The sequence below is a fragment of the Cornus florida genome, unplaced genomic scaffold (assembly GCF_030987335.1).
Source record: "Cornus florida cultivar Cherokee Brave unplaced genomic scaffold, ASM3098733v1 CherokeeBrave_3.0.0_Hap2_Chr11, whole genome shotgun sequence".
In the NCBI taxonomy this organism is placed as follows: Eukaryota; Viridiplantae; Streptophyta; class Magnoliopsida; order Cornales; family Cornaceae; genus Cornus; species Cornus florida.
Window position 1 is genome coordinate 49,144,159 of NW_026775581.1, and position 65,344 is coordinate 49,209,502.

The 65,344-nt window shown below is 35.8% G+C and overlaps 2 protein-coding genes and 1 pseudogene across 2 annotated transcripts; 1 reads left to right on the plus strand and 2 right to left on the minus strand.

Moving 5' to 3' along the window:
* The first annotated feature begins 2,211 nt into the window (after positions 1-2,211).
* On the plus strand, positions 2,212-11,918 carry LOC132285753 (ABC transporter A family member 2-like). Its single transcript, XM_059787951.1, has 16 exons — positions 2,212-2,791; positions 6,416-6,647; positions 6,785-6,954; positions 7,052-7,237; positions 7,374-7,469; positions 7,572-7,772; positions 7,938-8,097; positions 8,188-8,414; positions 8,998-9,115; positions 9,217-9,293; positions 9,392-9,481; positions 9,666-9,809; positions 9,891-10,193; positions 10,275-10,355; positions 11,123-11,299; positions 11,386-11,918. The coding sequence occupies exons 1-16, from the start codon at positions 2,423-2,425 to the stop codon at positions 11,647-11,649; spliced, it is 2,895 nt and encodes a 964-aa protein (XP_059643934.1). The 5' UTR covers positions 2,212-2,422; the 3' UTR covers positions 11,650-11,918.
* Positions 11,919-22,162: 10,244 nt separating this feature from the next.
* Positions 22,163-22,261, minus strand: LOC132287354 (small nucleolar RNA R71; annotated as a pseudogene).
* Positions 22,262-51,637: 29,376 nt separating this feature from the next.
* Positions 51,638-52,132, minus strand: LOC132281047 (uncharacterized mitochondrial protein AtMg00860-like). The gene has a single exon (XM_059782785.1). It carries the CDS (start codon positions 52,130-52,132, stop codon positions 51,638-51,640), a length of 495 nt encoding a protein of 164 aa, XP_059638768.1.
* Positions 52,133-65,344: the final 13,212 nt, after the last annotated feature.

A 65,344-nucleotide genomic window follows, 5' to 3' on the forward strand; every position in this document is an offset into this window, starting at 1 on the left:
ACAAAGGGAAAAAAATAAAACAAGGGGAAAAAAAATAATAAATCAAAGGGGGAAAAAAAGAGAGCATAAAGTTAAGATGCATAAAGTTATACTAGTATCTATTTTCTTTTATGTTGGGAAATACATAATATTTGATATATAATTTAAGATGCATAATGTTATACTAGTTTTTTATTTTTAAGGAAAAGTGGTTTAATTTTTTTAGATGAAAGAATTAAGCATCTTAATTTAAAAATAAAAAAGAAAAAGAAAAAAAGTAATTACTAAATATAATTTATTTGAAATATATGTATTGAATCAAAAAATCATTTTAGACGTTTATATTTTTAAGAAGTTTGGACATTTATAAAGTAAAAAAAAAAAGTGAACAATATAAAGTTTTTTTTTTACTTTTTTATATGCATAAATTATTCATAAGGATATATTGGTCCAATTTATTAAATTGTAAAGTTACAAAAGTTATTTAAACGGTTAAACGGTAATTTGGTCAAATTTTTATACAAAGAGGGTATTTTTGTTCAATTTTAAACCTTTCAATGTGTTTTTGCCCAAAAAAAAAAAAAAAAAAAAAAAAAAAAAAAAAAAAAGAGTAAATTTTCATTGAATATTTAACTTTACCCTTTATTTATTCTTTTGAAGTCGACGTTTTGACGAGTCAGGTTGATTTGAATGGTTGATGACGTGGCTTAGTCATGTCCACACATCTAACACTTTGCTGCTAAATGCGAGCAACTCGAGGTCAAAGTAATTTGTCCTGAAAATTCTTATCGTAATGACACACGATTGAATGATTGTTTACCCAACTCGTGCTAGTCTATCAGTCATGCAATTCTAATGCATCTTTGCTTGACCTGCAAGTAACCTCATCCCCTTTACCCATGTGGTATGACCTGCATGAAAATGTCAAATGTGCCCTTCACTATATTCAGCTAAAATTACCAAAGTGTCCTTTCACTCAGAAATTAACCTCTCACACTAATTGCTCCATTTAAGATCATTTCCTAAGATTGTGTTATTCACAAAATGAAAAATGAAATTTAAAAGGTAACTAATTAAAATAGTATTGATTTTATTTTTTATTTTTTATCACATGGTCAAAAATATTTAAAAGATTGAAACAGTTTTAAATTTTAATTGCCATTGAACAAGTAATTCCACTGACCATGCGTTTTCTTCTTTCTTTAGAAATAGAAAAAAATGATTCATGTGCATTGTTGAGACTTGAAGGCAACTTAATAATGTCCCAATAACTTGCGGTTGTCACCTTTAGCTAGCATTGAGCTATATATATATATATATATATATATATATATATATTCCTCTTATGGAGAAGTATTCAGAAGTGTAGTAATGAGTATTCTTGCCCAAACTATAAGTTTTTTAAAACTTGGTACTCAAATGGGGTCTATTATTTCAAATATTTAAACATAGTTTTCAAAATTTTAAAAACTCACTAGTCAATTATTATTATTTATATTTAGTTGGACTATTAGTCGATTATTGCAATTTTCTTTTTGTGAAAATTGCACTTACTTCCCCTTTACTTAGGATTATTACACTTACTCTCCTGTACTTTAGATAATTACAATTACCTCCCTTCTATGTATTTTTTTCTAAATGGGGTTGTTGTTTCATTAGAAATAAATTGTAGAGTTACAAGACAGTAAGATAGCACATTCCAATTCTCTCCCTTCTAGACATGTGTGTAAGGAAACGAACTTTGGCACTAATTCATGACGGTCAGAGATGTTCAATGCTGATATGAAAAGGGATTTTTTTTTTTTTTTTTTTTTTTTGAGCTAAATCGGCCCTTTAAATTGTTGTGAAGGCACTTTTATCCAATATTTTTAATGTGAAAAGACATTTATAGCCCTGACTCACGACATTTTCATTAATTTAATTTTCTTTAGTTAACGTATGGTTGTCTTTTTGCATAAATATTGAACAAAAGTGTTTTTGTAGTAATGTGAAGAGCATAATTGTCATATGAAGCTAAAAAATAAACCTGCCGGCCATCCTTACCTATTAGTGAAACTGACGACCAGAGTCAGTTTGTTACAAATAGAAGGGAGGCAATTGTGATTATTCGAAACACGGGAGAGTAAGTGTAATACATCCTATATAGAGGGAGGTAAGTGTAATTTACTCTTTCCCTTGGAGCATAAACCGCGTTTTATTCAACTCATTTCCCAAGAAAGCGACTACTCTGATTCCTTACACAGTATAAAATACAAGAGTCAGCGAAGAAGAAACACTATCTCTCTCTACAACAGAAACGTACAGAACCAGTGATTTTAGCGAGAGAAACAAATTATAACGTATATAGAGAGAGATTTAGAAAGTGATTTTAGTGAGAGAAACAAATTATATATATATAGAGAGAGAGAGATTTAGAAAGAGATTTAGAGAGAGAAATTGAGCAATGGAGTTGCAGAGAGGTTTGGCTCTGCTGCTCCAACAATTCAGAGCTCTGCTCACGAAGAACCTCCTCCTCTCATGGAGAAACAAGCGCTCCACATTTCTCCAGCTCTTCTCGTCGCTATTCTTCATCTTCCTCATCTTCCTCATCCAGAAATCCACCGAGTCTCGATACGCGTCGTCCAGCTCCTTCGGGAACGTCGTCGACCCCAAACCTCTTGTCTCTCCTCCGATTCCGCCGTGCGAGGACAAGCACTACGTCAAGCTTCCCTGTTTCGACTTCGTTTGGAGCGGCAATGCGAGTTCCAGGATTGGGACCATCGTCAGTCGAATTCTGGCTAATAATCCTGGAAGACCTATTCCTTCCCACAAGGTAATAATCATTGATTCTGATTTTTCAATTTCAGTGTTTAGTTTTTTTGGAATTTTCTTAGATATTTGAGTTTGGTCGAGTTTGATATTGGAGGTTTCTATTGGTTACAGGGTTTCTGTTTATAGTTGTTTATAATTTGAATTAGATATAAACTGTGGAATTGGTAGTTAGAAATGGTGGAATTGGATTGAGTTAAGTGATTACTGTTTTTATTTATTTATTTTTTTGAAATTGGAGGTGATTGGTTAGAGTTTGATGCAAAAGTTAGTAAAAATTTGTCTTTGTTTTCTGTATGTGTTGCAAATCAAGGTTTAAGAGAATAATTGTTTAAGCCAAAATTGTAAAATATTAATTTAACAAACTCTTACCAATCTCCGGTGTGTAATCGACATGTTGCTAGCTTCAACTCGGTCGAATAAGAATCCGCAATTCCCTCTGCTGTTTACAAATTGTTCATCCAAGATCAATTAGGACATCAATAGATAGCACTATACAAAAATTGAGGAGTTTAAAGAACAACCATCAAATTAGAAAATTGTTCAATAATTATTCAAGTACAGATCTCTCTTTTTTCTTTTTCCAGTCAATCATGGATTTAGCCAATGATATGAACCACGTTGCCAACCTTAAGTAGTTGGGATTAAGGCTATTGGTGATAATGATTTTTCCAGTGGCTTGTCCCATATTTTTTACCAGGCTCTGTATTACTACTTGCATTTTGTTTTGCTTCACTATTGTCTTTTTTTTTTTAATACAGTGATGGGAATTCTTCAAATCTACTGACAAGGAGTGTTCCCTTAGTAAAACTGTCATCTAATGAAGCTATTATGTCTGTTAACCCATCAATTGGTTCAGCTAACTTATCCTTGTGGCCTTGTAACATCTTGGCGTATTCACGTGACCCAATAACAATTTTGGGGGCGCAGGAGCAGTGTCCACAAGGCAGAAAATTTCTGCTAGTTTTTAAGGGTAATGTTTGGAGATTGAAAAATGCTTTGCAAAATTGTATTTTCAGGTTTGGGACAACTTGGATCAATCAAACTAAGGTTGTAGCTTGATCTAGGCTATTCATGGAAGTCTCAATAGATCGTGAAATAATCTCAATCTATTGTAATTTTTCTAGACAAGACTAGACAATCTAAGTGACAACTCAACCGGTCATAGTTCCTCTGGAGAGTTTTAACTCGATAGGAAAATACATAATTCAAATACAACTCTAATTTGCGAAACCCGTCATTAACTCTCAGAAAACTATAAATACATGTCTACCCTGTCATTCTTAGGCATGAAAACATTGAAAGAACGAGGTGAGAATACTTGGGGAGAGTTTTCAAGAAAAAGATTAAAGTTGTTTTGATTCTTATAGTGTAGTGATTAAGATTAGAACACTAATACGTTGTTTTTACATTGAATCAAGGAAGGACATGTACTTATTAAAAAAAAAATCTCAAGGTAAGAGCGGATTATTATATGCTGAGAAAATCCACCACAATGTCTTTCCATCACATCTTCATTTGAAAATTCTTGTTTGCGAAGAGTTCTTCAGAGAACAAGCATGGTGTGCTTACAATGCTTGTGAAGAAAGATGGTTCAGTGGGACAATTAGTTAACAGAGACAGGAAGTGAACTTGTATGAACTAGGGATTAGACTAAAATGGAGAGCGACTAGGTTTGTGGTGGTGAGTGGGAACCATAAGTAATAATGTAGAATGGACTGTAAGTAATTGGGGTTATGGTGAAGTGTTACATGCAAAAGATTATGTCATAGATAAATTAACAAATGTTTTCGGGCAAAGTATATGTAATTAATAGGTAAGTTAGTACTTCTTTCAGTGTGGATTGGCTAGCATCTAGACTTAAGTCCTTTAATTTTTTCCTGTTGTGGTTTTCAGCATATAAATTGTTTGTTCTTTATTACTTTTATGGTGTGCATAATTTTATATTTGTTTGATGATTTCCCATGACATAATTGATTAATTGACCTATTGAGATTAATTGAATTGAAATTAGACAACAATTGATTTTTTATTTTCCTGTGGCAAAGAACTCCCTCAATAATCTTGGGGAGACTTGGACCGTCTACCTTTCCTTTTGAAAGGAGAGGAGATACCAATAACCCACAAGCGTTGGTCACAAAAATTGATTAAATAAATAGTTAATCAGAATTTATTTGATTAAAATTGTTCAATAATCAAAATTAGGGTAAAATCATTCATGGTTTGATGTGGACCTATTCGCCCTCTCTACATCCCCTGTAAATCCATAACACATAAATAGGATGCAAGATTTTGCCGTTGTTTACAACAAAGAGGGATTTTTTTTTCCTTTTGGCACCTTGTCTTGTTGAACCCTTTGGCAGAATCAGAAATTTCTGTTACGGTCCCAATCACTACAAGGCGTTTCTCTCATCATCATCATCCTTGCCTTGATCCCATATGAATGAGATTAGTCATATGAATTCTCTTTTTCCATTCTTTCCGGCCCCACTATAAGGCCTTTCTTTCAAGGGAACCATTTTGATCCAAATGTGATCCAACTTCGGTTGTCTAGAGGGAAGAGTAGAAGTATTCAACTTTGAGGGTGTATCAGTCATTCTAGTTGTAAAAATACTAGATGAAGACAATTACCAAAAAAAAGAAAAAATGTACTAGATGAATACAAAGAAGAATGAGAAAATAGGTAAAGTATTCTAAATAAAAGCTTTCACTACCATTTCAATGAATTAAACCGTGTAAATTTTTTTCCTCAATATGAATATGAAAACCGATGAGAATCAGAGAGCCAAGGCCTGGCCAGAATCTTGACCTTTAGAACCATTATCCCTTAAAATTTACAATACTGCCATCTGCCTTTGTTTTCATTCAGTGGTATGGAAAATAAAAGATGTAGGTATCCTTCACTGTAATTTCATTCTTAGAATATTGTTCAACTTGCTGTGTATTTTAGTTATTTGGTGACCCAGATCTTCATAAATTGGTGTGTTATTGGAAGGGTAGTGATTGACTTGGTTGACAAACACATTGGATTTGCTTGACAGGTTTATTTGATTTTCATTGCAGAGTATCTTGCTTGATGTTTCTGCATATAGTTTGAAAAGATACAAGATATTAAACAATTTACTTTTCATCCTTGATTTCATTGAATACTTTGTGGGAGTAAAATGCAATTGGTTTTAAGAGCATTTCTGCAACATCAAATGACTCTTTGCACACACATACACACAAGTACGTGTATTGGTGTTTCTAGAAGAGTGGTTGCTAAAAGAAGAAAGCCTTGAAGAGGGTGCCTTTGTCTTGAAATCATCCTCAGAACAGTTAACTCAATATATTCCTTAGGATCAAAGATGGAAAACATGAGAAGAAACGGAAATTCTATATTATCTGTATACTCAATAAGACATGAAATATAAATTTTGATGGAATATTTTTGTCTAATTCAAGGGGGTGAGCTAACAGCTTTTTGCATGAAGGCTCTCCCTTCAAAGTACAGGAAATGAAAAAAGTTGTTCTTTTTGTGTTCTGACTTCTGATATATCTCATTTGACAAATCCTTTCAAGCTATGAGGCTGCATAAAAGTCTATCTACTAAGATCATTGAACAATTTTTTATTTGCTATTTATGCAGACTAAATCGTTTAGACTAAGCAGTGAAGTAGATGAGTGGCTTTACAACAATCCTATGCGCTGCCCTGGAGCTCTGCATTTTATAGAAAGAAATGCTACTGTAATAAGCTACGGTATTCAAACTAATTCTACTCCACTCGGAAAGCGAGGGCTCTTTGAGGATCCCACATTCAAATTCCAAATTCCCCTTCAAATTGCTGCAGAGCGTGAAATTGCTAGATCTTTGATTGGAGGTATTAAATACCGGTTTTTTATTTTTTATTTTTATTTTTTATTTTTTATTTTTTATTCTTTAATATTGCATTTCTTTGACCTACATTTCTCAACTTGACTAAATGCACCACTTTTCCGTCACTCCATTCATGCTCAGATCCAAACTTTAGCTGGGTTGTCGGTCTAAAGGAATTCGCACACCCTGCATTTGAGATTTTCTCTGCTGTGGCTTCCATAGGACCTACCTTTTTCCTTGCAATTGCCATGTTTGGTTTTGTCTTCCAAATTAGTTCTTTGATCACAGAGAAAGAACTCAAACTTCGCCAGGTATTGACTAGTTACTGTGTTTGATATTAAAAGAAGAATTAACATTCCCGGACCTCCACAGAACAATTCTTATACTCTTCATTCACATGCTTAACAGGCAATGACTTTAATGGGCCTGTATGATACTGCCTATTGGTTGTCATGGCTCACATGGGAGGGAATTATCACTCTTCTTTCGTCACTTTTCACTGTGCTCTTCGGAATGATGTTTCAATTTAATTTTTTCTTGAACAACAACTTTGCAGTTGTTTTCCTTGTGTTCTTCCTTTTCCAACTCAATATGGTACGTTTCCTGTTACCATCTATATTTTTCACCAAACTCATTTATGCCTACACATTCCATTTACCTATTTTTAATTAAGCAAAGTTCATTTTGTTATTTTGACAGCTGATCTATATTTCCTGTATTTTGATGCTAGGTTGGTTTTGCCTTCATGCTTTCAGCCTTCATTAGCAAGTCCTCTTCGTCCACAACTGTGGGTTTCTCTATATTTATTGTTGGTTTTCTAACTCAAGTAAGTTGCTTCCTTCAAAATTCTCGAACAGAAATTACTGACTTATTGCTTCCTTACCATTTTGTCGTTAGAACCAAAAAAGATTTCTTTTTGTGTTTGCAGCTTGTTACGGGTTTTGGATTTCCCTACAGTAGTAACTTTTCTAATACCTATCGGATCATATGGTCAATTTTCCCACCTAATCTTCTTGCACAAGCTCTTACGTTGCTTTCTGATGCAACTTCCACTCCTGAAGATAATGGAATCAGCTGGAGTAGAAGAGCAAAGTGTGCACCAAATGATACAGAGTGTGTGATTACAATTGTATGTTCACCCTTTGCAGCTTGAAAACAATTATTTTACAATTTTGGTCTTCTTCTCTCTCTCTCCCTCTATTTTTTTTTTTTTTTTCTTTTTTTTTTTCAATTTTATCTCTAATAGATTTCAATGGTTAACCACCTTTTGCATAAATTTTCATAATTTTGGCAGAACGAAATATATATATGGCTCGTATCAACTTTTTTCCTGTGGTTCTTTTTGGCTATCTACTTCGACAATATCATGCCGAACTCATCAGGTGTGAGAAAATCATTGTTCTACTTCTTGAACCCTGGGTACTGGACAGGAAAAGATGGAAACAAGGTGGAAGGTAATTGAATTTAAAGTTGCACTTTGTTTTACCTAGACCTCTTGATTAGCTAGTATTGGTGGCTAACCTCTATTTTCTGTCTTGTTTCAGAGGGAGGCATTTGTAGTTGCACTGGGTCAGTTCCACCTTTGGAAGATTTAACTCCAGAAGACGAGGATGTTCTTGAAGAGGAAAACTTTGTGAAACAGCAAGCTAGTGATGGTGTAGTTGATCCAAACACTGCCATTCAAATACGTGGCCTTGTAAAAACATATCCTGGAACAACGAAGATCAGTTGCTGCAAGTGCAACAAGACTTCACCTTACCAAGCTCTCAAGGTAACAGTATCCTTTTGCCTTAAAGTACCCAGTGTCATTTTAGATTAGCTTAAGGGGGCAAGAGGAATCTTTTGTTCAAATTAGTGCAATGCTGTAGCCTTGCATCCTAGATAGTGGTTCTAGGTCCAACTGTTTGCATTATAGATTACCTTTTACCTAATTATCCAATTTCATTCTACCCAAGGACCTAGTTGTGTTTGGGATTTCATCCAAAAAAGACAACAGAACAAGTAATACTTGTTTTTAGTCAGGTCTAAGGGGCCAGATGATGCACTGTTCATAAAAACCATATCATAGACATAAATAGAGATGTAGGCCCCTCCATGGCTCCGTGTTGGTCCCCATAAAGGATCCCCGATCCATCCCTAAGTGTGATACGAACCTCCTTTTTTGCTTGATGGCATACAAAAGGTTTAAGGGGGGAAGGTTTTTTCCATTTAGATTTATGTATTTTTCTCAGATATTCTGATTATCATTTTTACTTATATTTTTTTCTCCCTTAACAATCACATTAGTGGACCTCATTCTAAAACACAAGAAAAATATGACATCTGTAACCATATGAGCTGGACATTACTTTCAGGGCTTGTGGGTGAACTTTGCAAAGGATCAGCTTTTTTGTCTTCTTGGACCAAATGGAGCTGGAAAAACTACTGCTATTAATTGTTTGACTGGAATTACACCGGTGACTGCTGGTGATGGTAATAGCTTTTGTTCCATGTTTTCCTATTCATCAGATTATAATTTTGTCTGGATACAGGTAGGTGGAATCTAATGATGCCATGAATTGTCTCTTTTACAGCATTAGTATATGGACATTCCATTCGAAGCTCTGTTGGGGTGTCGAGCATTCGTAAAATAATAGGAGTTTGTCCCCAGGTAACTTCTTTAGTTTTCCAAGAACATATAGATATTTAACTCTGTTTAGCAATTTAACTTTCACAAAAGAAGACGCTAAATTGTTTTACATTTCATAGTTTGATATCCTTTGGGATGCATTGTCTGGTCAAGAGCACCTCCACCTCTTTGCCAGTATTAAAGGACTGCCCCCCGCTTCAATTATATCGGTGAGTGCTATGCAAATCTAAAACTGGTTTTCAAGCTTCTTGTTTTTTTAGGTCTTCTTTCGCAATTATAATTCTTGATTTTAAAGAAATAAAGATATTACTATCATGCTGTATGAGCTCGCTAAATTGGAGTTGACAAATCAGGTTAATATTTTCTAAGATGTATGAATTTACACAAATACAGGTTGTACAGAAATCATTAGCAGAAGTGAGACTCGTCGAAGCAGCCAAAATGAGAGCTGGTAGCTATAGTGGAGGAATGAAACGCCGCCTCAGTGTTGCAATAGCCCTCATTGGTGATCCAAAGTTGGTCATTTTGGATGAACCGGTATGCATATTTGAAAACCTTGATTCTTCATATATAATCAATTACTTTATCTGGTGACAGAAAGTTTGCTATATTTTGCAGACTACGGGGATGGATCCAATATCTCGGAGGCACGTTTGGGACATAATTGAGGAGTCAAAGAAAGGGCGTGCCATTGTCTTAACTACTCACTCAATGGAAGAAGCTGACATTTTAAGTGACCGTATAGGAATCATGGCAAAGGGAAGACTTCGCTGCATTGGAACCTCAATTAGGTTGAAGTCACGGTTTGGAACTGGTTTTATTGCCAACCTAAGCTTCTCCGGGAGCACTAATGAAACTCCTGCAAGAGGGGATACCATTACAACAACTCAGCATGAAGCTGTGAAACAGTTCTTTAAGACTGTATGTTGCTTGACTTAATTTGTTTAATTATGTTCTTTTAAGCTTCAAATGCTTGCATTTGACTTTTTTTTTTTTTGACAGCATTTGGATGTGGTACCAAAAGAGGAGAACAAGTCTTTCCTGACCTTTGTTATTCCTCATGATAAGGAGGGGCTGTTGACGGTAAAACACTTCAACCTCCGTAAACTTTTAAAATTGTTTTTGGTTTGTCTTGACCAATGCTTTAAATACTACAAATCGTGGAATGAAACTATTTAGTCTTACAAATCATACGATCATTATATTATAACCATGCGCCTAACTTTCATTCTATAAGGTGGCACTTTGGGAAAATCGATTCAAATAAACTATGTGATATGGAAAGAAGTCAGTCAATAACTTTTTTTCTCCAAACTCACACTGTTGTTTGCTGCTTTCGATACTTTATCATTAGAGTTCCTCTGCAAAATGGAGGTTCTTTATTTATTTATTTTTTCTATTTTATTTAGTTTATTCTGTTTTTTTATTTTCTTCTAAGAGAGGAAAGGTGGAGGATGGGGGTGGAGGTGTCAAGAGATGCTGATTTCTGCCTGTATTCCATGTTACATAATCGTTGTTTTAAACCACCCCCCCCCCCCCCCCCCCACTCCTCTTTCTAGTGTTTAACACTGACTTCTGATATATATGTATGTATAGATATGCATATGTATTTATTTTGATTGGTTGATTCTGACTCCTAATTAAAACCGTCTTAGTTCTAAAAACAATTATTTTTATTCATCTTACTTAATTTCTACATATCATAGATTTCTACTTGGAACAAAAATGCATTCAGTTGTGGAATATGTTTTGACATCAAATGTAAATATCATACGCATAAAGATTCCACTCTTGTTTTATATTTATTTTTCCTTACTTTTCTTCTTTTGTTTGTCAATTCTCCGTGCCAGAACTTCTTTGCAGAGCTCCAAGATAGAGAAAAAGAATTCAGTATAGCAGATATCCAACTCGGTCTTACAACTCTTGAAGAAGTTTTCTTGAATATTGCAAGGCAAGCAGAGCTAGAAAGTGCTGCAGCTGAGGGGAGCTTGGAAACTCTGACTTTAACATCAGGAACTTCAGTTCAAGTAAGTGTCATTGATTTGCATAACTTCTGTTGCATAGTAAGCTACATTACCAAATGAACGTTCTCTTTTCTTCAACGATGATGCAGATACCCGTGGGCGTAAGGTTTGTCGGTATCCCGGGAACAGAATCCGCAGAAAATCCGAGAGGGATTATGGTAGAAGTATACTGGGAGCAAGATGATTCTGGTGCGCTCTGCATTTCTGGTCACTCACCTGAAACTCCAATACCGCTTCATGTTCAACCAACAGCTTCTTCAACAGCCACTTCCCAGAGAAATCTCCTAGGTCGATCGGGACCAGTTCTTGGAATTGTGATTGATCCTGATCAAATTGGTACTGCAAATTCTTAATGGTATATGATTGTTTGGAAAAGCATTAGGAGTTGTTTGTTTTGTCTATCCAGCAAATTAAGATAAAAATCTCTGTCCTCATAGCTGTTTGATTCTTTAAAAACATTAAAATTATGAAAATTTTGCTTTAGCAATTCCGTTTTGTAAAGTTTTTCTATCATTATATTCGTGTAATATTTTTCACCTGTAGAATACTGTGCAGCTATATACTTGTAATATTTTTCACCTGTAGAATACTGTGCAGTCAACTTTTTTACTTTTTCTTTTTCTTTTTCTTTTTCAGACAGATGATAGCAAACAGCAGCACACTTGCACTTGCACTTGCAGCAGCTACTAAAGAGATAAAAATGAACTAGGAATTGTCAGGTTTTCTGATTCCCCAAGATGCTTTTGGTCATAAAAGGTAAAAGCACTTTAGGCCCAGTTTGGTTGAAAAGAAATGGGAGTAAAATAAAAGAATGAAAGGAAATGGAGGGATATACCTCTATTTTTTTTTTTTTTTTGATATAAATTTTTGGAAGGAAAATAAAGGGAATAAATGGAGAGGCTAGCCCATTATTAATGAGACACTTGGATCAAAGAACACCTCAAATATCTTACCATATAAATAATGTCTCTACATCGGCAAGAAATACCACTCCCAACTCTGAGTCATGGGTTGAATAATTTTGCTCATGCATCTCCCAACTCTGAGTCATGGATGGAATAATTTTGCTCATGCATCTTGAATTGACGTGAACCATAGGTCACCCTTCCTATTTGCATCAAAGCACAACCCAAAATAAATGGTGAAACCCAAGCCACGGGTATCACTAAAATTGGGGCGTTGGTCAATCTCCTCTTCAATTCTTGAAAAGCATGGAGTGGAATAATTTTGCTCATGCATCTTGAATTGACGTGAACCATAGGTCACCCTTCCGATTTGCATCAAAGCACAACCCAAAATAAATGGTGAAACCCAAGCCACGCTCGGGTATCACTAAAATTGGGGCGTTGGTCAATCTCCTCTTCAATTCTTGAAAAGCATGGAGTGGGTTTAGAATGGTGTACCCTTCACTACCCCCGCCCCTGCAACAATTTAAAAATCTCGTTCCCGCCCAAAACCGCAAAAATGGGGGGACTTTTTACCTATTCCTGCCCTGTTTAACATCTTTACCCCCGCAGGTAACCCGTTTAACACCAAAAATTCTCCTTCATTTAATTTTTTTTATCAACTAAAATTATATAATTATTGAAAAGATTCATAACAAAAAATGAATAATAAATAGTTTAACATAAAATTCAACATTAAAAACATTCTAAATGGTCGTGCAAGCAACTTGTTCTAGATTTTCAAATTTTGTTACAAAATAAACTGTCTCAATATATATACTAATGAAATAGGGGTACTAATGTCTCAATATATATACTAATGAAATAGGGTACTAATGCGAAATATATATACTAATGAAATAAGGGTACTTGAGTAATTTATCTATCTAAACGGGGTGAGGAGATTCGCCCCCGTATTGAATCTGTGCGAATTTTTATTATATCAAATTATTCCCACCCAAATAAGCTAAACAGTTCTCCAAAATTGTCAAAACGGGAAGGGGCAGGACAAGTACCCGCAGGAAGAGGACAAATTGCCATCCCTACTCACAAGGCTCGAATTATACAAATAAACAAAGAGCCAAATTAGGATTGGTATGGCCTAATTAACTCCCTGTATGGTATGATTAGCCTTAATCCCTAAAAATCAGGGATTTTGTACCTACAATTTTGTACCTACAATTAGTAATAATCTGTTTTGTCAATTTTTTTAAAACAAGCTAATTCATGTTTTTTTCGGTGCCACACACAAAGTAAAACAATATTTTCCTTTATTTTCTTTTCACCTTGTTTTTTAAAACATGACCAAGGATTACATATACCCTCTTTTCTATCTTTAATTATTCAAACACGATGACAGTTACCTTCTTTTTTCTTTCAAGTTGAAAATTCTATCTTTCTCCTCTTCATGCTCTTTGAAGCCATCGATATCAACAAAACTTTGGACAAAAATATTTTATTATCATTACGACATCATCACATCAACATCATACATGTAGTTGTATAATCTTCCAAAGCATACTATTTTGTGGATATATATATATATATATATATATATATATATATATACATATATCTCTCGTGCAATGAAGTACCATACAAGTAAATATATAAGAATCCAAATCTATCAAATCACTCATGTTATGATCTTCTACATCACACGTCTATAAAATTCTAAATCACATGTCTATAAAATAACTAGCAATAAAGACTTTCATACATGCTAAAGAAAAAATTGTCATGATTCAACACATTATTCACTTATGTGTGTTCTCACATAATGCCAAAGATTTGTTGCATGTGTGTTTTATTATATAAAATTCACTTGGACATTATTAGGATGTTACAATGCCTTTTACAATATAATTGAAACTAATAAACTTGTGGCCTAGTGATACTAAATCCCTATTTCTCAAAAAGATATTAGGAGTTCGAGTCTCGGTGGAAACATATGTACATGAGTACCAACTAGAAGAAAAAAAAAAAAAAAAAAAAAAAAAACCAACCAATCAATTTTGATTTTCATAAAATTGGAGCGAGTTTTCATGAAAAAGTATCTGTTACAAAAATTAACAGAAAATGAAACCAAAAAAAACATAAACAAAACAAAAATTTATGTGATTCATCTAAAATTAGGCTATATCAATAGAGTCACCAAGATTTCACTATGGTAAAGAGCGAAAAAAGAGAGACACTTTCGTGCTCGTTCCCCAACTATATTAATGTTTGGGAGGACACATAGGAAAGAAAGATTGGAAGCATCATTTTCATACACTGAGCTACAGGTTTCATCTCGAAGTGGCCTTGCACCCCAATACACTCCTATAAGTTAGGGTCATGGTTCGCAGTCGTGGTCGCGATGTAACGGACTCGGGCGAGTATCGGTTTTAAGTAATGATATCGGTTATCGCAGCCAGGAATTTTTTTTAAACACGCACATATTGACTAAAATGTACCGATATGCGACTTTTTATAACATAATTTGATAAAAGATGAATTTTTAATGAATTTTAGTGATTTTTAATAAAATTTTCAATGATCATTTAGCATAAGTAACGAACCTTTAATGAATTCTAAGTTTTTGTCGTCATAAAAATGTTTAGTATTATACTTTTTGCAAAACTAATGAATAAAAATGAACTTAATTATGAAATAAATGAATACGTATATCATACCACACATAAAATTTAGTTCTACAATTAATGTCAAAAATACTGAGAATAATACATAATTCACCACCAAAATGAATGACGTGGTGGATCTTGCGGTTGAGGTAAAGGATTGAATATTTGATCCATCATCATTAGATCATCGTCCTTCCATGGTGGATCATAGTCATATGAATGGCCTGAGTGATAGAGATAACTCTGAGCCTGTGTATATCCCGATGAACTATTAGATTGATCAATACTAATGCTATGCCTTTGCCCATTATATCCATAAGGCATATGAATCTAAGGAGGCACAAGGGGCATTCGTATCCATACCCATAGCCATATCCATAAGGCATTGGAGTATATATTCATACCCGAGGTTGTAGAGTTGGTTACGGATAGTAACTTTGACCAGGACTATTACAAGAGCCTGATGATTATCCTAGTAAAAATTCCCCAAAGCTACGCATTGGGTACTCTTTGATACACAAGAAGAATTATTATCATTCATTGGAACCCCAATCACTTCATCAATCATCCGAAAAAGATTATCAGTGTCAGAGTCGAGACAAGCATCCTTCCTCTCTTGTAACCATGGATCAAGGGGATCATCCTCCTCGAAAATATAGTCTAGATTGATGGGACTATAGTTATTTTCAATCTCCTCTACACTGCTACGTGTTATGTGTCTAACCTTCAGCCTCAAATTATATTGCAAGTACACCAATTTTTGAATTCTTTCATATTTCAGTCTATTTCTTGTCTTGGTGTGGATGAGGCTGAATGTGTTACGTTCACAATTAGATGATGATGTTGTCTGACTCAAAACTCTCACAGCTATTTTTCGTAACTCTGGAGCACTAGTCCCGTATAACAACCACCATTCAGCTGCAAAGTACAAAGTGCAAACACAATAATTATATTGATTAAGAATTTAAGAGTTTACTCTTTTGGTCCCCTCCTTTGTGTCCCAAACTTCACCCTTATACTGATATTGGGGATTTAAAAAATAACCTAATAAAAGTAAAATTATTATCATGGTAACAAATAGGGAAAAAAAAATTAAAAAATTTATAATTTTAATTAAATACCAGCTACATGTAAGTCATGGTGAAGGGTGCTTGTCCACCGCTTTTCAATTATTCTTAAATATTCCTTCCTATATCGACAATCCTCTTTTATTTTGCTTCTTTGCACGTTCCACAACTTCATATATAAAACCCATAGTGGGATTCTCTATCTCCATCAACTAATATAAGGACTTTCAGCAATGGTTCCTGTACTCTTTTTTTTTTTTTTTTTGATACTCACACATATATCTCTCTGTTGAAGCTCAAATTCTTGACTTCTCTCTAAGAAGTAGAGATTTGATACCGTTAAGCTATTGGTCTGTTGGTACTTTTTTTATTTCAATGATTTTTTTCCAAAATGAAGTACCACTGATAATATGTTTCACTTCATATGAATCACCAGTTTTCATTTTCCCCCACCTAAAATTATTCATATTATTAGTAACTAGTAAAGTAACAACAAAGAGAAATAAATACTATACAAATTTTCTTTTTCTTTTTTAAAATAATAAAAAGCTAAATGGATGAGATTACTTACTTGGAATTTTTAAATGCATCGGATTGAAACATTGTCCGCAAGGCATCTTTATGCCTGACAAAACTCTGTAGAGCAAGGAAATTAGTGGCAAAACGAGTGACGTTTGGGCGAAGCAACTCCCTATTACTGGTGAAAACCCTTATATAGTTATGAACCCATGAGTGATTGTAAATAAAATGTCATTTGCGTCTCCCTATAGACACCACTAACTCTTATATTTTTTTAACATCTCTTCTAAAATGAGATCGATGGCATGCGCTGCACAACTTGTCCAATACAAATGATGTCTATTTTCCAGTAGCTTTTAAAGCAGACTCGTTATCCGTTAAGATTCATCTGAGTCACAATATCATCTGAATGTGCGATGCATCAACTGATTTGTGAAAATATGTGAATTTATTACAATAAACAAGAAAATTGATAATGTGTTTATCAGTCGTGCTCTTCCACCCATCACACATAATCGTGACTCCCCTCTCCTCAAAATTAGGCTTATAAAGGTCAACCTACTCCTTTATATCCGTATAGGCCGCTTCTAAATATTTTTCTGCAAGCTCCTTAGCAGTTGGACCCACCCCAGGCTCACACTCAGAAACAATGTCAAGCGTAGATTGGGTGTATGGAGAATCAATAGTGTTAAATGATACATGGTTATAATAATACCATCTGGCAATTGCCACCCCCATTTTGTTAAAATCTACTAAAAAAAATTAAGCAAAATAATAAATCAAAACACATACAACAAGTAAACAAATGGATTTTCGTGTGCAGAGTAGTATATGGATTTTTTGTGAGAGGGATCTGCCATAATATAAAAATTACAACTTCAAAGTGAGAAAAATAAAAAAATAAAATAATAATAATAATAATAATAATAATAAATCATACAATTTTGTACTTACAACGTTTAGAGTACCGATTGCCTTGCTTCCTTTCTTCTTCCTTTATTGCTTAAAAATAAGTAAATTTTCCTTGCTTTCTTCTTCTTTTCTTGCTTCAAAAGCAGTTAAATATATAGCAGTCAGTGAACCTCTTTTACAGCACACTGATTCTTCTATTTTACAAAATAATATAAATTTATCATTATGAAAGTTAAAATGATAAGACCTGATGGACAGAAAACTAGACCTCCATACACTACTTCATCAGGCTAGTGCTTAGGACAAAATTCAAAGAATATATAATGGTAAAGGACTCACGGGCCAAAACATTAAAGAATAGAATAATATTTTTTTTCCAAAGTAACCTGCAGGTTGCAAGCAAGATATCCTGCACTAACAGCTTTGTTATTATAAAGTTATGTCCTCATCCCTTTTTATTTTTTCGTTTTTTTATTAATGTACAAATCTGAATTGTCAAGTCAAAAGACTCCAAACTTATGCTCTGTGTACAAGCTACAAAGTCATAGGCCCATAGCACACAGTCATCCAACCCGGATCAAAACCTTCTCCTGCGCAACAGTAGAGCCGGTCACAATAGTGAGTTAAAATCGTAAAAATTAAAAATTAAAAAAAATAAAATTTTTGTATATATACACACACATACATACGAGACCAAATAAAAATCAGACCAACTTTTTTTTTTTTTTGGTTCTACACACAAATATTTCCCTAACCTACAACTTCTTGTATATCACAATATTTCTCTAATTTACATCATAATTTTTTCCTTACCAACATCCCACTTATTATACAAATACATATATAAACATATCTAAATATAAATTGTATATCACAATATTTTCCTAACCTAAGCTATATCTCAACTTTTCACTTACCAATATCACACGATTCATTGTTTTATCTTATTTGGGATGTATGTTAAAAAAATGTTAGGATGCTAGTAAGTAAAAATTTGAAAAATATCGAGATATTGTTAAGGAGAAAGTTGGAATGTATAAACTTTCTATGTTTACACTAAAAACTGATTTACTTATATCCCAACTTTCTCTTTACCAGCATCACATTATTCATTACTTTATCTTGTTTGGGATATATGTTAAAAAAATGTTGGGACGCTAATAAGGAGAAAGTTGGAATGTACGTTAGGAAAATTTTATGATGCAAAACCAACATTCAAACATTTTTCTAACAAGAGAAATAGATGAATAGTAGATCGTATTCTAAGAAAATATTGGGATGTACATTCGAAAAATATTGAGATGTTGTTAAAGAGAAAGTTAAGATGTATAGATTTTGTATATATGTACTAAAAACTGGCTTACTTTTTTTTTGTCTTTTTTTATTAAGTGACGTGGCAAACTTTGTATGTATACACTAATACGTCTTCAGTAAAAATTGATTTACTTTCTTTTCTCTTTTTTGACTAACTGACGTGGCAAAATGGTGTCCACATATTACTCACAGGCTGGGACATATGCACTGTTGCGTAGGAGACGATTTTGATCCCATGCAACCCACTTTCTTCGAATCAAAAATAGACTCCAAGAGATAAACATTGTTTTTTTGTTGAAAGTTTGCTCTGTCCAATGTACAACTTTATAACTACATTGAAACTTCCATTTTTTTTTTAGTCCAGCAAACAGATTGCAAGTCTGCAAAGTGTAAACATGAAAACCCAATATGGCTGGTGATGAGCGTTGAAAAGTGCGTATTTAAATCCCTTAAGTTTAGGCATTCTAGTACCTTTATCTATCTTACTTTACCATTTTAGATTGATTTCGTATTATTTTCATTTTCAGGCACTTATCCCGAAAATAAGTTAACTCAGCCAAATAAGAGCTTAATTGAAGCAATTCTGGGATTAAACAAAGAAAGGAGCAAAGTGGAGAAAGAGGGAAGCAAATGAAGCTAAAGGTGACAAGCAGCAAAGTTCGATCGATCGAACAATGATCGATCTCAGCACTTCAAGATAGATCCAAGCCTTGGCCCAAAAGCATAAAGTCAAAAAGTTCGATCGATCCAACACCACCCTTCGATCGATCGAATACTTTTGTCCTTATTCAAATGATTGATCCTATCCACAGTTGTATCACCCACTAATCACTTTTGTCCTTTTCCCATAAATATCTCTCCAAAATATCTCGGATTTGTCTTTTCCCAAAAAGCTCAACCAGTTGGATCGATCTAGCCTAAGTTCGATAGATCTCAGCCAGTTCGATCGATCGAACTTCCTCCAGTGCGAAAAAATTAAAATTCCAGCTTGTGTAATCTGTCCTCTATCCAATCATTAGAGAATATTCTTTGCATGACCCCAGCTCATTTTGTGTGCCACTTGACCTACCTATAAAACGAATATGATGTACTTTTTGAGCATGTAAACTATTATAGGGTTTAATCTCTTGGAGAGAAAGTTTAGAGGAGGAGGAGGCTAAAGACACCATTGGAGTTCTTCATCAACAAGGAGCAGATTTCAACCATGGAGTTAGCCCTTGAGGGTTGGAGCAACATCACCATGAGTGGCTAGACATCCTCTTGGGGCTAGAGTTAGCCCCAAGCATGCTTTCTATATCTTAATCTTGTGTATTATTGAGGGATTAGTGTTGTAATTGATGTTTTAACACTTTGATATATTTAGATCTTGTTTATTCAATGATTTATGTGGATTAATGCTTCCAATTGATCATTTCATTCTATCCATATGTCTATGTATGCTAGAATAGATGTTCATGTGCTTGTCTCTAGATTTTGTGTTATTGATGCATGTCTATGTGTATTGATGCTATAGATTTGGAGATTGTCAAAACATAGTGCTTAAATGAATGCTTTTGTGATTCTCTTGATGGTTCATACTTATCTCTTGATGGATTGTGCCTCTTCCCTAATTTATTTTCATGCTAGTAGTGTAGTTGTAGTGTAGTGTTAAATGGGAGGACAATCTATGCTTGTTATTTGATGATCCAAGCTTTTGAATGCAAGTAGCATATGTCTCTATCCTTGCGTTGTATTTAGATTGTGAGCTTAATGAAAGGATTAATGACTTGTTTTAATTTATTGTGCCTTTCATATGTTGTTTAGACAACATATGCTTCATTGCTTAGATATATTGTTCCTTTCACATGATGTTTAGATAATACATACTTAACTAGTCATCTTTACTTGTTGAATCAACCAAATACACACACACCAATATTGCAACACACATTTGCCCTCATTAATCACTTGTCAATGATATAGAAATGCATTGCTTGGTGGTGATCTCTAAACTCCAAGATCTCTCTCTCTTACTTACTCTTAATTGCATTATTTTACTATCGCTTAATTTAATTTAGTTATTCTTTAATCAACCAACTAACCAATTGTTTGATCACTCGACCTACTAGCCCTAATAACAATTCTACGATATTGCTCGATCCTTATAATCCCTTGGAACGTTCCCTACTCGCCCTAGCTATATTTTTAGTGAAAGGTAGTAGTAGCTTCTATAAATGAAAAACTCTTGGCCCTCGCCTTAAAATTCACACTCTTAAGCTTATGGTAGGACGACGGCCACAACAAGTTTTTGGCGCCGTTGCCGAGGATTGATTGATTAGATTAGGCAACGTCGGAATTGTGAAATTGATTAGGATTAGTACTCTTTTGATCGTGTCTTTACCTTAGTTCTATTTTTCTTTTTGGTTACTTATTTTGTTGATTACTTGACTAGGTGCATTGTTGGAGAGGAAGCAAGCAAAGGATTCATCAAGCATTCAAGCAAGCAAAGAAAGTAAAAAGCTAAAAATTCTAAAAATTGCTAAGCTAAGCTATAAATTTGGAGTTGAAGTGCTAAAGGACCTTTGTGAGACTTTCTTTACTCAATCCCTTAGTTAAATCGTCGGCTCGTGTGGAGGTATATTTTTAATTGTCTTGCATCATTGTTGTTAAAGCATGGGAGTATGAATTAAGTGTTTGTGGAAGAAGTCTAATTGCATTGTTGTGAAGGCATAGTGTTTGTCATTCTTTGTGTTTGTTGTGTTTTGCATCGTGCATGCATGGACGTCATTCATTGAGACCAACTCTTGTCCCACTTGATTTGCATCTTGAATCTATCGATAGAAATCCTAGGGGAAGAGGAAGTTCAAATAGAGCCAATCTTTCAATGGATGACCATAATGACAATAATGTTGAGGACCTTGGTCACATAGACCAACAAGGTATCCTTCATCCTAATGTGCACAATGAGAACATACAAGTACCATTAGGAATGCCTAGGCCATTCATTCACCAACCACCACAACAACAAGGCCAAGTTCCATATGGAATACCAAGGCCAATGTATGCTCCACAACCTCCCATCAACAATCAAGGAATTCAAAACCAAGGTGTTCATGTTGCATCTCAAGTAGCTAATCCACCTCTTGCTTTAAGAGACCATTATGTGCCTAATGAGTATAATCCACCTACATGCATCCAATTACCTCCATTTAGAGTACATCATTATAAAATTACGCCACAAACCATTCAAATACTTCCTAACTATCATGGACTTCCAAGTGAAGAACTTTACAAGCATTTGGATGAGTTTCTTGAAGTATGTTCCATTGTAAAATATACGGACATGCCGGAAGAGGTTTTAAGACTCAAACTTTTTCCATTCACCTTAAAAGACAAGGCAAAGTATTGGTTTAACAATCTTAGACCTTTTTCAATCACTTCTTGGGCAGAAATGTAACAAGAGTTCTTGAAGAAGTACTATCCGATTTCTAAGACCAATGCCATGAGAACCTCAATTCGAGAATTTTCACATGGGGATGGAGAAACGTTTCATGAGGCATGGGAACGCTTCAATGAATTGCTTAGGAAGTGTCCACATCATGACATGCCCAAATGGTAATTAGTTTAATACTTCTTTGAGAGCTTAACGGACAACTATAAGGGTATGGTTGATGCTTCCATAGGTGGCTCATACATTGATAGGCATGAGGATGACATATGGCGTCTCTATGAGAGCATGAGTGAAAATTCTTTGCATAGAACATTATCATCCAAGAATGGTAGAAATTCACAAGGTAGGAAAAGTATTGGCTTACATCAAGTCGACCATTCAAATGAAATAGCCGCCGAAATGAAGTCTTTATCTCAAAGGTTTGATCAATTTTTGATTAACCAAAACTCGGCGAACCAAGTATCTTCCTTCCCTAACCATTCTCATCGTGCATCAAATGAAACATGTATGACTTGTTCTAGTGTTCTTCATTCTACTTCTCATTGTCCTCACGGACAAGTGCAAAGTGAACCTAATGAACAAGTCAATGCAACTTTTGTGAACCAAGGGAACAATCCTTACGGTACTCATTATAATCCAAGTTGAAGGAATCATCCGAATTTCTCTTGGAAAAGCCAAGGGGAGGGCTCAAACCCTTCCCAATGCGGTTTTCAAGGGAAGTACATTCCACCTCCACTTCAAAACCAAGGATCCCAAGGCTATAGACCTTATCAATCACAAGGGAATCAATTTGCTAATTCTTATTTTCCCAACCAATCTTATTCCCAAGGTAATACTAGAAGTCCCGCTTTTGAAGAAAAAGTTTTGAATGCTTTGGGCACTTTAGAGGCTAACACTCAATTACTTCATTCTCACTCTCAATCAATTGCGAAGTTAGAAACCCAAGTAGGGCAAATAGCAAGCACTCTCAATGCAAGAGAGAAGGGAAAGATGCCTATAAATGCCCCACCTAAGCAACAATGTGTTGTGGAAACCCATTCCTTATCAGAAGTCCACACCATTGAATATGTTAATGTGGTGACTACCTTGCGGAGTGGTAGGATTGTGGACAATCAAGTTGGAATGTCCAATGAAGAGAGTGAACCGGTACAACCTCAAGTTGTCACCCGTCCCGTTTCACACCCCATTCCTCCTTCATTGCATATGCATGATCTTGAAAATAAGAAAGTCTAGAAAGATGTGTTTGAAAAATGATGTTGAAAAGGTTTTGTTAAAAAATGATTTAAAAACTTCTTGTGTTGAAGAGAGTTCAAAAGAAAATTTTGAAAAAATGTTTGAACCAAAAGTTTCATTTCCGGATGCCTTAAAATGATCCATTTCAAAAGGCAAACAAAAGGCAAAAACCAATGAAATAATGGAAATGTTTAGGCAAGTGAAAGTTAATCTTCCACTATTAGATGCAATTAAGCAAATTCCGGCTTATGCCAAATTCTTGAAAGACTTGTGCACCCAAAAGCGGAAGAACAAGAGCCAAGCACCAAGAAAAGTGGTTTTGACCGAGCAAGTAAGCTCAATTTTGCAACATAACACTCTTCCAAAGTTTAAGGACCCCGGTTCACCCACTACATCATGCATTATTGGTGATCATATCATTAATCGGGCGCTTCTTGATTTAGGAGCAAGTGTTAACCTTCTTCCATACTCGGTTTATGTCAAATTGGGCCTAGGTTTTTTAAACCGACGTCGGTAGTTTTGCAACTTGCCGACCGATCCATTAAGAAGCCTAAGGGTATAATTGAGGATGTTTTGATAAAGATTGACAAATTCTTCTTCTCGATTGATTTCGTTGTCATAGACACGGAACCGGTTTCTAATCCTAAGAGCCAAATTCCCGTTATACTTGGCCGTCCTTTCTTGGCAACCGCTAATGCCAACATCAATTGTAGGACGGGGATAATGAAGATCTCATTTGGCCACATGAAGGTGAAGTTGAATATCTTTAATCCCACACCTAATTCATTTGACAAATATGAAGGAGAGGTTAATGTTGTAGATAAATGTCATGATCTTCAATGTCAAGGAAATGAGCTTTTGTGTAAAACCAAAACTTCCAAAGGATCATCTTAAACCTTGCATTCTAAAAATCTTGTTTCAAACTCTTGCTTTGAAAGGGCATGGAAGCCCAAAGGTTGTGATTGCATAGACAAGGGACCAAACGTTTCTTTAGGGTTTCTTTTGAGCTTAATCCAACAAGTTCTTCAAAGAACCATTTGTTGGGTGGAGTTCAAAGCATCTATCACCCTAACAAGGAGGGGATGCATTATAAGATCTTTGATCTGTGCTAAAAGAGCCCAATGTCTTACTAGAGATGTTAAAGACTAGCAAAAGCATTCGTAGGGTGTCAAAACCCTATTCCTCCCCTATTTCTATCTTTCATTTCATTTCTTGCGAAGTCTAGATACTTGTTTTTGGTTCATATGCATTGAAAGGAACTTTGGTGAGGATTGCATAAGCTTTCATGTCATTATTGAGCATTATGCGTAGTTCGATCGATCTCAAACTTGAGTTCGATCGATCGAACTCCATTCTGCATCCAACACTTAGAAAATTTTTCGACCTGCAGAAATCTGCATCTAAATCACCTCTCTGTCCCATCGTTCGAACAAACTCTTAGATTGATCAAGAGACCTTCGATCGATCCAACTTCAAGGTTCAATCGATCTCATGATTCAACACTTAGAAAAATTTTGAGCCTGCATTAACCTGCATATTTCACCTCTCTGTCTGATCGATCGAAACATTCCAAGATCGATCTAAATGTTCTTCGATCGATCCAACTTCCAAGTTCGATTGATCTCATGTTCCAACACTTAGCCAATTTTCTGAGCCAAAAACTTGCATATTTTTGCTCTCTGTTTGATCGATCGAACTCTTGTTTCAATCGATCTCAGTTCTTCATTTCACTATTTTAACTTTATTTTGACTTTTCAAATTTTCAAAAATCCAAAAATATTTTCACTTTTATTTTTATTTTCATTTTATTTTATTTTTATTTTTATTTATTTTATTTTATTTTCATTTCATTTCAATTTATTTTATTTTATTTTTCAAAAAAATTTCAAGAATTCAAAAATATTCTATTTTAATTAATTTTTAATTATTAGTGTTTATTCAATTAAATTTAATAAAAAATAAATTAAATTAAAAAAAAACCAAAAATATTTTATTTTATTTTACTTTATTTTTGAATTTTAATTTTAATTCCAATTTTTAATTTTAATTTTGCAATTTTCAAAAATTTCAAAATCCAAAAATACTTTGAAGAGAGTTCATCAAAGTTCGATCGATCACAATTGAGTTCGATCGATCGAACTCTGTCGGGAATATTTTTAAAAATAGAATCGAGGGTTCTCAAGATCGGTCATTTAGATCGATCTTACCCTCTCTGCAAACCCTTGTTTCCCTCTCTGCGCCGCTGTGCAACCATTATCTTCCCCTTCTCCGGCAAGCCCTCCGGTGTCATCAAGCTTCCCGAATCACTCTCTCTCACCTCGATTTCATCTCTCCCTCTTCATCTCCACTTTTCTCTTTAGTTGAGGTAAGAACCGAGATCTGTTTTGAAACTTGATTTGATTTAATGCATACATGTTCTATATATTTGATTTAGGATGCTTAGATGATCAGATCCACTATTTTTAAGCTTCGAAGCACTGTATTTCCATATATATGTGTATGTATGTTGCTTCATGTATATACTTTGCATATTTTCGGATTTTGATCTCATATTGGGAGTTTGGGCCTCGATCAGTGATGGGGATTTGTTGATTTGATGTGTTGTTGGGCCCACTAACACGTTCGTGTGGGCCCCATGCTTCCAAGGTCACAGATCTGTGACCTTTGAGTTTTCAACGTCGCACAGTTCGATCGATCGAAGTTGTGAGATCGATCTCACTTACTTTCGATCGATCCAACTTTTGTAATCGATCTCACTTCTTTTTATGATCAATCGAACTTCACAGATCTCTCTCACACACACTTCATTCATCATATCTTATGTTCATGCTATCATATCTATGCCCAATGCCTGTGATATTTCACATTGAATGCATTTCATACTTACATTGTTTAGCATGTTTCATATTCTACCACTTGCATAGATTCATGTTATATTTGTTTTATCTATTTTACTTGACGTACATGATTCTATTTCGTACTTTAAAATTTCTTATTTTGGCACTAACTCCCATTGCAAGTTTTTCTTTTTCTTTTTGCAGGCCATGGTTAAGAGGAAGACCGTTGCCAACAGACAACATGGGCCCACCCGACAAATTACGACGACCACTGATTAGGGCTACATAACAATTATGAATTTGCTAAAATACTCCCCAAACTATAGTAACGTGTATAATATAAAAAATTGAAGTGAGTTGGATTTGTGAACGCATAGCAATGTATGGTGTATAACTATGAAGCACAGACACGGATACGACACGATACGGATACGGCGACATGACAAATTTCAAAAAAATAGGACACAGACACGACGGGGATACGCCTATAAAATAATATATATATACATATATATATATATATATATATATAATTATATATTCAAAATATAATTACTAGAACCTTGCACATTTATTTTCCTAATAACAAACAGGTATATATAAATACAAAATTGCAAATAAAACAACAACAAATAATAGAACCAGTTTCAATAATTTAATCTCAGTTATAAGAAAAACATAGACAAGACAAAACAGAAAATAAATGAAAAATAAAGTTGATCCAAATTCCAAACGAAGATGTGCAGAAGAGACATAGCTATAATGGGCTAAATATGGACATGAATAAATATATATACTTTTAGTGTTTCACAAAGTCTTGTTCGTGTAAGTTAAAAAAAAAAAAAAAAATGTCTTATTCATGTAATAAGATAATTGAAGAAGAGGAGAGACTGAGAGAGGAAGTGAGAGAATGAATTTTCTGTGTAATACTCTGTTATCTGTATTTGTTTTTTTATTTTTTTCAAAATTCTACTTTTAAACTTTTAAAATTGGTAAATTACATTAGGTACCCCATTTATCTTTAAAAAAAATTACAAAATATACCCCGTCGTATCCTATCTTTTAAAAAAATTACAAAATATACCCTGCCGTGTCCCCCGCGTGTCCGAGCCATGTCCTCCACGTATCTGAGCCGTGTCCTCCCCGTGTCCAATAAAAAATAATTTTTGGACACTTTACAGAAGTGTCGGACACGTGTCCGAGCCTCGAACACGCGTGTCTGTGTCCGAAAAGTGTCCGACATTAGTACGGAACTCCTGAAAAGAGTGTTCGTGCTTCATAGGTGTACATGTAAACTTAATAATTCGTGGAAACCATTAATGACAAATAAACATAAATCCTAAGATCTTAGAATTTCATTATCTTCACATTGCTATAATGCATAAATAAAGTAATTATATATAAATACCTCGATCTGTAATTGCAAATCTTGTTGAGATCAAACCAAACATCGAAATCCTTTTTGCCGAAGAATAACGTGATAAACTGCAAGTACAAATAATAGCCAAAACGTGTGGAAACTGATTTCTCTCTCTTGACCTTTTGCACACATAAACATTATACGTGTTGTTTTCATTCGCATACATAACTGATGGGAATATGCATTTTTATAAAGGCAGAGAGAGGACCAGTTTTCCTTTTAGTAACTTTAATTCCACTTTCCATCAAAGTAAAGAATAAATAGGAAAACACTCCTCCAATAATTAATTACCATAAAGGTAATTTATAAGTTAACCAAATAATATAATATTAATCTGATACATATTTACTTAACAACTAATTAATAAAATATATCACATGTCCAAAACATGTGAGTCACATAATTAATAAATAATCTTACATTCTCCCACTTGGCCTATATGATAACTTCTACAGTGGTTTAGTAAAATAGTCATTAGTGTGCACCATAAATTAGATTGACTCATTAAGTTGGTCATCATAATTATAATGGTAAATAAACTACCAATGCGAGTTATGGTGGTTATATATCCCTAAATAACACAATCCCTTCCATGTACCACAACACTAGTAACCTATTCAACATAGTTTATAAATTAGAAGTATCAATAATGATCTAATAATAATATATTTTCCAAAACTATTTCTATTACCACTTTTTAAAGCAATACGTACATGCACATTAATTAACACATTTAATGAACGCAAAATATCAAATATATATAAGCACTGTTAAGCAATATACAATTAAAAAATAATTAACATTGACTACATTCAAGACCTATTATTTCAACATGTTCCATAAATGTCTTAGGTGGTTGTCCATTCGTTAATGGATTGCAATTATAAGTTATGTGTTTATATGTTCGATAGACATTCGTGAAAATCTAAACATCTTCTTTAATGATAAAGTATTTCAATTCTATAATACCTATCATTTTAATACAAGAAAATCAACAATTATAGTATAAATTTTCAGAAACCTGAAAATGGTACCCAAAACTCCAAGTCCTGAAATAAATTCTGCAACCATAAATTGTAACCTCAAAACATGTTACAAATTAAAATTTCATAATAGACAAAGTAATAATAAATTACTTTACTTTTTTTCATAATATTGTTCCATCAGCCAAAAGAAACAAATAACCAATTAAAAAATGTCTTCCTAAGTGTGAGCATGTAATCTTTTATCCCATACCAACTTGTATATACATCAAACTCCACAATATATGCATAAAGAATATTTTTCGTTTCTTTACCTTCTAGCTAACTCATTATTTGGGAATGCATTAGGCTGAATTTATCCCCTATGTATGGAACAATACTGGTTGAATAATGTTCCATACCAATTCTTTATAAAAATTTTTTTAATATATGCTTTCTGAGACAATCCTAAAAATCCACGTGATCTATCATGAAATAGTTCTATTCCCATCATGTAGGATGCCTCATCTATATCTTTCATTTCAAAGTTCTTAGAGATAACTTTTAGTTTCATATAATAAACTAAGATCACTACTAACAAACAAAATATCATCAATATATAGAATCACAAATATAAACTTACTCGTACTAACCTTCTAATATATACATTGATCAACAGTGCTTTTCTTAAAACCAAAAGAAATAATGGTATCATTGAACTTAATATACCATTGTCAGGAAGCTTGTTTAAATTTATATATTGACATCTTAAGTTTACAAACCATGTATTTTTTACTCTCTAATGTGAAGCCTTCAGGTTTTTCAATATGGACTTCCTCTTATAAACTCCCATTCATAAAAGTTGTATTCACATCCATTTGATGTAACTCTAAATTATAATAAGTTACTAATGCTATGATATTTTAAAAGATTCCTTCTTATATACTGGAGAGAAGGTTTCTTTATAATCTTTTCATTCATGGCACTAATCTATTTAGTAAAATCATTACTGTTAATGGCTTGTGAATATATAACCGAATCTGCATATATCTCACTATATATCAAAATCAGATTCTTGTAGATATATCACATAGTCACCCAGAATAGCAGATCTCCTTTCTCTTTGAGATTGTCTTAATGTTATTCCTTATGATTTATCTACAATCTATTCATTGGTAACAATCTCATTATGGAGTTGTTGATCATTGAATTGTTTTTCGTTGTTATACGGTTCAACAACTGAAGGAACAATTATTTCCTTAGAAATTATGGATAAATAAATTTATACCATAACTTCTTGAACGATCACATTCTTGTTTTATCACTCCCACTGATTTCACCATTCTCAATGAATCTGACATTACCGGTTTCAATAATTTTCCTACTATATTTAGGATAGTAAAACTTGTACTTTTTAGATTGCTTAATATTCACAACATTATGGGTAACGAGGAATTACTTAACATATTCCTAACCATATCCGATTACGCTTTTCAGCTGCACGCTTCTGCTGTGGCATGTAGAACAAAGTGTATTGAGCATAAATGCCATACATTTTAAGGAGTTTAACAAACGGTTAGAGTATTAACCTGTTTTATCGTACTTTCCATAATATTCACCACCTCTATATGACCTTATGATTTTTACTTTTCTATCTAGTTGTTTTTCAACCTCATTTATGTATACTTCAAGAGTACCCACTGCTTAAGATTTTTCATGCAACAAATAGATATATCCATAACGTGAAAAATTAACTATAAAGGCAATAAAATACTTTTCTCCACCAAAAGATGGAACATCAGAAGGTCTATAAATGTCTGTATGAATAATTTCAAGAAGCCTTATACTTATTGTGGCTCATTTCTTTGTGTGTTTGGTTTGTTTACCCATAATACAATCTACACATACACCAAAATTAGTAAATTTTAGATTAAGAAGAATTACATCCTTTACTAATTTTCCTAACCTTTCACTAGATATTGACCTAGTCTTTTATGCCACAAGAAATATAATTTTTTTATTAATTGAGTTACGTTTAATTCTAACATTATGATGCAAGATTAAAAGGTTTTTAATAAATAAACTATCAAGTTTGAATTTACAGAAATCATCAACAATAATACCATAACTCACAAATTATAATTTCTTAAATAAACATCATTATCAAATTTAAATGAAAAACCATTAACATAAAGTTTTGAAATAAAACCAAATTATGGGAAATTGAATAAATATAAAAAGTTTAAAATAATTTAAATAAAATCCATTGTCTAATATTAAATATAATGTCACAATGGTTTTAACAAAACTTTTCCCCAATTATCATAAATAAGAAATTCTTATTTGAATTTGTGGTTTAGGTCATAAGAAATTCTTGCATCTATTAGAAACATAAACATTAGTACTTAAGTCAACCTAGCTATCATGTATTTGAAAAAATTTCAATAAGTAATTCGAAATATACAAAAGCCAAAAGTTTACCATTCTTTTTCGAATCATTCTTTATATTTCATGCAATCTTTCTAAAAGTGTTCAATACATAAATGACACTTTTACATTATTACATTCATTTCTTTTAGTAGATTGACCTAAATCTTTTAATTATTGGAGATGCTCACTTAATGACCATTCAAGCTTATTCCCAAATTTCTTTCTAACTTCTTGAGTCATGAGATAAACATAATGATTACCTGCTGCTTAAACCTTGTCTCCTCCTAAATTAACATAATGGTCAATTCTTTCACTTTCCACTTATCTTAATAGTGTTAATTCGAAATGACCCATATTGAGTAGACAAAAAATTAAGAATAAATTGAATAAGAAAATTCTCATCCACAATCATCTATAAGGTTTTCAATTTTGTAGCAACATTAGTCATCTCAAAAGTATATTCATACATGATACGAGTACCAACACAAATGCATAGTAGTGATATCAATTAATAATTTTCTTTTTAAATATTTATCTAAAATACGAAAATATTTTTATAATCAAATATTCCTTACCATTATCCCTATGGAAACAATTATTCACATAACCATAATGCTTAATCTGTTCGATCTCTTCCAAGCTTTATGGGAAATCTTTTTTTCTTCACTGTCTTTAATAGTACTAACAGTAGGTTTCTCAATTTAAAATGCTAAATCTTGATTTACCGCATCTAAATTTTGAACTTAACTTATTCATTCCATTATGAGAAGTTAGTCATATTAAGAATCAGCACAGATATAACATGCGAATTAAAGGTTGCAATAAAACAAACATAATAAGATAAATACTCACAACAATATTGCTTTGAGTTAACAACACGTATATATAAATAACTTAAAATATAAATATGATAAGCGCCGAATATTGCATATTCAAGCGCCCTTAGCTGCATTAGTTAAATCCATCTTTTGATTATTCTTTGTAAATTATCTTTATTTGCACGCTTTTATTTATTTTTAGGTTCATTGGCTAAAAAGGAGCAAAAATGGTGTTTTATCAAATCTTTGAATAGCAATGTGCTCAAGGCTAAGTTCTGGCAGCAGCGGAATCTGTCTTTGCTTGCCATTTTTGACCTATCAAACTCTAGAACTGGACTTCCATTTAAACATGACATATTTAGAGCTTCGATTTAACTTTCAAAATCTTCAAACGGTTCGTCATTTGGAGTTCGGAGCAAAAAGTTATGGATGTTCTACCAAAGTTGTGCAAAGCAGGTTAGGAGTAAGGAGCTCACTGGACTAACTTCGAGCACTCGAAGTCCTTAGTTCGAGCGCTCGAAGTGCTAGTTCGAGCGCTCGAAGTCCTTAGTTCGAGCGCTCGAACTCCGGGCAGTTCCTCAACGAGAACCATCACTTCAGCCCACTTGCACCTTGTTTCTCTCATCTCTGATTTCCATCTTTATGGGTTGGTTGGAGATGTCTTTTGGTGGATTTCTGTGCCTTGTTTGGTGGAGGGAGATGTCTATACAAAGGAAGGGAACCACACAAACACTATGATATCTCATCTTTGCAAGATTTTTGGAGAGAGAAAGAAGAGGAGAAGAGAGAGTCCTTAAAGCTACAACCAAGGAGCTCGAAAATGGAGGTTGCAACCAAGCTTCTTCCTTCTTCTAAAGCTCCCATGGGTAACTAAACCTCCTTCTAGGGAGGTGATGAAGCCCCTCCCTTGTAAGCATGTCTTAGTATAGTTCTATTTTGGGGATTGCAATGTATAATCTTTGGTCTTTTCATGGTCTAGAGCATTTTGCCTTTTGTAATGGAACTTCATGTATGTAAATGATTAATGTTGAGTCAATTATCTATCTTTGATGGTTTATTCTTTTAATCATGTTGCTTGCACTCTCATGGTGACAATGGTAGTGAGATCATGAAATGGTTTAATGACATGTTGATAAGGACTTTGATAGATCATTGCTTAGGTGAAACCTTTGATGATTTATGCTTATTTCTTGCCTTCATGTGCTTCATCATTTTATCTAGGGCTTGATAGTTTTTCATTCAAGTAAATATGGTTAAGCTACACCTTAGTTAGGTAGTCTAAACATGTTAACCTTTGATGGATTATGCTTGCTTCAGATTTAATGAATTTCTTGAGGATATTATAGCAACCAAGTGTGCTATGTATCATGACTATATATATATATTGTTTTCCCCCAATTTAGCTCTAATCTATCATATGTATAGGGATGGAGGCGGATTCACTTCCCTAGTCCTTTTTACTTGTATTTTATCTCCCTTCAACTCTTGTAAACTTTTACTTTATGCACTTTAATTTCATAGCTTAAGTGACAACCAACAAATCCTCTATGAACACCTCTATCATTCTAAAAAGACTCTAGACATTTAGGTTGCCATAGATTAGCGCAGTCCCAATGGTTTGACTTACCCGACCAATAGCCCTATTTTACAATGATTCGTGCTATTGCGAAGGTTGATTTATAATTGTAATCGACTCAACCGATCAATTTTTGGCGCTGTTGCCAGGGACTTGCAAACGGTTTAGAAACCGAAGTTCTAGGGATAATTTTAGTTTGATTGTTAATACTGTGTTTTGTGAATATTTCTTGTGCGGTTTTGACCATCTTTGTGTTTTAAGTGTTTGTGAGATTCTAGGAACTCGGGGCTTACTAAGGGGACGCCAGCAAATTTGTAAGTCTCGGGGACTCCAGGTAAGTTTCTTGACCTTCTAGTTTCGAATTTGTAATATAATGTGCATGTGTTAACCCTAGTAATAATTTAGTTTTAAAGCCCTGGTTGAGGCTCTTATCTTGTTTAAATTTCGTATACAAGCATCGGTCCTTCTCATGGCTATTTAAATTCTATCTTGCTAATTGAGGAGAATGGGAACATCGTATGTGGAGTTGGGAATGATGAATAGTAGCATTGATAGCATTATATATTGTTGATGTTTGGCCGTAGATCGCTCTCCCTACCAACTCTTGACTCGCCAGTTGACATAAATTCACTTGAAAGAACGCTTAGACGAAACCTTAGGGAATCTTCTAGCGTAAGAGAGCTTAAAATTGAATTTAACACAATGGCTGAAAATGTAGGAGATGCCCGAAATGAGGGAATTAGGGCCGAAATTCCAAATGAAGAGCCAATGACTCTCAGGGACCATTTCATCCCTACTACATATGCTTCACCTTCATACATAGTGATGCCAAACATTGATGCGGCTCAATATGAGATCAAATCAAGTACCATTCAAATGCTTCCATCTTTCCATGGCCTTGATAATGAAGATCCGTATAAGCATCTTGATGAATTCCTTGAAATCTGTTCGACCATCCGGTTGAGAGGTTTTCCTGAGAATGCACTCCATCTGCATCTTTTTCCATTTTCTTTAAAAGATAGGGCAAAGTATTGGTTAAACTCACTCATTCCAAATTCTATCACTTCTTGGGCTCAATTACAGCAAGAATTCCTTAAGAAGTATTATCTGGTGAGTAAAACCAACCAAATGAGGCGTTCCATTCTTAGCTTTTCTCAAACGGATGGAGAACAACTCTACGAGACTTGGGAAAGGCTACAAGACCTTCTTAGAAAATGTCCGCATCATTTGATTCCAAAATGGCAATTAGTGCAAGCTTTCTATGTTGGCTTAACCGAACCCTATAGATTCATGGTTGACTCTTCTTGTGGCGGGATGTTCATGTCCAAGAATGCAGATGAGGCTTGGACCCTACTAGAGAATTTAAGCGAAAACTCACTTCAACATAATTCTCGTAGGGCTCCGACCTCAACCAATGCAAAGAACACCAACCCGTGTCAACTAAAATGAATAAGGGAGGAATCATCCCAAGTGGATGCCATAGCTCATAAATTCTATCAATTGATGGCACCACATCTCTCTCCTTCATTATCTCAAAATTCGGTAAGTTCGGTATGCTCATCATGTTCTAGTCCATTCCATCTCACGGACGATTGTCCCACACCGGAGCAATATTCCAATCCAAATGAAGAACAAGCTCATGCCATGTTCTCAAGATTTGGGAATAATCCCTATTCCAATACCTACAATCCGGGATGGCGAGATCACCCTAATTTTTCGTGGCGACAACAAGCCCCACAAAACTCCCAATTCCAAAATCAAGGGCATCAAAATCAGCCCCCTCCTCAATTTCAAAATAGGCAATTTCCAGCCTCCTCAAGCTACCGTCCTCCGTATAATCCAAATGTCTCTAATCAACCTCCGGTCTACCCAACTGATGAAATTGTGGCTGCAAACAAGCAAATGATGGAGTCATTCAATAAGCAATCATGGACTCCAACAAGCAACTCTTAACATCTTTGCAACCTACTCTTCAAATGGTTCACTCTCATACTCAATCCATAGCTAAGCTCGAGAATCAAGTGAGCCAAATAGCTAACTTTGTGAACCAATTGCTTCAAAAGGACAAGGGTAAGCTTCCCGCTCAACCATTTGAAAATCCTAGAGGGATGCATGTGATTGATGAAACCCTTCCATCGAGTGGGCCGAGTCATGAGCATGTTCAAGCGATTACCACCCTTAGGAGTGGTAGAGTGGTTGACAACAAGGTTGATGGAGACAAAAATGGAAAAGAACCTCCTTTGAGAAATCCAAATTCAAGCTCTTCCAATCAAATTCCATGCTCTTCTTGTCCAAATACCATTCACGGAAATCCCACACATGTTAACCCAAGTATGGAAACTACTTATGAGCTAAAAGCTTCGTTTCCACAACGTCTTCAAGAGTCAACACACATTGGGAACAAGAATTGTAAAATTCAAGACATGTGGGAAGTTTTCAAGCAAGTGAAGATCAACTTGCCCCTCTTGGATGCTATCAAGCAGATTCCTCTCTATGCGAAATTTCTCAGAGACTTGTGTACTCAAAAGTGCACTTCTAAAAGTCATTTGCCAAAGAAAGTGAGGTTAACTGAAAATGTTAGTGCTATCATTCAGCACAGCACTCCTCCAAAGTATAAGGATCCGGGTGCCCCCACAATCTCTTGTGTCATTGGTGACAACAAAATCGAGAGGGCCCTCCTTGACTTAGGAGCTAGTGTGAATTTAATTCCATACTCAGTTTACTTACAGCTTGGCCTGGGAGATTTAAAGCCGACTTCCGTGGTTTTGCAACTTGCCGATAGATCGGTCAAGCATCCATGAGGCATTCTTGAGGATGTTATCATCCAAGTGGACAAATTCTACTTCCTGGTAGACTTTGTGGTTCTTGACACGGAACCGGTCCATGATCCAAAAAAACATATTCCAGTGATCCTTGGTAGGCCATTCTTAGCTACGGCTAATGCATCAATTAATTGCCGAACCGGGGTGATGAACATTGCTTTTGGAAACATGCAAGTCAAACTCCATATCTTTTATGCAACTCAACATCCTTCCAATGAGGATGATTGTTTTCTTGTTGATGTCATTGATGAAGTGGTTGAAGAATCTCTCCCCTTCATTTTAAGCAAGGACCCCCTTGAGACTTGCATGTCTCATTTCAACTTCTTAAACTTTGATATTGACCAATCCATCCAAGAAGTTAATTCTCTGCTAGATGTTGACGCTATCATGGATTTTCCCCCTTGGAAAATTCCAAGAGAGTCGCTTCCTCAGCTTTTCACTACTCCTCCAGTTTCGTCTTTGAAATCTCCACCGTTACTTGAGCTTAAACCGCTCCCGGCCTATCTCAAGTATGTATTCCTTGGTTCAAATCAAACTCTCCCGGTCATCATTGCATCGGATCTTCTAAAGGATCAAGAAACCAACCTTTTAGCGGTGCTACAAGTGCACAAAGAAGCTATTGGTTGGGCAGTGGCTGACTTAAAGGGAATTGACCCCTCCATCTGTATGCACCGCATTCATATGGAGGATGATGCAAAGCCTACTAGAGAGGTTCAGCGCTGGTTAAATCCTAACATGAAGGAAGTAGTAATGAAGGAAGTAATAAAATTGTTAGATGCGGGAATCATCTACCCCATCTCTGATAGCAAGTGGGTAAGCCCCATACAAGTTGTTCCCAAGAAATCCGGTCTCACCGTTGTTGAAAATTCAGCGGGTAAGCTCATGCCACAACGAATCACCACCGGGTGGCGTGTGTGTATTGATTACCGAAAGCTCAACTCGTCAACTAGGAAAGATCATTTTCCATTGCTATTTATTGATCAAATCCTAGAAAGGCCAGCCGGCCAAAGTTACTATTGTTTTCTCGACGGTTATACCGGCTATAACCAAGTGGCAATCGCTCCTCAAGATCAAGAGAAAACAACATTCACATGTCCCTTTGGAACTTTTGCATATCGACGCATGCCGTTTGGGCTATGCAATGCTCCTGCAACGTTTCAAAGATATATGATGTCCATATTTTCTGATATGGTTGAAAAATTCTTGGAAGTTTTCATGGACGATTTTTCTGTCTTCGGCTCCTCCTTTGATTCTTGTCTCAACAACCTATCTCTTGTACTCCAAAGATGTAAGGAGACAAATCAAATTCTAAGCTGGGAGAAGAGTCATTTCATGGTCCAAGAAGGCATTGGTCTAGGTCATGTCATCTCTAAACGGGGAATCGAGGTAGACAAGGCAAAAGTTGAGTTAATTTCTAACCTTCCTCCTCCGAATTCCGTCCGTCAAATCCGTTCTTTTCTTGGCCATGCTGGTTTTTATCGCCGCTTCATCAAAGACTTTAGCAAAGTCTCACGGCCCTTGTGCAACCTCTTAGCCAAGGATGTCCCATTCGATTTTGATGAAGCTTGTATGGAAGCTTTCATTAAACTTCGCACTCTCCTCTCATCTGCCCCAATAATGAAACTGCCTAATTGGTCTCTTCCTTTTAAGATCATGTGCGATGCATCCGACTATGCATTAGGCGCGGTTTTGGGCCAACCTATGGACAAGCTCCCATACGTCATTTATTATGCTAGTCGAACTCTTTCTGATGCTCAATTAAATTACACAACTACTGAAAAAGAGTTGCTAGCTATGGTTTATGCCTTGGACAAATTCCGCTCCTATCTTCTAGGTTCCAAGGTCATAGTTTTCTCGGATCATGCTGCCCTTCGGCATTTGCTATCAAAAAAAGAGACCAAACCCCGCTTGATTCGATGGATACTCTTACTTCAAGAGTTCGACATCGAAATTCGGGATAAAAAAGGGGCAGACAATGTTGTCGCCGATCATCTCTCTCGCTTACCCATTGAAAAATCGTCTGATTTCACTGTTGTCCGTGATTCTTTTCCGGATGAGCAACTCTTCCAGATTTCCCATGCAAATCTTCCATGGTTTGCGGATATTGTTAACTACCTTGCGGTAGGTAAAATTCCAACTCATTGGTCCAAACAAGAGAAGGACCGGTTCTTTTCCCAAGTCAAGCACTTCTTTTGGGAAGATCCGGAGCTATTCAAATACTGCCCGGACCAAATCATTCGGCGATGTGTTCCCGAAGTTGAGACTACAAGCATTCTCAATTTCTCTCATACTCTTGCTTGTGGAGGCCATTTCAGTGCCAAAAAGACCGCTCACAAAGTTCTTCAAAGCGGATTCTATTGGCCCTCCTTGTTCCGAGATGCATACAATTTCTGTAAATCATGTGAAAGATGCCAAAGGCTCGGATCCATGTCCCAAAGAGACATGATGCCCCTTAATCCCATATTAATAATTGAAATTTTTGATGTGTGGGGAATCGACTTCATGGGACCATTTCCATCTTCTCATGGCTACGAGTACATCCTTGTAGCGTGGATTATGTTTCCAAATGGGTGGAAGCCGCGGCCACCAGAACCAGTGATCATAAAGTTGTGATCTAGTTCATTCAATCTAACATCTTTAGTCGTTTTGGTACGCCCCGAGCAATCATCAGCGATGGCGGATCACATTTCAGAAATCGTTATCTTAAATCCGTCCTTTCTAAGTATTCCGTCATCCATAAGGTTGCTACACCTTACCATCCTTAAACGAGTGGTCAAGTAGAGGTGTCTAACCGGCAGATAAAGCACATTTTGGAAAAAACGGTTCGCCTGGACCGCAAGGATTGGTCACTAAGACTAGACGATGCACTTTGGGCTTACCGAACGGCTTATAAGACACCCATTGGCATGTCGCCATATCGACTTATCTTTGGCAAAGCGTATCATCTTCCAGTAGAATTAGAGCACCGTGCTTTTTGGGCCATAAAAAGGCTAAATTTTGATCTCAAACAGGTTGGCTTTAATCGTGCTTTGCAATTGAATGAACTTGAGGAAATCCGAAATGATGCATACGAAAATGCCAAAATCTATAAGGCAAAGACTAAAGCTTTTCATGACAAGCACATTGTTAGCAAGTCTTTCGCCCCGGGACAAAAGGTTTGGCTTTTCAATTCCCGCTTGAAACTCTTTCCTGGTAAGCTCCGGTCAAGATGGGATGGTCCATATATCATCACTACTGTCTTCCCTCATGGAGCAATCGAACTCCAAGATCCGGCAAGAGGATCGCTCTTTAAAGTTAATGGCCAACGGCTTAAGCCTTGCATTGACGGCATAGTCCCAACCCGAAAAATTGAGGAAGTCCTCTTGACATGAGGATTGATGCCTGTTCTAGCTTCGTCTAGCTATCGATTTTAAATTTAGCACAGCAAGAGAATCACTTCTTTCTATTTCCAGACTTCTCTACAATTTCATTGCCTGGGCTTTGAAATTTTCTGGGAAATTGCTAAGGAAAGCCAAAATTTAACCTTATCTGGAATTATCTTAAATTGTGTCCAACAATTCAAACTGGTTCTCTTAGGCCTTCTACAACCCTTGTTTTCATACTTGGAAATTTTCAACTCCATCCGGCAATTTTTTTGGATTGTTGGAGTGTTTCACATGTGTATGACCTCTATATCTTTTTTATGCATTATTGGAAAATTAACTCCAAATTCCATTCATGCATTGAAGAGATGTAGGCAAATAGGCAATTTCAGTCATTTCACCCAAGCTTTGCTCCCTGGTCAAATTTCGAGCACTCAAAGTCCAGGCTTCGAGCCCTTGAAACTTCCAATTTTCAGTTAGGAGCCTACTGTCTCAAGTTCGAGCACTCGAAGTCCTTACTTCGAGCGCTCGAAAGTCCATCGAAGCTCACTGCCTGAACTTCGAGCGCTCGAAGTGCACACTTCGAGCGCTCGAAACTCACTGCCTCAAGTTCGAGCGCTCGAAGGCCTAACTTCGAGCGCTCGAACCCCCCTTCCCCAGTTTTTAAATCTGATCTCTCCCTCTCCCACTTCTTTCTAACTCCCTAACCCACAACCTCCTCCCTCCATTTCCACCTTTTCTCTCTCCCATTACTTCTCTCCTACCTCCCCCACTCCCTCCATCACCCACAACCACAACCTTTCCACCTTCCTCTCTTCCTCCATTAACTCCTACCCCTCCCCCACTCCCTCCATCACCCACAACCTCTACCTTTCCACCTTCCTCTCTTCCTCCATTAACTCATACCCACATCCCACTCCTCTCCTTCTTCTTCATCCACCCTTTATATATGACCCTCACCCCCATTATTCCTCCTCATTCCACCGGTGCCTTTCTCTACTCTTCTTCCAAGGTATGTCTCTTCCCTCTTTCTCTTTAATCTTTGTGTTTTCTTCTTACATTTGAGGAGTATGGGCATCAAATCTTTGGAGTTTAATTGTGCTTGTTGCTATGCTCTATCATAGAGAGCATTGTGTCTAAATTTTTTTTGGTTTTCTTCATAAATCCCTCTCATTCTCACCTTCTTTCTTTCTTTATGCATACCAGGTGCTCGCTGAAATTCCCCAACCAAGTTCGCCTCTCCACATGTCTCGTGCCGGCCCTTCCCGTCGTCCTAGACCCTCTGAGGATGTTCCCGTCGTTCCTTATGAACAACCTCGAGCCCCTTGGCTCAACAAAGAGCTCAATTATGAGCTTCTCTTCCCGCTCACGGGTGTCTTTGACACTTATCCCACCACTTCATGGGCTGTCGCAGAGCTAGTTAACCGACGACTTCAGCACATTTGCCAACCTGTTTCCAAGGTCACCTACCCCCGTATGGTGCGGCTCTTATTCCAGAATCTTAATTACCCTGAAGTGCCGCTGGTCACTCTCACCACATCCATTGATGGCATCCCTTTTTCCTTCACTCTTGCGGACATAGTGGCAGTCTCTGACTGTCCTCTGGAGTGCCCCGATGACATTGTCAATCGTGAGAATCTCCCTTTATATGAGGAACCGGATACTTTAACTGTGGAGCAGGTTGTCGCTGCCATTTGCAGCGTGGATGACCCTTATCGCCCTCAGAGCTTTACCCTCAAATCCACCCTTCCGGAGCGAGTTTGGTTCCTTGACTCCGTTCTCAGGCATAATGTTTACCCTTTGGCACACAGCACCGAGCGCCGAGGCCTGATGTTGCAAGCCTTGTATGCCATGGACCAAGGCAAATGGTTCTCTGTCCCCGAACTCATTTGGGACACATTTATGCAGTTTTGGGACGAGTGTATCAACGCATGGCAGCAGCGTCTTAAAAATTGGCCTTTGCCATTACCATTCTTTGTTATCAAGCTCTTGAAGTACAAGGGCTTCATGGTTCCTCCTCATGAACCACGGGGCAAAAAGATTCAAACTTTTACTCTCCGCCGATGGACCAATGTTCTAAGCCATTCTTGGAACCCTCGGTTCGCTGCTCCTCCTTTACCCCACTCTCCATCTCCTCCTTTTTCTGAGGATGACCCCATGGCGGAGGACGCTGCAAGGGACGAGTCTCCTGTTGATCTTTCGCCCAACCAAGCCTTCTTCCGGGACAGTCTTGCCCGTCTTCATGAGCAGATGGATCGTTTTGAGCTTTCTTTAGCCGACTACACTCGGACTGTGCGGGAGGACTACTTCCGTGCCAAAGAAGACCGTCGCCTTGCTGCCGACGACCACCGTGTTACGGCGGAGGACCGTCGCATGGCTCAGGAGGACCGGCGTGAGACTCAATCCCTCCTCAATGCTATCCTCGCCCATTTTCCCCCGGCCTTGTAGATAACTGCCAGTGTTGGACTTTTTCATTTTGTTTCGTAATTGTGTATGTTTCCTTTCTGTTTTTCTTTTACTTTTCTACTTTAGGATTGTGCTATGCACAAGTTGCTGGTTCCACATGTTTGACTCTCAGTTCCTTTTGTAATCATGTTTTTATGAATAAAAATCCGTTTGCATTTCTGTTATATTCTTTTTCGACATTTTCTGTCCATATTTTACTGTTTGTTACTATTTTTGTCGTTGTTCTGTTTTTTCTTCATGTCCCATCACAAGTGGCACATTTCAAGTTTGGGGGACGCATTTTGCGCTTTTTTTTTTTTTATATAGCTGGACGCCTTTGTCTTCGTCGCTCCACTGGGTATTTTTGTTCCTTTTATCCCCTTTGCCCTTTTATTTTTTTTTTCCATCTTTGTCTCCCACATTGAGGACAATGTGTCCTTCCAGTTTGGGGGTGCAACTTGCATTGTTGGTTCCATATTTTTGCTAAGTAATGACAGTATAATTTGAAACTGGGCGGAGATTAAGCATATGTTTAATACAGTGGATATAGAAGCAATTGTGAATTTTTGAAAATAAAGAAAAAAAAAATGTGATTTTAAAATGATCATGTGGATTCAAATTAGTCTGTATAAATGTCTCAATTAGATTCTCGTTGGATTTTCCACTCTTTTATGCTTCACAATGCACAAATGCACATTGGAAACTTAACCGTGAGGAATATAACTTGATTAACCGTGATCTTGACCTAGTCAATCTGAATTGATGAACCTGATAGATGGATACCTTTGGTGTGAAAAAAAAAAAAAAAAAATTTGACCAGTTTGAGTTTGTAGCCTTTCCAACTTGAGTTATTAAGCCCTAGGAGTGCCTCTACACTCAACACCCTAAAGCCATCTGGTTTGGGAGTTGTTGGCCTAACGCTTGCTATATGGGTTGGTCAGAAAGCTTAAAAGACTTAGACATTGCACGGTCATTCAAAAATATTTTTATTAAACATGGTTCGTTGGAGTTCGTAACCTTGCCAATTCGAGCTATTAAGCCCTAGGAGTGTCTCTACACTCAGCACCCTAAAGCCATCTGGTTTGGGAGTTGTTGGCCTAACGCTTGCTATACGGGTTGGTTAGAAAGCTTAAAGGATTTCAGCATTGCACAACCATTTTATGTATCATTTTCGAGTTAAAATAAACTGTCAACAAGCAACAAAGTTGTTTGTATTTTAATTCATGCCTTAGGGACTTCATTTAAAAGGGAATTCAACGATTTGAAGACTTGTGTCTTGAAACTGGAAAAAGAAAGTAAAAGCCGCATGTTGTGAATCCAATCCACTTTCACTGAAGCTAGAGTTGATTTCCAGTCAAGAGATGACAATTGAGTTAGTCATATAGACTAGGATGTTGATACGTGTTTATTGAAATGTGTTTAACCAATTCTTTTTTGTATCAATGCTTCATATATGCATGTTAGTCTCCTCAATGATCCCGTCTCCAGTCCTGTGTCTGTTTCGAGTTATATTCGAGCTATGTATATATTTCATTTTTCCATAGTTGATTTTGTGGTAGCATTTCCATTGTTGTCATTTCATTGAATTTTTCATTTTAGTTTTGCTAAGGGACTAGCAAAATGTAAGTTTGGGGGTGTGATAAGCGCCGAATATTGCATATTCAAGCGCCCTTAGCTGCATTAGTTAAATCCATCTTTTGATTATTCTTTGTAAATTATCTTTATTTGCACGCTTTTATTTATTTTCAGGTTCATTGGCCAAAAAGGAGCAAAAATGGTGTTTTATCAAATCTTTGAATAGCAATGTGCTCAAGGCTAAGTTCTGGCAGCAGCGGAATCTGTCTTTGCTCGCCATTTTTAACCAATCAAACTCGAGAACTGGACTTCCATTTATACATGACATATTTAGAGCTTCGATTTAACTTTCAAAATCTTCAAACGGTTCGTCATTTGGAGTTCGGAGCAAAAAGTTATGGCTGTTCTACCAAAGTTGTGCAAAGCAGGTTAGGAGCAAGGAGCTCACTGGACTAACTTCGAGCACTTGAAGTCCTTAGTTCGAGCGCTTGAAGTGCTAGTTCGAGCGCTCGAAGTCCTTAGTTCGAGCGCTTGAACTCCGGGCAGTTCCTCAACCGAGAACCATCACTTCAGCCCACTTGCACCTTATTTCTCTCATCTCTGATTTCCATCTTTATGGGTTGGTTGGAGATGTCTTTTGGTGGATTTCTGTGCCTTGTTTGGTGGAGGGAGATGTCTATACAAAGGAGGGGAACCACACAAACACTATGATATCTCATCTTTGCAAGATTTTTGGAGAGAGAAAGAAGAGGAGAAGAGAGAGTCCTTGAAGCTACAACCAAGGAGCTCGAAAATGGAGGTTGCAACCAAGCTTCTTCCTTCTTCTAAAGCTCCCATGGGTAACTAAACCTCCTTCTAGGGAGGTGATGAAGCCCCTCCCTTGTAAGCATGTCTTAGTATAGTTCTATTTTGGGGATTGCAATGTATAATCTTTGGTCTTTTCATGGTCTAAAGCATTTTGCCTTTTGTAATGGAACTTCATGTATGTAAATGATTAATGTTGAGTCAATTATCTATCTTTGATGGTTTATTCTTTTAATCATGTTGCTTGCACTCTCATGGTGACAATGGTAGTGAGATCATGAAATGGTTTAATGGCATGTTGATAAGTACTTTGATAGATCATTGCTTAGGTGAAACCTTTGATGATTTATGCTTATTTCTTGCCTTCATGTGCTTCATCATTTTATCTAGGGCTTGATAGTTTTTCGTTCAAGTAAATGTGGTTAAGCTACACCTTAGTTAGGTAGTCTAAACATGTTAACCTTTGATGGATTATGCTTGCTTCAGATTTAATGAATTTCTTGAGGATATTATAGCAACCAAGTGTGCTATGTATCATGACTATATATATATATTGTTTTCCCCCAATTTAGCTCTAATCTAGCATGTGTATAGGGATGGAGGCGGATTCACTTCCCTAGTCCTTTTTACTTGTATTTCATCTCCCTTCAACTCTTGCAAACTTTTACTTTATGCACTTTAATTTCATAGCTTAAGTGACAACCAACAAATCCTCTATGAACACCTCTATCATTCTAAAAAGACTCTAGACATTTAGGTTGCCATAGATTAGCGCAGTCCCAGTGGTTCGACTTACCCGACAAATAGCCCTATTTTACAATGATTCGTGCTATTGCGAAGGTTGATTTATAATTGTAATCGACTCAACCGATCAAAATACAATGTATAACTATAGTACTCCTTTGGGTGGCAACTATAAAATACTAATAAAGATGTTCACATGTATTTATATGTATACCTTCATTGGTGATGCATTATTTAATTAAACAAATAAGTTACTTTTGGATATCCTATGTCTATCCAATTAAAAAATACATACAATCCCTTAATATTTATTTAATCACTTGAAAATCAATTCGCTTTGAGGAATTATTTCTCATAATTAAATAAACTCAATATTCATGAATATCACAAGAAATTAGAAGCATCATAATTCATGAAATATTACAATTATGTCTACTAATAAAATTAATATCCATCAACCATTATGGTTGGGCCACTTTGATATCTACCAACCTTTACATAATATGAATATTAAATTAACTCGTAACAAATTTATGATTAATTATGTCTACTACAAAAATTAATATTCATTAATCATTATGATTGGACCACTTTGGTAGCTCCCAATCTTCACATAATATGAATATTAAATTAGACAGTGATTAATTTATCATTAATTTACCCATTTAACATTATACACATATACTCATACTGATCAATCTAAATTTAGGTAAGTTCGATCTTAGAAATTTAATAGTCCAAAAATTCAATAAAAATATCTTTTTACTTTATATATAAAATAAAATATATTATTTTTATTTTCAGACTTGAAGATCATAATTGAATCAATTTAAAACTGATTCTACATCATGTATGTATGTTTGGGTACTAAACAATAATTTATTTGTATGTCCTATAAAATTAAATTTCTAGACACACATCATTCAAGAAATTTAAATTTGTAACAAAATAAATCAATACACATTGATTTTCAGATAATAAAAATAATAATAATTAAATACAGAATCTTTGAATCAGAAGCCATTAGATAAACATGTTGCGGAAAATCAATGATAAAGGTGAGTATTCATGAACATGTAATTTGTGCATCGTTGATTTCAATTATATATACTTTTTATTATTATTATTATTATTTTCTTTATCAATACATGAAGTATAATATAGTGTGTAATATGTTCATAAACTACAACACATACTAACCAAAACATAAAATCTATGGCAGTAGCAGCAGTACGAATTAATTTTTCCATAGACCAATCAAAACACATGCTTTATATATATGTCGATTCCAAAAGTAAAAATAATTTATTTAATATTATTTTTAAATATTATCTCGGCAACAACTACATACATGATTATATATCTATCTCAAACCAAATCACTTTCACTTTGAGATATAAATTTAAATATTATTTATGCAACATTAAAGAAAAATAATGAGTTCATAAGCCATAAGCTCTGATACCACATGTAAACTTAATAATTCGTAGAAACCATTAATCACAAATAAACATGAATCCTAAGATCTTAGAACTTCATTATCTTTACATTGCTATAATGTATAAATAAAATAATTAGATATAAATACTTCGATCTGTAATTGTAAATCTTGTTGAGATCAAGCCAAACATCGAGATCCTTTTTGCCGAAGAACAACGTGATAAACTGCAAGTACAAATAATAGCCAAAACGTGTGAAAACTGATTTCTCTCTCTTGACCTTTTGCACACATAAACATTATACGTGTTGTTTTCATTCGCATACATAACTGATGGGAATATGCATTTTTATAAAGGTAGAGAAAGGACCAGTTTTACTTTTAATAACTTTAATTTCACTTTCCATCAAAATAAAGAATAAATAGGAAAACACTCTTCCAATAAATAATTAATTACCATAAAGGTAACTTAAAAGTCAACCAAATAATATAATATTAATCTGATACCTATTTACTAAACCACTAATTAATGAAATATATCACACGTCCAAAACATGTGGGTCACATAATTAATAAATAATCTTAGAGTACAGTGTATAAAATTGAAGTGAGTTAGATCTGGGAACGTTTTGTAAGGTGTAGAGTAGTGTTGGGCTTCGCAATCATAGTAAACCACGCATATTTGATGAGATTCATCACATATGCTATTTGATATTTTATTAACTTTTACTAAGATTAAAGAATCCGAGTCTACAATATGTAAACCAATTTTCAAATGATATTATATAAAATTGACATGTTCAAATCCACAAGAAAACAAAAGGAATTTCACAAATAAAAATAGGGTATTCGACTTACAAGCGCTCTCACTTTCTATAGTATTAGTTAATATACTCCAGATGCGGTACTTAAATATAGGATGATCTGCTTCATTTTAAAGCTAATATGGTCTCTTTTTTTTTGGCTAGTAATAAGTAATAAGTATACAATTGCATAATAATATTTTAATCAAAAGTGTCTTACTTTTAAAAATTAAAAGTAAAGAGGGATTTTATGCAATTTGCTCTTTATATATATATATTTTTAATAATAGTAAAAAAAAAAAAGAAAAAAAAAAAGAAGGGTAATTTGCACTCACACCATTTCAGATTTGTAATAAAGACAGGTAGATACAATTTAGGAAGAGTGTGATCCAATTGTCCTCTCAAGTTTGCAAACTTGAACAACACCACCCCTAGCCATGATAAGAGTACGTAATTGCCGTTTGACTTCTAAATTGGCCCATTTAAATCATGAAAGTACAATATTAACCTTTTACAAATCCTTTGATTTGACCAAAATTGCCCTTGTCCAAAAAAAAAAAAAAAAAAAAAAGCACTCCACCATGGCCTCGCAATTTTTTTTTGCAAAACCTTATTATAGCATTAAATTAAAATTATTTATGGTAATGTTTTACATAAAAATTAAAGTTGGTCCCCTCAATTTTTTTGTAACACTCTATTAATGGTACTAAATCATAGATACTAATAGTTGTTTTCTATATAAAAATTAAAGTTGATCTCTCTAGTTTTTTTTTTTTTTTTTTTTAAATCTATATGGTTCCCTGATATTAAATATAGGTTAATAATAAAATTACTTTTAACCCCTTCAAATTCCAATAAACCTCTTACTATAAAAGATCAAATTTAGTGAAAAAAAAAATTATTAATTATTATGGTAATCCTTATAACAACATACTCTATTTACGCACACATATATTCCACACATACATAAATATTATTTGTTGTAAATTAGAAAGAAAATTTTTTTATTCACTTGACAACAACAATGATTCAATCGACAACTTTTCTCTTCAATTTTATTGCATATTATTTATAGACACATTTTAACAATATACATTAAACTTGCACAAAAAAAATTCTTATAATGATTTTATGACATTTTAAAATTTTAATTTTACATTACTAGTTTGGCTCTGCCAATTAAAAATTCTTGGGTCCGCCCCTGTTCGTATGCATATGGCATTGGCAGCCATAGTGGTGGAGTTTATTTTATTTTGGCTAAGGGTCATTTTGGTAAAATAAAAGGACCTATAAAGGTTAATATTGTACTTTAATAATTTAAATGGGTCAATTCAAAAGCTAAAAAGGCAATTACGTACTCTTATCATGATTGGAGGGGGGGTGTTGTTCAAGTTTGCAAACTTGAGAGGTGTGTGCAAATTACCCAAAAAAATAAATAAATAAAAAATAAAAAATAAAAAAATAAAAAAATAAAAAATGAATGAAAGAAAGGAAAATCACATCACATTATTAGGGAAAGTAAATAATACCCTTGTATCAATATAATAACATAAAATAAAAAATAACACACACCCCACCAAAGTTATAAAACTACTCAAATAACTCACTTTTCTGTTCAAAAAGACAAAAACACCCTTGTATCAATATAAGAAGATAAACCACGTTTATCCTTTTTACTTCAATTATTCAATATTTAAATTACAAAAGAAAGGATAAAGCTCTTTGTGATTTTGAAAAAAAAAAAGAAGCTATTCAATCCAAATATAGTTTCAACCATACATGGGTTAGAGGTGATACATAATGGATGAAATAGGGGACCTTCAGAGACGAGCAAATTTTTTATAATGGATTGTGTTTGCTTTTGTGAGAGATATATAAACTACTTTTGTGAGGGAGAGAGAGAAACATACAATTGTTTTTAAGGAGAGTGGTTAAAATTTGGTATTAATGTATAACCATGGCAAGAGGGACATTTTGAGCATGTTAAAAGGGCAAAATTGGAATAATACATTTATTTTAGGGTAAAGTGCACCAAGAAAGAAAAAAAATAGAAAATCATGTTATAAACAAAATGTACTGTTCCAAAAAAATCCCTACATTTTTTTAAATTGAGCAACCAAGCACATTTTGTCAATTTCAATTTGCTCATATTTTCAAATGTTATTATATGCACATATTATATGTTGCAGGTGCTATCCTACAATCACTCATGGTTTGCCGTATCGTTCGATACGTGACCTTTTTTCAAGTTCAATACGCGACCTGTATCGACCAGTTTACACTGACTTTGTCCGAGTCGGTTATACCGCGACTGTGACCGATACTGCGAACCATGCAATCACAAAAAAACGTGGAATGCCTGAGCCCCGCGAGCGACCTTGATGAACTCTAAAGTGGTGTCAGCCAGACCCCATGCATAAACTGTGAACCTCCTCTTTGCATTCTTAACTGCTTAGAAAACATCTGCCACTCTCACTTCATGTTTCGGCAGCTCAAACTTCTGTGTTCCCGATATTTGGTATATCTTGTTGGCATTTGGAGAGAGATTCTGTGCCAACCTATCCACTTCCTCCTCGTGATTTGCTGACGTCGTCATTGTGAACACAAAAGACCCGTCATATTTAGCCTTCAGCTGTCATTCCACACAATAATACAATTTATTACATATTTAACGAAGAAATGCAATGTTAAAGTATCTGAATGCAGTTCATATCATATATGATGAATGCAGTTCATATCATATTTACTCGAAGGTAAGTGTTACCAAGAATAATCTTATATTTGGGAAACAGTAGAGAATGAATGGGATGACATCGCTATATAACGGAGATTGGCTAGCATAACACGAGCTCTTTGAATATAAATACGTAAATATATCAAAAATGGATTTGAATGGGAAAAACCACACGTGTTACTGGTCAGCGCCGGGGTATGAGGCGTGGAGACTCAGGAGAATACAGACACAATTCGTTGCATGCTAGAAGTTTCTGGTATGATAGAAAATCTTTTTAGAGATAATTAATACGGATACGGTTTCATCTTCTTGGGATTTTTATTAAGGTTTTTTTTTTTTTTTTTTTTTATCACAACAATTGAATGAAATTCTGGCATGATTTTAAGTAGCTGACATGTTTTCCAGTGCCTCACATTAAGATTTTAAAATTATCATAATCATATCACTGAATGCGGATAGAGGTCTTAACTTTCCAATGAAATCCAAAGTCCAACCTCTAAATGGCTATATTTTCACTATCGACCGCATGTTTATAGTTAGAACTCTTTAGACCGGGCCATATTCTTGACATGCAACGCAAGTCTTTGCAAACTCTATGCAATCTTTCAATATGTTTTTCCAATAATAACTGTACCTTTTAAGAAGCTATCTCTGATTCCGGCTTGATGAGCTCCATATATTCCAAGGTGTGATTCTGCCATCACTCTCATGGACTCGTTCCGGCCCAGACACCTTAGCAAGAGTCCATCTTCTTTGTTCTTTTTGTAGAGATCTCCATCAATCAGAATATAATGTGGTGCCACAAGCTGTACTCTTTTGTCTACATTGGCACTAGGATCCTGTAAGAAATGAATAATTGGTGTTCTCCAATCATCCAAGTCTAATCCATCTATATCAACATTGAAAATCTCCCATGTCTTCTTACCAGGTTTGTTTTTTTCTGGCTCATCAGCTTGGAAAGGACTTGCCATCTCATGCCGTAACTCTACAAAAGAAAGAGTCCTTCTTTTGATTTTGATCAGTTTCTTCTACACCTAGTGGGACTTTTACTTGAGAAGCTAATTGGGCTAGATCATTAGCCTCCGTGTTCAAATGTCTTGGCCAATATCGGAGCTGGAAATCATTAAACTGGCATAGTAATTCCAAGGCCAATGAATGGAAAGGCCTCAGATGCTAGTTGAGACATTTATACTCCTCAAAAAGTTGGCTAAGTATTAAGTTGGAATCTCCAATAATCTGTACCTTATCCACCTTTAGTTCTAGCAAGATTTCCAACTTGATGATTAGTGCTTCATACTCGGCTTGGTTATTTGTATACTTGAAGTCTAAGAAGAAAAAAAATGTGGTTTTCCTTCCTTTTGGTGAAACGATGACTATTCCAATTCCTCCTCCACCGTGATTGCCTGATCCATCAAACATGAGAGTCCAAGGTGTATAGTCAAGGTAGAGATTATCCACCTCGTCACATACTTCTGAATTAATCTTGGTAGAAAGATGATCTGCTAGAAATTCTGTCACTGCCTTCCCTTTAACCGCCTTTCCAATATGTACCTAGATAATAAATAGCTTGCTCCTTTCCCCATTCATTGTTCTGGGTTAGAAGAGTTCCAATTGATTCATCAACAGCCGATAAGTATAACTTTAAAGGCCGCTTTTTTATTAGAGGCATCATTACTAGAGGGTTAGTCAGGTAGCTTTTCAGCCCTTCAAAGGCTTGCTGGTGCTGCTTCGTCCACTTGAATTCTTCAACTCTTTTCAATTTCAATAATGGGGAGAAAGCATGAGTCTTTCCAACATGGTTTGCAATAAACCGCCTCAAATATCCAACCAGGCCAAGAAATCTTTGTAGCTCTTTCTTAGTGGCCGGTGACTTTGCTTCAATAATGGCCTTTGTTTTGTTTTGGTCTATTTTAATCCTTCTTTGGTGTACACAAAAACCTAGGAAGTTTGTAGCTGAAACTCCAAAGGCGCACTTAAAGGGATTTATCTTCAACTCATGCTGCCTCATTCTTTCAAAAGCCATCTTCAGATTATGGAGTTGTTAAACCTTGGTCAAGGACTTGATAACTACATCATCAATGTATACTTCCATGAAATGGCCAATCATGTCATGGAAAATGGCATTCATAGCCCTCTAATATGTTGCCCCAGCGTTCTTCAACCCAAATGGCATGACAACCCATTCAAAGGTTCCAATGGATCTTGAATATCTGAAAGTCGTCTTAGCAATATCTTCCACTGCAATATAAATCTGGTTGTACCCGGAATATCCATCCATGAATGAAAAAATCTCATTCTTAGCAGCAGAATCTACCAATTGGTTAGCAATAGGCATAGGGTACCCATTTTTTGGAGTTGCAAGATTTATATTTCAGAAATCCACACATACCCTTAGTTTGCCATAATTGTGACGACCCTGGTTTTTAGGCCAGCGTGTCCTGTGATGAACCATAAGGATGATCCGATAATGGATCCGAATGCGGAAGCAAAAACAGAAAACAAGACTCTAAGAAGTCAAAGTGACCTTCCATGAGGTCGTGGAACTCAACAAGAACTGATGCGGAAGCAAAAGATCGAAAATATGACAAATAAGCCCCCAGGGGCAAAATAGTCATTTCTAAAAACTATAGATTCGGGTGCCACCGAGCACACCGCTGGAAGGACAACGAAAAACTAATCAAGATAGACTCAAGAATCGCATGATTCGGAGTCCGAACGAAGGAGAAATGGCATGACGAAGAAAAACGAGTACTTAAAGCAAAAAGGGTAAACTGGTAATTATCCAAGAAGAACCGGGTGCAACCGAGCACACCGTTGGAAAGACGGCGAAAAATTAGTCAAGTTCAAAAAAAAAATTCACTTGAATCAGAGTCCGGACGAAGGAGAAAAGCCCAAAAAAAGAATTGACGTCGTGGCGGCCCGACAAGGCGCCATGGCGCACACGGTGCCCATGCGCGAGCCCACCGGCGTGCATACCGGCGCCCAAGGACATGGCTGGTGGCAGCCCTTGGCTGCTGCTACATTTTTTTTGATCTGTCCAGAATTGAGGCTTGAAACGGAGGTCAAGACGAGTTTTTATGGAAAAACACGAAGAAGAAACTCCCCCTAAAATTGAGTTTTCTACCCGACAGCACAAACGGAATCGAAAAAAACTCACTGTGAAATCCCCAAAATGGCCCTAGATCATAACTGAACAAGAGGGTCATAAAGTTGCTAAATGAAAACTGGAAGCTGAAACTTCACGAGGGATTTCCGGTACCAAGACGACATTTTCTGGAAAAACACGAAAAAGAAACCCCCCCTAAAATCACGTTTTCTAACGACCATATTGAAAGAAGAAAATAAAACTAAGGTGAAAGGTCCATAATGCCCCTAGATCAGAATATGCAAAAAAAATGCGAAATGAATTCACAAGAGGCTCAAAACACAAATGATGAGGTTTTGCCCGGAAACGACTATGCACGCAAACGTAACTTACCTATTTAGACGCGCTACAATGGTCCATGGCTTAAAAATATAGCTGATGCAAAATCCGACCCCCCAACGAGCAAAAAGGCAAAAATGGACTTGGAATGGAAAACATGGAATCCAAAAATGTAAAACGGGATCAAATGACCGTTTAGCCCTTGGCCACACTTCATACAAGATTAATAAGACCCTATGAAAAAATGAAAATGGAATTCCCACACCCGATGCAACCATGGTGAAGCAATGACTTGCGATTTTTTAAGGTTTTCATAATATTTCATGAAGTTAAAAAGTTGTATAAAATACAATACACATGTCATTGGCCTCCGGTCTCATCTCATACATATCAAATACATTGAAAGGAGTATACTTAAGTACACATTACATACATGGAATCAAATATACATATTTTGACATATAAGTTTACAAAATGACATTTCATGCTATGATTTGCATGAAATGGAAACTTGAAAGCTACACGACATCCAAGGAATGCTAGGCTTCACGAACCAAATCTTCGTACCTGAAATATGCCCTAGTATCGTAGGGGTGAGTAACATAAAGCTACTCGTAGGAGATGAGCATGCATCGACCAAGCATTTTACAAATTTATCACCTTAAGGTGAAACATGTTAAAGGGGCTCATGCCACCTAACGTCTATGTCCAAGCGAGACTCGGGGAGCATCCTAATCTACCTTAGAGTCTAAGCAACAAGAATCATGATATACATACGTGTATGAAACGAATAATGGTTGGGATAATCCAAAGAACACGACAAGAAGAATGCTTGAGCATAGATTAACATGAATTGCATTTTCAATACAATTGAACTAGGTCTAGAGTAATCCATACAACATGACAAAAGCATATTTGAATACAAGTTAACAAGAATCACATTATCCATGCAATTCAACAACAAAAGAGCATGTTATACAATGCAACAAGGTTTAAGTTCTCAAAGCCATCAACTTAGAATCTAAAGCACAAAATAACAGTAGTGGTTCATGCCACCTAACGTCTATGTTATAAATGAATCAATAGGATCAATCCTAAGCTTTATTAGAACGTTAAAACACAATTTTCAATATCGATGCAATTTAACCAACATTGGAACTTCCAATACAACGCATAAAGCATAATTTCGCAAAGTTAACATCCTGTAACTTAAAATGGAACGACAAATAAGAAACAACAAGTTACAACATTATCTAGTTATCAACTTGAAATGAAATGCGAAATCAAACAAAGTGGATACTCGGACGTCACGCCGGATCAGACCGACAACATAGTTACTTTAGGGTTACTAGCCCATGGGTAACCTCCCTATGTGCGCACTAGACTATATATAGAGGGACTATCCCCCGTACTAGAACCACGTCCTAGCCATAGTCAAACAACGACACCCCCAAGTTTCCAAAATCAACAAGTTGTGCAACAACGCATATATCAACAGGAATATGCAAGATAATCAACTATCTACTAAGCACAACCAAATTTGGAAACCTATACAATACATGCTCTAAATCCACAACTAATATGATATGATGAATGTTGAATCTTCAGTGTGCGATTCGTTACACGCTATGCATGAAAGATGTTAAACACGAAGTATACAAATCATTACACAAGGCAACAATATATTCAATAAGGAAAACATATTCTCATGAATACAAACATAGCAACTATGTTATCTAATGTTCAAAACATAACCAAATGAATATACAACAAGTCCAAGTCCATGATTTTGATATAGAAACGACTTTCAAACACAATTAAATCCATGGCTCAATTCGATAGAATTTAATTAAATAAAAATAATTAAATCCCTTAGATTCTAATTCAATTCCAAATAATCTCAAATTAATACATATTAAAGAACATGGCATGGTCATCACCTATATCCATTCTAAAACTCAATTAGGTTAATGGAACAACAAAGTAGAACTCTAATTAAATCATGCTAATTTAATTACCAAGGTTCTAAAGCAACTTCAAATGGTCCACAATTAATATATACTAGTAAACAAGTCATGGCCAATACAAATATCAAGTTAAAATCTTAAATAAGCTAATGGGACCACAAAATAGATTTTAATTAATTCTTTTAATTAAAATTTCTAGATTTTCAAACTTAACCAAATGCTCTCAATTTAACATATCTTAAAGAATATGTCAAGGACTAATGTAATATCACATTACAAGTTTATTTCATTCAATTTAAGACCATGTGACTTAACCTTTCACTAAAGTTAAATATAAATTAAAAGTTGCAATTCTCATGCAATTAATCCCAATTTAATATATGTGAACAACCACACCAAAGCTTAATTTTCTAGCATGCCACAATTCAATTCCAAGTTGTATATCACCATGAGGATTAAATCTTAAACAAGGAATTTAATTAAATGAAAGGTTTGAAAACCTAACCGAATATTCTAAATCAAACATATGTGAAGCTATATAACATGTAAGTCAAGAATATCAAGTCGGAATTTAAATGGAGTGAATAGTGCACTCGGAGCAAATTAATTAATAATTACTAATTTTCAAAAAACCTCCAATTACTTTCAAATTCAACTATGTTGGAGAGCATGCAAAGGCCTAATTTAATATGCTAACACATATTAATTTTAAGCTAGTTAAGGCCATGTGAATTAATCTTTCACCTAAGATAAATATTAAATAAAATCTTTAATAGTTATTCAAATGTTCCAATTTTAATACACGACAATGAGCATATCAAGGGGCAATATAAAATCATGCTACATGTTTAAACCAAGTCATGAGCAACCGGGAAAATTAGATCCCGTACAAGAAAAATAAATAATAAAATCTCTAGATTTTATATTTAATCATGCAAACAAGTAGTATAAGCATCACAAGCATGCTATATAACAAGAATTTAAACCTAAAACATCTCTTACCACAATTTGAGATGAAAATCTCAAATGCCATCAAAATGGAACAGCTCCGTATCCGACGAAACTACTAGGTTTTGTCGGGGACAACGCCGTGAACATAACCCCCATGAAAGCCCCATCAAAATCATAACTTGACCTCAAAACCAAACTCAAGAAATGGTCAAAACTGAATTCTAATAAGGGGGAAAGGTAGAGCACGGTGAGGGGAACAACAAACGTTAATGCCGAAGACTTACCATCAAGGAAAAGTGAACCAAAAGAGGAGAGAGAAGATGGCAGCACCCCTTAGGCTTCCATGGGAGCTCTAGGTCGTGCATGAAGAGGGGAGAAGATCAAAAATGAAATATCTCACCCCCTTTTTTATAGAAATCTCAAAAAGTGCCCCGAACGGGCCCCGCCGGGTCCGAAAAAGTAAAATTTGAGCAGACGCACTCAAATGGCAAAACTTTGTGAACAAAAAAGATTTAAAATGATAAAATATGAACAATGGAAGAAATGGCGTCAAAAACTGAGTCCCGAGCAGAAAGTTATGCCCAAAACAAGTTTGGTGAAAACCGGGGCCAGAAACCTTGAAACTGGAAAACATCGACCAGGAGGAAATTCCAAGAGCACACAACTCGATGAAATGTGAAAATGAATCCCGTACGAGGATCCAGGCTCAAAACAAGATATTTTGCAATAACTTTCATTAATTGCACAATGGCCCCTCCAAAAAGTGAAAACTGCACTTATGGCCCAGAATGAAAATATCTTCCAAAAAATATATTCTTAAAAACCCCTAAAATAAAATATCTTCAAAAGATATTTACGAAAAACACCCCAAGAAAAGAAAATAATTTCAAACAACTTTGCATCCATGCCCCAATGGACACCGGGAGCAACCAGAGTACTTTCTTGCAAAAGTAAATATACGTATTTCGTGGAAACCACTCAAGATGAAGGCACGTGAAGTCAAAAACCAACTCCGAGCATGAGAAGTGAGGTTATGCCAAAAACTGACAAACGGAGATAAGACAGAATAGGGAAAATGACGAAATAGCGCATAGTGTCGAAAAACGAAAAATGTGAAAATGACTTAGTCCTTAAAGGAAGTTGTCAATCCACGGAAAAGAGTCTCAGGAATCAATTCTGAGCACTCGAGATGACACTAAGCGACACGAAACAGAGCTCAGAAAAGAAAATTAAACGAAAAAAATTCATTCATAAAATTTCTGGGAAAAAGGAAAGGAAGGCAAATGACCGGGTCGTTACAATAATTCTTAATAACTAGAACTATGTTAGAAATCCAGTTAAGATACTTAAAGGTCCTTATAAAACCAGCCTTGTGTAGCCTTTCTATCTTTTCTTTGACCTTTAGAACAACTTCTTGGGACATCCTTCTTGAAGGCTACTTGAAAGGCTTGAAACCTTCCTTAATTAGTAGCTTATACTCTACCAACTCTCTAAAGTCCTGGCATTTCCTCATACATCCATGCAAATCAATCTTTGTATTCCTGAAGTAAAGAAATCAATTCTTCTCTAAAGGTTGGTTCCAAAAGCTTATTGATGTAAGTGAGCCGTGGGTCTTACTCCGTTCCAAGATTGACTTCCAAAAGCGAATCTTGCACTTCGGCCTTGAGATCATCCAACTTCATTGGTGTTGCCTTCAAGTCTGTCAACTAGATTACATCAAATTTATCTCCAGTCCCTTCCATAATCTCTAAAACATTTGTTGAAAATAAGGTATTGGCAGCCTCAGTCCTTTCCAGCCGTAATTTGGCTAAATATTCTTTTAACCTGGCAAGGCAGCAATTAACCGTCTGGCTAATTATTCTCTCTTCTTTAGGTTTCTCTTCCATAAAAACTTTTGTTTGAAATGTAGCGCTGAATGACGATGCTATAGCCGTTCCTACACACCAAAATTGATGTAGTAAATGTGCGGTTCAAGAAAAGCCTTTTGGGTCAAGTTTAAATTTATAAAAATCACTATCAACACTACTACTAAAGTAACAAGAGTGAGTAGGGATCGTCCCAAGGGATTATGGGGATTGAGCAATGTCATGGAATCACAATTAGGGCTAGTAGGTCGAGTGATCAAATAATTGGTTGGTTGGTTGGTTGATTAAAGAGCAACTAAATTAAACTAAGTAATAGCAAAAGAGTGCAATTAAGAGTAAGTAAGAGAGAGAAAGAGAGATCTTGGGGTTTAGAGATCACCACCAAGCAATGCATTTCTATATCATTGACAAATGATTAATAAGGGCAAATAGTGGGTTGTAATATTGGTGTGTGTGTATTTGGTTGATTCTACAAGCAAGGATGACTAGTTAAGCATGTATTATCTAAACATCATGTGAAATGCACAATATATCTAAGCAATGAAACATATATTGTCTAAACAACATGTGAAAGGCACAATAAATCAAAACAAGTCATTAATCCTTTCATTAAGCTCACAATCCAAATACATCACAAGGATAGAGATATATGCTAATTGCATTCAAAAGCTTGGATCATCAAACAACAAGCATAGATTGTCCTCCCATTTAACACTACAATACAACTCCACTACATCTACACTACTAGCATGAAAATAAACTAAGGGAGAGGCACAATCCATCAAGAGATAAGCATGAACCATCAAGAGAATCACAAAAGCATTCTTTTAAGCACAATGTTTTGACAATCTCCAAATCTATAGCATCAATACACATAGACATGCATCAATAACACAAAATCTAGAGATAAGCACATGAACATCTATTCTAGCATACATAGACATATAGATAGAATAAAATGACCAATTGGAAGCATTAAACCACATAAATCATTGAATAAACAAGATCTATATATATACAACACTAATCCCTCAATAATACACAAGATTAAGATATAGAAAGCATGCTTGGGGCTAACTCTAGCCCCAAGAGGATGTCTAGCTACTCATGGTGATGATGCCCCAACCCTCAAGGGCTAATTCCATGGTTGAAATCTGCTCCTTGTTGAAGAGTCTCCAATGGTGTCTCTAGCCTCCTCCTCCTCTAAGCTTCCTTTCCAAAAGATGATATGAAAAATTAAATTCGCTCCTTTTGTAAAAGTAATCCATATCCTTATATAGGTAGGTCAAAATGACACCCAAAATAAGCTGGGGTCGTGCACACAATATTCCCTAATGATTGGATAAAGGACAACTTTCAATGAGATGAAATTTTAACTTTTTCGCACTGGAGGAAGTTCGATCGATCGAACCTTGAACTTGGATCAATCAAAAGTAAGTGAGATCGATCGAACTTAGGCTGGATCGATCCAACTGGCTGAGCTTTTTGGAAAAAGACAAATCCGAGATATTTATGGGAGATATTTATGGAAAAAGGACAAAAGTGGTTAGTGGGTGGTACAGCTGTGGATAGGATCAATCATTTGAATAAGGACAAAAGTGTTCGATCGATCGAAGGATGGTGTTGGATCGATCAAACTTTTGGAACTTTATGCTTTTGGGTCAAGGCTTAGATCTATCTTGAAGTGCTGAGATCGATCATTGTTTGATCGATCGAACCTTGAACTTGGATCGATCGAACTTTGCTGCTTGCCACCTTTAGCTTCATTTGCTTCCTTCTTTCTCTACTTTGCTCCTTTCTTTGATTAATACAAAATTACTTCAATTAAGTTTTTATTTGGCTGAGTTAGCTTATTTTCGAGATAAGTGCCTGAAAAAGGAAATAATACAAAATCAATCTAAAACGGTAAAGTAAGATAGATAAAGGTATTAGAATGCCTAAGCTTAAGGGGTTTAAATACGTACTTTTCAGTGCTCATCACACCCCCAAACTTAAATATTGCTAGTCCCTAGCAATGAACTAGAAAGAAAAGGAATGAAATAAACAACTATACAAGTATGAATCTAGAAAACAATAAATGGATAATGCCACTTTCGTAGGGAACACGATTGCATTTAGCAAATGCAATAAGCCTTTTAAACCCCTAGGTTACCCCTAGTGGGCGAGTGAAGTCTCGTGAGGGCTTCCAGAAATGGTACCCACAAACATTAAGCTCATTCTTTCAAAAGAGGTACCAATATTGCAAACAAGAATTGGAAGAAAACTACCTCAAGTATGCAATGTTTCAAACATTTCCAAGCAATCTCCCAAATTTTCAACATCAAGCAAGTAAGTATGGTCCTCCACACATCAAGAAAATGATCATGCAAATCAAAACAACTCTAGAATCCTTTTGAGTGGACTGGCATCAAATGTGTTGCTATCTAAGCCAACTAAAGAATTAATCACATCCTTACCCTCAAACTTGCACACAAATCTAGTACCGATCATCAAGACAAAAAGTGGACTTTTTATTAAAGCTATATTGTTCTAGGTGCGCTTATTCTTTTCACTCATTCTTTTTTTTTTTTTTTTTAATACAATTATTAACCTAGAGTTTGGGCCCTCCACCTTTCGGCGCGAGAAGTTCAGTGCTTGATGAGGCTAGAATCCCGGCTATTTACTGAAAAGGGGTTGTTATCCACCTTTATCAAGAATGAAAGCTTTCAATGCACTACTAGCTTAATTGGGATATAACTAATTCAATAATTGACAAAACATGTACCCCACAAATGAATGCTAGTGTGCGCCGGTGCTAGTGTAGAAGACTAGAGTGAATCTCAAAACAATCACAAAATCAAGATGATGTGGACCACAAGTGCAAACAAGATATCAATCTTTTGAAAAATTTACTCCTAAATGGCATTCATAAGGCATACAAGGAGTATTGGCCTCTCAAGTCAGGCAATTTTTAACTTTTAAGCAATATAGTCCTCAAAAGATCAAAATCATAACTAGATATGGACCATTCATAGAAATATCCCTCAAATACAGAAGTCATGCTAAAAATTTGAATTTAAAACTAACACTGTAGAGCACCATTCCCCCCAAACTTAAATTGCACAATATCCTCAATGTGCAAAGAGAACAAAGGAAAGATTATATCAGTGCAACTAAGCAAGAATGATCGGGACTGAAGTATCCGAAGTGGGTGGCATTGCCCCCCCCCCCCCCCCCAAACTTGGGATGAACTGTAGTCCTAAAAATTGGCACTTGGATAAACTTATCAGATAACAAAATGGGATAATCAGTGCACAGTGGACATGCAAGTGTAAATGGGATAAACAGATAAAAAAAAAATGGGAGAGGTATAAGGGTGGTCCTGGAAATTGGGTAGCACTCTCTCACTGAAGTCACTGTGATGCACTTGATGGAGTCAAACATACAGATATGAGAATAGAATCATATGACATCCATAGCAAAAATAGATATATAAAATAGAGAAAGTACAGGTACAACAAAAATATCAAAGTCGAAAGACCGGCTGTAAAAATAATACAGTGACAATAATAAAGTATCAAAAGGAGAGAGGGATCATAAGATAGAAAGGACTGGGAGCTCAGGAAGATGAGGTAAGACGGGCAGGTCTGGCTCTGCGAATATCTCTGGATAAATCCCTGAACATGGTCGCGACATCAGTGCGAAAGGCAGCAAACTCAGCTCCGTGGGCTGTGAGGTCAGCTCGGATGGTAACAACAGCATCCTTTAGCGTCTGCAGACGTACTCCAAAGCCGGGGGTCATATCTGGAGTCTCAAGCATACATGAATCAGAAGAAAGCTCCTGAGTCTGCTCCTACTCATGAATGGGCGACCTAGCTGGAGAGTCCTGCTCTGCATCGTCTGCAGGGCACTCTAAGTCGATATCTAAATGCTCAGCAGCTGGATCGACTGGTGCGTCGTCCGCTGCGGGATGTGCTGCTACAGCCTCTGCCGGTGCCTCTGCCTGGGCCTGGGCTTGTACCTGTGCCTCCTCCAGCTCTAACTCTGCTGCAGCCAGTACCGCGTGGTCCTGCAACCTGGTAATAAGGGAACGGTAGGTCTTATTCCAGTCCTTCCTGAGGAAGTGACAGGAACCTCTCTCGGGGTGCTCCCGAGGATGGATGAGATAGCACTGGTCAATGAGAATCTGGGTGATGAGGTGACTGAAAGGAAGAGACTTATCCCGTCCGAGCGTCTCCTTACTGATGTACTCGTCATACAGCTTCCTCATCACACTCCAGATGAGCGCAGGAATGGACACCCAGTGTCCAGTATAGAAAGAGTAAAAGGCTGTCAGATAATCGCCCCTCCTCTGAATCTTGTGCCCCGATATGTAGATATTCCGGTAAAGAACGGAATTATTAAACCATAGGTCGTCTGGAAGGTATGTCCGAGTGGCGAAAGTCGTGCCACTGGCATGGTAACCTGTAAGGGAGACTGCCATGTCGGCATATGAAGGCCTGAATAGCCTCGGATATGTGTCCTGAAGCTCTGGAGGACATCTGTGTGGATAACGGCAAAAGCGGGCTAAAGTGTCCACTGTAATGGTGATCAGATGGCCATCGATAAAAGTGACCATCTCGGCTGTGGTATGCGGCGATGGTCGGAGGTTCTGGTAGAACAACTGAACCAGTCGTGGGTAGACCGGCTCTGTAACGGGGGCAAGAATAACGGCTAGGCCCCTCTGAATAATATCCTGGTAAGCGGATTGGGTCAGCACCAATCGAGAGAAGAAGGCCATGTCAAACTCTAACTCATAGTCGAGTGTCATGTGTGCATATCGAGGCATGGGCCTATCACACCGCAGATAAGCTGGCTGAGCAGGTTAAAGTGGTATATGTGAATGCTCAGCTCCAGTCTGCGATGGAGATGGTGATGGAGTGAAAGCAGGATAAGCCGTACAAGTGGATGGTATGTGATCATCCTCAGGCTCATGAGATGGTGACTGAGGCGGGGTAGCCTGTGTTGGCTCCCGTTGTGCATAAGAAGGCTCTGCGAGCTCCTCTATCCGTGGCCTAGTATGGCGGGTGGGCCCGTGTTGCCTGTTCGCAATGGTCTTCCTCTTTACCATGGCCTATAAAAAGAAAAGGAAAAACTTACAATGGGAGTTAGTGCCAGAATAAGGAATTTAAAAGCACGAAATAGAATCATGTATGTCAAGTAAAATAGACAAAACAAATATAACATGAATTTATGCAAGTGGTAGAATATGAAACATGCTAAACAATATAAGTATGAAATGCATCCAATGTGGAATATCACAGGCATTGGGCATAGATATGATAGCATGAACATAGGATACGATGAATGAAGTGTGTGTGTGTGAGATCTGTGAAGTTCGATTGATCAAAAAAAAAAAAGAAATGAGATCGATCACAAAAGTTGGATCGATCGAATACATGAGTTTGATCGATCTCTTAAGATCGATCGGAGATACTAGTTCGATCGATCGAACTGTGCGACGATGAAACCTAACAGTCACAGATCTGTGACTTTTGAAACATGGGGCCCACACGAAGAGTTCGTGGGCCCTCCAACAACACAAATCAAGCCTAAATACACTCCAAACGTGGCCCAAACACCCAAATCTAACAAAATCTTCAAAATCTATACACACATATATATATGTAGACATGGATGCTAAAGCTTTGAGAAAGGAAGATTCAACATGAAAGCAACATGATTACGACATTTGAAACAAGTATTGGTGCATGAGAGTTCAAATCTAAGGAAGGATGTCTCGGATCTTACCTCAAGAGAGCGAGAGAATGGAGAATGAACTGAGATGATCTGAGATGAAGAGGATGGAGATGAACTGAGATTCGAGATGCTTGGATCTCGCCGGAGGAGTTGCCGGAGCTTGGTTTGGTGAGTGAGAGTGATCCAAATTATCGATCTCAAGACCCTTGGATCTGTTTTTAAAAACATTTCCCGACTAGTTCGATCGATCGAAGATGAGTTGTGATCGATCGAACTTTGATGAACTCCTTTCAAAGTATTTTTGGTTTTTTTTTTTTTTTTTTTTTTTTTTTTTTTTTTTTTTTATTTAAATTTGCAAAAATAAAACTAAAAATTAAAAATTGGAAAATAAAGTAAAACAAAATATTTTTGATTTGTGATCAATCGAACTTTGATGAACTCCTTTCAAAGTATTTTTGGTTTTTTTTTTTTATATAAATTTGCAAAAATAAAACTAAAAATTAAAAATTGGAAAATAAAGTAAAACAAAATATTTTTGATTTAATTTGATTTTTTTTATTTTTAAATTTAATTAATTAAAAACTAAATAAATTAAAATATTTTTGAATTTTTGAAAACTTGTTGAAAATTAAAACAAAATAAAATGAGAGTGAAAATAGAATAAAATAAAAATGAAAATATTTTTAGATTTTTAAAAAGTTGAAAAGTCAAATTAAAGTTAAAATAATGAAATGAAGATTGAGATCGATCGAAACAAGAGTTCGATCAATCAGACAGAGAGCAAAAATATGCAGGTTTTTGGTTCAAAAATATGCAGGTTTTTGGTTCAAAAATTTGGCCAAGTGTTGGAACATGAGATCGATCGTACTAGGAAGTTGGATCGATCGAAGAACTTTCAGATCGATCTTGGAATGTTTCGAACGATCAGACAGAGAGCTGAAATATGCAGGTTGATGCAGGCTCAAAATTTTTCTAAGTGTTGAGTCATGGGATCGATCGAACTTGGAAGTTGGATCGATCGAAGGTTTCTTGATCGATCTTGGAGTTGGTTCGAACGATGGGACAGACAGGTGATTTAGATGTAGGTTTCTGCAGGTCGAAAAATTTTCTAAGTGTTGGATGCAGAGAAGAGTTCGATCGATCGAACTCAAGTTTGAGATCGATCGAACTTTGAAGAATGCTCAATAATGACATGAAAGTTTATGCAATCCTCACCAAAGTTCCTTAAAATGCATATGAACCAAAAACAAGTATCTAGACTTCGCAAGAAATGAAATGAAAGATAGAAATGGGGGAGGAATAGGGTTTTG

Excerpts from the sequence above, each read along its gene's own strand:
- LOC132285753 (XM_059787951.1), top strand. The coding sequence starts at position 2,423 with ATGGAGTTGCAGAGAGGTTTGGCTCTGCTGCTCCAACAATTCAGAGCT. Across the intron at positions 10,194-10,274 it reads TGAAACAGTTCTTTAAGACT|CATTTGGATGTGGTACCAAA; the intron begins GTATGTTGCTTG and ends TTTTTTTGACAG. Across the intron at positions 11,300-11,385 it reads CATCAGGAACTTCAGTTCAA|ATACCCGTGGGCGTAAGGTT; the intron begins GTAAGTGTCATT and ends ACGATGATGCAG.
- LOC132281047 (XM_059782785.1), bottom strand. The coding sequence starts at position 52,132 with ATGGCTTTTGAAAGAATGAGGCAGCATGAGTTGAAGATAAATCCCTTT.